Source organism: Jaculus jaculus, chromosome 6, assembly GCF_020740685.1.
Source record: "Jaculus jaculus isolate mJacJac1 chromosome 6, mJacJac1.mat.Y.cur, whole genome shotgun sequence".
Taxonomy (NCBI): domain Eukaryota; kingdom Metazoa; phylum Chordata; class Mammalia; order Rodentia; family Dipodidae; genus Jaculus; species Jaculus jaculus.
The window spans coordinates 160,291,271-160,344,624 of NC_059107.1; the positions used below are offsets into that span (position 1 = coordinate 160,291,271).

Genomic DNA, 53,354 nt, shown 5'->3' on the forward strand with positions numbered 1-53,354 from the left:
ACTATATAATGAACTCCAGGTCAGCGTGGGCCAGAGTGAGGCCTTACCTTGAAAAAACAAAAAAGAAAAAACATAAAAAGAAAACAAAAAGAAAGAAAAAAATATTTCATGGGCTGGGTGTGGTGGCACACACCTTTAATCTCAGGATTTAGGAGGCCAAGGCAGGAGGATCACCATGAGTTCCAGGCCACCCTGAGACTACAGAGTAAATTCCAGGTCAGCTTGGGCTATAGTGAGACCCTACCTCGAATAATCCCCCCAAATTTATTTATTTGTTTGTTTCAGACAGAAAAATGAGTCTCTCTCTCTCTCTCTCTCTCTCTCTCTCTCACACACACACACACACACACACAGGGGTTGGGAGGGGGAGAATGGCAAGCCAGACCACCTGGCACTGTAAATGAACTTCTCATGCATGGCCCACTTTGTGCCTCTCTCCAGCCCCAGGAGTCTAAAATTGTCCTCCCTCCCCTCCTCCACTTGGTGGCCCTGGAGCTGCCCCCATCAAGGGAGAGGAGAGGGAAGGCGAAGGTGGAGCGAAGCGCTGGGGTTTTTGACACCCTTTAGTTAGGTTTAAGAACACCCAACTCACCCGTGTGCCAGCCTCAAGAGCGTGAGGATTCAGACGCTGAGCTCGCTACTCAGCAAGCTGTTGGCGGTTTCTGAGCCTCAGTTTCCAGGTGGGTAGTTGGGGATGAAAAAGCTCGGAGTCCTCAGGGGTACAGTGAGGGCGACAGTCCTTGCCAGCGCCTCGGATCATACTCAACGTTAGGCAGTGGCCCCATCTACAAAGTGCCCTCGCTGCCCGCCCCGAGGCCGGCTCTCCGGGCACAGGGCGATGAGACTGGCAGGTACCGGGCACGTAAACAAGGTAAGGGCACGCTTGGGGCGGTTCGGAGCCGGGGACCCCGAGCTGCGCTGGGAGGGGAGGCTCCGGGGCGGGACGGGGCGCGGCCGCCTATCAGGACCCGCGCCAAAGACAACGCCACGCCTCCCGGCCGGCGCCACCGCCAGGGCCACCCGCCGTCCCCGCTGCCGTGTGCTGAGTCCGGCCGCTGCCCACCGCCCCGCCGCTGCCCACCGCCCGCCGCTGCCCACCGTCCCGCCAGCCGAGCCACCAGGTAAGCGCGCAGGCAGCTGAGCTGTTCGGGCCGAGCGGCTGGAGGGCGGGGAACCCGTACCCAAGTCCCTCCCTGGCACCGGCACTTGCAAGGAGGAGACTCGGGCTTCGAAATGTCCCCTCCCGGGGCTGCCAGCTGCTGACGGTGCCCGCCGCGGCCCGCGCGCCTCGCTCTCCGCATCCGTGCAATGGGGTGGCTCCTGCGTCCCGCGCCAGCGGCCTGTGTCCCTCGCTGTCGCGGCCTCGCGTGACCCGGCAGGGTGCAGCGGCGGAGGGGGCGGGGGACAGGGCGGCGACGGCGCTGCCCGGGCGTCCACCGAGGCGGAAGATGGCGCCGGGCACCTGTCCCCGCCGGGATCCCGGGCCGCGCACCTGCGGAGGGGCGCGCCGAGTCGGTGCCACCTGCTCGCAGAGCTGGGCGCTGGTGCCCCGCGCGCGGGCAGCCGTGCGCGATCCCGGGACTCCTGGCATCCAGACACGGCCGGACCGCGGTGACCCGGGCATATCTGCCCTGGGGACTCGGGTTTTGTGTCTGTCACTTTCTCCGTCCGCTCTGGCCTCCCAGATGCGGATCGCTTTGTGTAAACCGTTAACAGCTACTCTCACGCGTTCATGAGCCACCCCCGTTCCCCCCGCGGAGGGGACGGTGTTGTGGCGGCTCTTGTAACATTGTTCCTTCTGGGGCCAGAGGCTGCGACTCCCTGGAAGGCATGGTTGTCCCCCTGTTCTTGCCTGCATTGGGAAAGGGGCCCAAGATCCCACGCTGTGATGGGGGATGCCTAACTCCTACGGAGCAGGCGGCCTCGGTTCAGATAGAGAAACTGAGGCTTAGATGCCCAAGGTGGCACATGCATCTGGAGTTCGTTTGCAGTGGCTGGAGGCCCTGGAGCGCTCGTTCTGTCATTCTCCTCCCTCCCCCATTAAATAAATACAAACAAAATGTTTTTTAAAAAGAAACTGAGACTTAAGGCCCTAGAGGCACATTGATATTTGAGCTGGCTTAGGATAAAAGCCCAGAGCTGGGCTGGAGAGATGACTCAGCGGTTAAGGCGCTTTTCTGCAAAGCCAAAGGACCTAAGTTCAACTCCCCAGGACCCAGGTAAGCCAGATGCACAAGGTGGCACATGCATCTGGAGTTCATTTGCAGTGGCTGGGCGCCCTGGTGTGCCCATGCTCTCTCTATCTCTACCTGCCTGTTTCTGTATCTCTGTCTCTCAAATAAATAAAAATTAAAAATATATTTTTTTAGAAAAATCCAGAGCTGTTTGTTAGAGGCCACACCAAACCTCTTGTGCCCCCACTTCCGAGGTGTGGTCCTGGACAGGTTAACCACCACTCTGAGTCTGGGTCTGTTGGTTCTGTAAAAGGGGCCCCTGGGGTGCAGCTTGATGGGGGGAAGCCTCGCTCAAGTGGCTGTGGAGAGCTTCTGTGGTAATGTTGTTTATCTCATTTCTACTTAATTTGGAAGAGTAGGACCCCAAGATTGGCATGTTCCTGGTGTTGATTGGAGTGCTAGGATTAAAGGCGTGTGCCACCATGCCTGCCTTAAAACTTTTTAAAATATTCATTTATTTGTTTGTAAGCAAAGAGAGAGAGAGAGAACAGAGACAGAGAGAATGGGTGCCTCAGGGCCTCTAGCCACTGCAAGTACATGCACCACTTTGTGCATCTGGTTTTATACATGGGTACTGGGGAATTGAACTCTGGTTGTTTGGCTCTGCAGGCAAACTGTTGAGCCATCTCTCCAGCCCTATTGGTACTGTTTTGTAAACATCTCCTAAAGGGTCACCTGGGGCAGTTGACTGGGCCTGAATCCAGTGTCCAGCATCAGGACAGGTGCATACTCCTGGCCTTCTCCTCCTCCACAGATCACTTCTTCTCCCTCCGTTCTCCAGGATTTGGGGCTTTATTTTGTTGAAGACAGGGTGTCATATAGCCCTTGTCCTCAAGCTTGATATGTAGCTGGGGATGACCTTGACCTTCTCACCCTCCTGCCTCCATGGTGCTGGGGCGGGAACCTGGGGCTTCGTGCGCGCTGAGCCAGCCCCTGAGCTGCGTCTCCAGATTTGGGACTTTCTGTCTTAGTTTGCTTCCTTCCTGCCTGCCTCCCTCTCCTTTCCTCCCTTCCTCCCTCCTTCCCTCCCTCCCTTTTTCTTTCTTCCTGTCTTCCTTCTTCCCATTCTTTCCATTTCTTTTCTTCTCTTTCTTTCTTCCTTCCCTGCCCCCTTCTCTCTTTCTCTTCCTTCCTTTCTTGATGTAGGGTCCCTGTATGTAGCCCAGGCTGGCCTTTAATTCTCAATCCTCCTGCCTCAGCTTCCTGAGTCTTATTTTGGCCTATAATTCTGAAGGTACAAGGCCAAGGGACTATCTTGAATGACAGCCCTCTTGCTGGCAGAAGGCACAGGGCTGTATATGGCAAGAAACATGGGAGTGTGTGTGTGTGTGTGTGTGTGTGTGTGTGTGTGTGAGAGAGAGAGAGAGAGAGAGAGAGAGAGCCTGCCCATCTCTCCCCGTAGAGGCACCTGTGGTCACTGGTGGGGCTCTGCCCTGCCGACCTAGTCTCTTTTAGTCATCTCCCAAAGGCCCCACCTCCAAACACCATAGCGAGATTAAGTTTCCACCCTCTTAATAGCTCACAGTAGGGCTAAATTTCAACACTGCAAGCCTTGGGGACACTCAAAGCGTACCCACTGCGAGCACCTTCACCTTCTGAAACTCATAGTCACAGCTGCTACCCCTCCATAGTTTGTCAGGGTCTCACTGTGTAGCCCAGGCTGCCCAGCTGTGTGTGTGTTTCTTGACTTAAAGTGTCTACCTTAAAGCCAGGCGTGGTGGCACACGCCTTAATCCCATCACCGGGGATGCAGAAGCAGGAGGATCGCGTGAGTTCGAGGCCACCCTGGGACTACAGAGTGAATTCCAGGTCAGCCTGGGCTAGAGCGAGGCCTTGTCTTGAAAAAAAATAGTCTACCTTGCCAGGAGACTGGTTCCAGGATGTGGGCTCTTAGCCCAAGCCTAGAAATGCAGATTGTCATTTTTCCTTGATGACAAATTCATCGAACTAACTTCTAAGACAGTCTTCAGGAAATAATGGATGGCAGAGGTGATTTTTTTTCCAGTGCTGTGGATGGGCCTCGGGTTTGCGCCTGTGAAGCAGCCCTGCCACTGAGCTACATCTCAGCCACAGCTGGTCTTTTTCTGGAATGGACAGTCTTAGCAGGGACATTTCTGCAAGTGCCAGGGAGGCTGGTAGGTTTAAAGCAGCTCATTGGAGTGACATAGTCCAGTTCCCGTGTGTCTGGCCAGCTTATCACCATTTGCTGTCTTAGCTCACTTGTCACCTTCTCTGAGATGTCCTTCCTGATTAACCCAACACAAGGTGCCACCCTTTCTCACCAGTGGCTCTGTCCTAAGCCCTTGCTTTACCGGGGCACTAAGACTGTCTGAAACGATGTCACACATTTGTTTCTTTGTTGTTATTATTTCTCGGCTTATAGTAGCTTTCCAGCCCCGCAAGAAAAGGAGCCTCAAATAGCACGTCCCCGGTGTCTGTCACATCCTGGAGACTTGGAATACGTCTCTAGTCAGATGGAGGGGCTGCCTGCATGTTGGGTCCTGCACGTCAGCTTAGCTGGTTGACAGGCATAATGGTAAAATCACCTCTGGACTCACAACTAACTGTCTGCACTTTGCATCACCTGTCCCCAGTTGATGGCTGCTGGTGGTTGGAAGGAAGGGCCCGTTGGCTGGCCAGACTTTACGCTGACCCCGCCGCGGGCAGTCCTTTCCCTTCTCCCTGGAAAGCATCCTGTCTCGGTGAACATGTCACATCTCTGGACAATAGATGGCTTCTTGCTTCCCGTGTGGTCGACAGAGTGGATCCCACGAGTCCCTCTGTTTTTCTCTCGGCCCAGAACAATTCCGAGCAGTTTCGAGGAAGCGCCAGCGGCGCTGTTTTGTTGTCGTCGGCTGCCAGGAAGCCAGCAGTGAGTCTGGACTGGACGCGTGTGGCCACCTCCTGGCCTCCCCTTTGTCCTGCCCCTGGGTGGAAGCGCAGGACGCCAGAAAATCCATCCCGGGCCCAAGTCCCTCACTGGCCCTGAGGCAGGCAGGAGAGGGGCGGACAAGGTGGCCAGGGTGTGGGGCGGGCACTGAGAGGGCAGCTGATTTGCTTAGTGTCAATATTAGAATGTGACAATACAAAACACCCTCCGGGCACTGCTGAGCAAACCTGTTTTTCTGGAGATGGGAGAAAACTTGGCGCCCAGCGACTCAGCTTGAGAAAAGGCGCACCATGCCAGGAGGGGCGGTGGGGGAGAAGCCACCTGACCCTTCGGGGAAGGGCTGTGCGGAGGGAATGTTTAAGGGTAGGGTTCAGTACAGACTTTGTTTGCCCACACAAGAGGTAGCATTCACCGCGAGGGGCTAACCTGGAGCAGAGGCTCCGTAGAGGTTGTTCTGTGCGCAGACAGCGGCGCAGTCAGTGTGTGGTGAAGGCACACCCGCATGATGCAAGGTGAACCATGTGCGCACAGTGTCCTCTGCAAACAGAGCCATTAGTGAGTGCCTACTGCATACTGTGTATGCAGCAGCTCGACTCCTCAGGGCTGTGCCTCCCCTGGGCTTCTCTTCCTGCCCTGACAGGAGACCTGAGGCTCAGCAAGGGGTGTGTCCAGCCCACGACGCTCCCCCCAGGCGGATTTACTCACCCATGTGAGCCCCTCAGTCCTATAATTTTGATGCCCCCTGCCCATCACCTGTTCCCCCTGGGCCCTTGTTTCGAAGGGCCATGCAGGCTCCTGGTGGCTGAGCAGACAGACAGGTAAACATTTACTGAGGTCATAGGAGGCCAAGTGCCCATTCCAGGTCAGCTGACCCAAGGTACCGGGGACAGCCGGGGTCAGGAGCACTTGGTAACTCAGCCCTGGGAAGAGCAGGGAGGAAGTGACTTCTGGCCGGACTGAAGAAACAAGCTGGTCCCCCAGGCCTTCTTGAGGGTGTTAGGGGCTAAGGGTCATATAAAAGGGTCAGTGTGAGATCACAGTACTAGGGAGGAAGGAGGAGGCCTGGGTATGGCCTCCAGGATGGAGTCCACAAGGGCCCAGTACTTATTCCTCAGGTCTGAAATTCCTGAACTTACCTAAATACCTGCTTAAAAAAATTTATTTGAGAGAGGCAGGTAGAGAGATATAGAGAGAATGGGTGCACCAGAGCCTCCCGCTGCTGTAAACAAACTCCAGACACATGCCTCACTTTGTGTATCTGGCTTATGTGAGTCCTGGGGAATCGAACCTGGGTCCTTTGGCTTTGAAGGCAAGTGCCTTAACTGCTAAGCCATTTATCTCTCCAGCCCAATGCCTGCTTTTGAAACTCAGAAACGGAGCTAGATGGTGGCTTGCCACTCTGCCCTTTTCTAACAGAGACAGAAAAGCACAGAGCTCCCCCACTTTCTTTTGGTGGTCATTTGAAAGTCAGGCAAGAAAATTACTAAATTAAGTTACTAGATGTAATTACTAAGTTATTAGACTCCTACCAATTGGAGTAATTTTTTTTTAGAACTTTTATTTTTGCTATGCTGGGATGGAACCCAGGGCTTTCTGCGTGCTGGGCAGACACTCCACCACTAAGCTACAATCCAGCCCATTATGGAGTGTTTTGTAGAGAAAATTTTGTAGAAGAAAGAGCAGGAAAGGAGGACCAAAAATGCCTCTTCTGGACTGGAGAAATGGCTTAGCGATTCAAGTGCTTGTTTGCAAAGCCAAAGGACCCAGGTTTGATTCTCCAGGATCCATGTAGCCAGATGCACAAGATGAACAATGGAGTTCATTTGTAGTGGCTGGAAGCCCTAGCGCATCAGTCTCTCTCTCTCTGCCTCTCTCAAATAAATTAATAAAAATAAAGTATTTTAAAAACACCTCTTCTATCCAGACATGGTGGCACATGCCTTTAATCCCAACACTCTGATGGCAGAGGTACGAGGATCAGTGAATGAGGCCAGCCAAGGACTACAGAATGAGTTCCAGATCAGCCTGGGCTAAAGTGAGTCCCTACCTCAAAAACAAACAAACAAACAAACAAAACAAACAAACAAAAAAAACCAGAGCCAGTTGTGATGGTGCAGGCCTTTAATCCCAGCACTCAGGAGGGAGAAGTAGGAGGATGGCTGTGAGTTCAAGACCACCCTGGGACTACATAAATTCCAGGTCAGCCTGGGCTAGAGTGAGACCCTACCTTGAAAAAAACAATACAAAACAAAACAAAACAACAACAACAACAGCAACAGCAACAAAATGTCTCTTGTTTTCCCAATAAACAATTAGTGGTTCAGAAGGCCTTGGCAGGAACGTTTCTTTGCTAAGAGAAACAGATATTTTTGTTTGTTTGTTTGCTTGTTTGTTTGGGGTAGGTTTCACTCTAGCCCAGGCTGGTGTTGAATTTACAGCAATCCTCCTACCTCTGCCTCTCAAATGCTGGGACTTAAAGGCGTGCGCTACCAGGCCCTGCTAGAAACAGGTATTAAACCAAACACTTGGACGTTCCTCTGTTGTGTACCTGGAAAAAGGAGAATGAATCCTCGCTCATGGCCTCGGCGGTGTCCCCTAGCCCCAGTCCCTGGATCCCTTTGTCGTTGGCACATTCTTTTCAGGTCCTTCCATGGGGGAGGCAAGTCAGAACTCTGAGAGTGGCTGTTTCTCCCTCTAGCCTCTGCAGCATGTGGGGAACCCGAAGGGATGGGGGGCGAGGGGGCTGTTACTACTTAGTGTGCGCGGGTGGAGTGTGGGTCATTGCTAATTCTATGAGCAAGGGAGGGCATGGGCAGACCAGAGAGGGAAAGCGAGCCAGGGTTGCCCAGCACAAGACTCAGTAAGTCGCCGTCAGATGAGTGGATTTCTGGGTGCTGGGGTAATGGGTGATAATGAAATATTCTTACTCAAACATTCAAAATAATCTGTGAGGGCTGGAGAGATGGCTCAGCAGTTAAGGCACATGCCTGTGAAGCTTAAGGACCCCAGTTTGATTCTCCAGGTCCCACGTAAAAGCCAGATGCACATGGAGGCGCATGCGTCTGGAGTTTGTTTGCAGTTGCTGGAGGCCCTGGCGTGCCATTCTCACTCTCTCTTTGTCTCAAATAAATAAGTAAAAATAAAATCTTTTAACAAAAATTAAAAAAAATCTATCGAATGTAAATATTGTTGTCCTGGCCTTTTCCAGTTACCTCCATAAATTCCAGTGTCCTCATCTAAGGTTTCCTTCCAGATCTTTCCTCTGTGAGTTCTCATTTACATATAATGTACTCTCCCATAACCATGAAATAGGAATATTTGCATCCATGGCATCGCCATAGAATAGAAGTACCTCTCTCTTATCACTCAGCAGCCCACTTCCTCCCTTTCTTGTCCTTGGACTCCTCTGTACCCCTTCTTCCCAGCCCCCCCCCGCCACCTGTTTCCCTGTGGACCACATCTAGGTCATTTCAGATCTTTCTCTATTGAAGAGAATTATGCCCAGCCCGGCGAGGTGGCGCACGCCTTTAATCCCAGCACTCGGGAGCCAGAGGTAGGAGGATTGCCTTGAGTTCGAGGTCACCCTGAGACTGCATCGTGAATTCCAGGTCAGCCTGGACTAGAGTGAGACTCTACTTTGAAAAAAAAAAAAAAAAAAAGACTCGTACCCAGTATTTCTTGAGTCTTCACCTAGCCAGAGTATCCATCGTCATTCTTATATTCTCGATTTCACAAGGGAGGAGGCCAGACTCCTCGATCAGGTGACTTTCCCAAAGGCAGCTTGGCCGGCTCCAGAGCCCGACTGCGGAGGCTGCTGTGTGGACCCCGCGCTGCCTTCCCCCTGCCTCGAACTCTTAGTGTATCATGTACCGTCTGGTTAGCGTTCCCGCCGGCCTCCCCACCAAGCTTTGGGAGGGCAGGTGGCCCAGGGTCGAAATTGAAGCCCACCTCCTGTGGCATGGCCTGGCCTCCTGTGCTGTGCCCACGGCTGAGTTCTGCGCATACTGTTTTGCATTCCAGGGCTGGGAAGGAGCCTCCACGCCGTTCCTGTTTCTCTTTTCCTGACAGAATTGAGCCATGTTACTTACTGGTCACAGTGTTTTGGAGGCTGGAGGTGAGGTCCCTCCCTGTCAAATGTTCTCTTGGGGAAGGGTTGACTTGGTAGATGCAGATAAAAAAGCAATGGGGCCAGGCGTGGTGGTACACACTTTTAATCCCAGCCCTCGGGAGGGAGGCAGAGGTAGGAGGATCACCGTGAGTTCCAGGCCAGCCTGAGACCACATAGTGAATTCCAGGTCAGCTTGGGCTAGAGTGAGACCCTACCTAAAAAAAAAAAAAAAAAAAAAAAAAAAAAAAAGAGAATAAGGAAAAGAAAGGCAGTGGGGTGACCAGCAGCATTGGTCAGTGTCCCAGACTTGGGCAGCCCTTGCCTGATGTCACGCATCCTGAGGTCAGCAGGGATGGGATTCCCTGTGCTGGCCCACCAGAGCCCAGCCCTCAGGTGCTCAGTCACATCTGGCGGCCGCCTGTGCTCAGGTGCAGTCAGCTCCCTCCCACAGGCACGGATGAGCCTCACCCGTGTTTTTGTTTGTTTGTTTGTTTTTTGTCTTTAATTGGCATTCCTATTTTATTTAGTTTTTAAACATTTTTGAGTTTTGGAACTTTTTTATTGATGACTTCCGTAATTATAGACAATGAACCATGATCATCCCTCCCCCCACTTTCCCCTTCACAAATCCACTTTCCATCATGTCCTCTTCCCCTCTCAATCAGTCTTTTATTTTGATGTCATCACCTTTTCCTCCTATTATGAAGACCTTGCCTAGGTAGTACCAGGTACTGTAAGGTCATGGAGATCCAGGCCATTTTGTGTCTGGAAGAGTGCATTGTAAGGAGTCCTGCCCTTCTTTTGGCTCTTACGTTCTTTCTGCCACCTCTTCTGCAATAAACCCTGAGCCTTGGAAGGTATGATAGACATTTCAGCACTGAACACTCCTCTGTCACTTCTTCTCAGCACTATGGTGCTTTTGAGTCATCCCAGAGGTCATTGCCATCTGAAAAGAGAAGCCACCTTATGTGTGTGTTTGGGGTAGGGTCTCACTCTAGCCCAGGCTGACCTTGAACTCACTCTGTAGACCCAGGCTGGCCACAAAATTATAGCAATCCTCCTATCTCTGCCTCCTGAGTGTCATGATTAAAGCGTGTGGCACCACACCCCGCTGAGTATCACCTTTTTTATGAGAGATATCTCTTCCTTTTTTCTCCTCCTGTTACTTCTTCCTTCCTTTTCCCATTGTTTCTCTGTGTTGATGGGAAGTGAGTCCTGCCCACCTGCCCTCCCAAACAAGCTGTTTTGTACATCTGCAGATCCTTGATGTGAGGTCTGGAGTCAAAACCTTTAAGCCATTAACAAGCAATTTTTCTGGTTTAGAATTGGTGTTCCCAGCCACATGAGGGTAAGACTGTAGGATGACAGAAGCATAGATGGTGAAAATGTCACACCCCCTCCTACATCACGCCTGTAGCCACCTTGCCCCTTCTCGTCCTAATCTCCTTCTCCCTTTGAAAGATGTTCTGCACTTACAGATGGGCCCTGTGTGTCCTGTGTTTTGGCCCAGGTAGAAATGTGGTAGTTCTTAAAATGCTTCCCTGATAAGGGCTGAAGAGACGGCTTAGCGGTTAAGGCAAAAGCCAAAGGACCCGGGTTTGATTCCCTAGAACCCAATTCTTTGCAGTGGCTATAGGCCATGGAGGGCCCATTCTATCTGCTTCTCTCTCTCTTCCTCTTTCACCGTCAAATGAAAAAATAAAATATAGCCGGGCATGGTGGCGCACACCTTTAATCCCAGCACTACGGAGGCAGAGGTAGGAGGATTGCCATGAGTTTGAGGCCAGCCTGAGACTAGATAGTGAATTCCAGGTCAGCCTGGGTTAGAGTGAGACTCAACCTTGAAAAACCAAAAATAAAAATAATAAACAAAATATAAAAATCTTAAAAATGTTCTCTGATGACCCTCGGAGTGACCCGCCTGTTTCCATTGCATGCGTATGTGACTTTGGTAGCCATCCACTTCCCAAGATGCGTATTGACAGTCAAGTGTGGGGAGCCCCAGCCACTCAGCATGAAGGCAGAAAGTGGACAATCGTGGGTCTTTATAATCCTCTTGGCAGTCTTGGGGGTGGTGCAGTTCCCTGTGCAGGAGACTGCCTGGCACCAGCAGGGCTCGCAGACGTTAAGTGACTGGTCTTGTGGGCACACGGAACAGACAGAGTTTATATGTCTATAAGTCTTGGGCTTTTCTTGAATTGAACGGCAATGTTGTGTCATCTCAGTTCAGGGTCCAGAGCCAGGCTGGTGGCTAGGAGGGGCAGGGTGGTGAGCTTTGATGGAGAGGAAGAGCTGGGTCCACTTGGCTGACCCTGTGTGGTCCCAGGATGGTCTTATATCTGTGAGTGAGGTGGGTCCCACCTGCTTGGTGTCAAGGACACCAGGTAAAACGCAGAACGAGGGTCAGGAGCTCCCAGCACCCGCTGGGGCTGCTCTGGTCAGATCTGTCCCCACTCTTGGAGTGTGCCCCACTTTCCAGGGGAACCTGTGTGTGGTCACATGGCTGAGGACAGAGCAGCTCAGCAGATGCAGGCTGACTTGTGGGAGCTTATCTCCCCAAGCCTCAGGCCCTTGTCCAGGCCGAGGGTGTGGTGGCTCACCTGGATTTGCATTCTGACCTCTCTGGGTAAAATAAGAGTCCTGTTGGGTTTTCCGCCCACGAGTGTGTGGGAGGGGTCTGTGTGGGCCAAAGCCTGGGTGGGGACCTGGGCTTGTGTGTCTTCCTTTCACCAAAGAAGGACTCAAGTACTCATTTGCAAATTTGCTGGGGAAAAACATGCTAAAAACGAATCCCGTTTCCTGGGTCTGCAGATGCAGCACCCCCACACTGGGCGTTCGGGGTACTTGGCCTTCCTGTGTTCTGTCAGCCAGTACGGACCTGCCCCACGCAGCGCCCACCCATCCTGGCAGCTAACATCTGTCCTCTTTCTTTTTGGTTTCATTTTTTAAAAATTTTTATTCATTTTTTATTTATATGAGAGCAACAGACACAGAGAGAAAGTCAGAGGGAGAGAGAGAGAGAATGGGCGCGCCAGGGCTTCCAGCCTCTGCAAACGAACTCCAGACGCGTGCGCCCTCTTGTGCATCTGGCTAACATGGGTCCTGAGGAATCGAGCCTTGAACCAGGATCCTTGGGGTTTCACTTCAGCCCAGACTGACCTGGAAAGTATGTTGTCTCAGGTTGGCCTCGAACTCAGGCAATCCTCCTGCTGCTGCCTCCTAAACACTGGGATTAAAGGCTCATTTCTTTTTCTTTTTTTAAATTTTATTTATTTATTTGCAAGCAGAGAGGGTGTGCCAGGGCCTCTAGCTACTGCAAACGAATTCCAGATGCATGTGTCCCTGTGCATCTGTTTTACATAGGTCCTGGGGAATCGAACCTGGGTCCTTTGGATTTACGGGCAAATGCCTTAAAATCTAAGCCATTTCTCCAGCCCTCTTTTTTTTTTTTTAATATTTTGCTTATTTGCGGGGGGGCAGACAGAGAGATAAAGAAAGAATGGGCATACCAAGGCTTCTGGTTGAGGCAAACAAACTCCAGACACATGTACTACCTTGTGTATCTGGCTTATGTGGGTACTGGGGGATTGAACTTGGGGCCTTAGGCTTCGCAGGCAAATGCTTTAACCACTAAGCCATCTCTCCAGCTCCCCCTCTTTTTTGGTGTTTTGAGGTAAGGTCTCACTCTAGCCCATGCTGACCTGTCTCAGGGTGGCCTTGAACTCGTGGTGATCCTATCTCTGACTCTTGAGTACTGGGACTAAAGACATGTGCCACCATGCCCAGCGAGTGTCTCATTCATATATATGTATGTATGTATGTATGTATGTATGTATGTATGTATGTATGTTTGCAAGCAGAGAGAGATAAAATACAGAGAGAATGTGTACTGCAAACAGATGCCAGATGCATGTGCCACTTCGTGTATCTGACTTTACGTGGGTACTGGGGAATCGAACTCAGGTTGCTAGGCTCTGAAGGCAAGAGCCTTAACTGCTGAGCCATCTGTCCAGTCCCCAGTATCTCATTCTCGAAGTGAGGAGATGTAAGGCACGGAGGAGAGGTTTTCTGACCCGCACAAGGACACCAAGCAGCTTGCTTCTAGGGGCCATGCGCTAAACCCCCAGAGCTGAAACATGGTTGGGTGGAGGCAAAGGGTGGGAGAGACTTCCAGCCAGACTCGGAGAGTCTGGGAATGTTACACGGGGCTGAGCTCTTTAGGCATGGTAGGAAGGACCAGTCTGCTAAGGGTACTCGGGAATGGGCTCTGTGTGTACAAAGGCTCAGAGGTGTGGCACGTCCCGGCACACAGTTCCTGGATGTGGTCACCGAAGGGACCAAGGTTAGGCGGCTGGCCAGGAAAGCCTTCTAAGCGGCCTTCTCACATGACCCTCAGCATCGGGGCAGTACATAGCAGCGACAAACGATGGGAGAGGCCAGACCGGGGAGAGCCCGGCTGCAGCAGAGCTCCAGGCCTCCACTGGGCTGGCACGTTGTTCAGGAGAAGGCATTGGTGCAGGATCCTCCTGGTAAGGCTCCACCCCAGTCCTGGCCCGCATGTGTTTGCCTCTGTGGAACCTGAACCCCAAGGCCAACCCTGCCTGATAGGTAGGTGATGGAGACCTCTCCACTCCAGTCCTTGACCTTAGGTAGGCATAGTGGCTTATGGGAAAGGCCAAGATGAGCTGATTTCTGGTGATGGAAGAAGGGTCATGCTGGACACTGCATGCACAAATCTACACACTGGGCTTGATGCTGCTCACACTCCAGCTGGATTCTAACAGGCTCTTGGCACTGCTCTTGCCTGGAAAAGGAGCCCAGCAGTTTGAAAACATATCCATTCAACAGCAGATAGGGAAACGGAGGCCCAAGGCAGGAAGATTGGGTGCTTGGGTCAGGATATTAAGCCAAGATGAGATGGCATCAGTCCTAGACCCACTGTGATGGGAAGGCAGTGGGGGCTGAGAGGGTTTTGAAAAGAGGCACAATGGGGTGCCTGATCTTCCCACAGAACCCTCACTCTCTTAGGCTCCCGACTGCAGCTAGCCCTGGAGCCTGGATGGCTTCATCTGGTGCGGACATGCTGGAAATGAACAGTCTGTGGGGGAGGGATAAGGTAGCTTAAAACAGTGGTCAAAGCTGGGCATGGTGGCACATGCCTTTAATCCCAGCGCTCGGGAGGCAGCGATAGGAGGATCACCGCGAGTTTGAGGCCACCCTGAGACTACACAGTGAATTCCTGGTCAGCCTGGGCTAGAGCGAGGCCCTACCTTGAAAAACAAAACACAAACAAACAAAAAAACCAGTGGTTAACACAATTCCACTGTGGCTCTTGTCTGGGAGATGGGCTGGGAACAGGGGTCTCCCCTGGGGTGAGAACAGTCCCATGTGTGCATGGATACAGAGGTTGCAGCCAAGGTTTCCGGGAGTGGGGAAGGTGACAGATGCAAATGTGGCTGGCCTGCTCCCCAGGGGTTGGGGGACCTGAGGGCAGTGAGATTCGGGTACAATTCCTCCAGGGCCACTTAGTACACGCGTGCACACACACACACACACTCTCTCTACTTCTAGTCTATACAACACCAAAACACCGCAGCCATGAAAATGTCTCTTCATTTCTATGCATCCTTTTTAAATTTTTTATTATTTATTTATTTATTTGAGAGCAACAGACAGAGAAAGAGGGAGATAGAGAGAGAGAATGGGTGTGCCAGGGCTTCCAGCCACTGCAAATGAACTCCAGACGCATGCGCCCCCTTGTGCATCTGGCTAACGTAGGTCCTGGGGAATCGAGCCTTGAACCGGGGTCCTTAGGCTTCACAGGCAAGCGCTTAACCGCTAAGCCATCTCTCCGGCCCTATGCATCTTTTCTTAATTTTAATTTTTTGGTTTTTTGAGATAGGGTCTCGCTCTAGCCTAGGCTAGCCTCCAACTCACTATGTATGTAGTCTTGAACTCAAGGTGATCCTCCTACCTCTGCCTCAGAGTGCTGGGATTAAAAGTGTGCTCCACCGTGCCTGGCTGTGTTTTGGAATTATTTTCTGCATGAAAACACATACGCACCCACACTCTTGGTGAATGTGTATATGTGTGAATATAGGAAAGTCAGAGGAGAACACTGGGTGACCTCTATTGCTCTTCCATGTTGTTTCCTTGAAATGGAATCTCTCACTGATTTTAGGGTTGCCAGTTTTGGTCAGACTGGTGGAATAGTGAGCCCCAGTGATTCTCTAGTCCAGCCTGCTACAAGAATTGGGTTTTAGGAATACATGGTCACCTCCTTTTCTTTCTGTTTTTTTTTTTTTTTTTTTTTTTTTTTAAGGTAGGATCTCGCTGTAGCCCAGGCTGGCCTGGAATCTATATAGTCTCAGGGTGGTGTCAAACTCACAGTGATTCTCCTACCTCTGCCTTCTGAGTGCTGGGATTAAAGGCATGTGCCACCACAGCCGGTGGCACATTCAGTTTTTTTTTTTATTTGTATTTATTTATTTGAGAGAATGAGAAAGAGGCAGAGAGAGAATGGGTGTGCCAGGGCCTCCAGCCACTGCAAACTCCAAATGCATGTGCAACCTTGTGTATCTGGCTTATGCGGGTCCTGAGGAATTGAACAGAGGTCCTTTGGCTTTGCAGGAAAACACCTTAACACCTTAACCTCTAAGCCATCTGTTCAGCCCAAACACCCTGTTTTTTTTTTTTTTTGAAGTGGAGTCTCACTCTAGCCCAGGCTGACCTGGAATTCACTATGTAGTCTCAGGGTGGCCTCGAACTCATGGTGATCCTCCTACCTCTGCCTCCCAAGTGCTGGGATTAAAGGCGTGTGCCACCACGCCTGGCCAAACACCCTGTTTTTTTATGTGGCCCTCACACTTTCACCATAAGGGTCTTACTGAACCATCTCCCTAGCAGCTGAAGGTTCCTTTCTGTTCAAAGAGGGAATTAGGGCTCGGAGAAGTTCATGATTGAGTCAAGAAGGGAGAGAGGCCCAAGTCTCCCCGCCCGCTATTGCTGGAGTAGACCAGCTGCATCCCAAGTGACCCTACCACAGACACACACAGGACTGCCCTCCTGGGGACATCTGAAGCTAAATGCCAGTGTGTCCTCCCTGCTCACTCCCTACATTAAAAGAATGGATGGCTGGAAGTGCAAAGATCTAAGAGTTAGGCACTCAAGGGAACAGGGACATTAGCTAGGACCCTCGTGGGCCTTTGAGAGGGCTTTGTTAGGCAGTGAGGGTGACTGTGCCCTGAGAGTTAAGAGGCAGGAATGTCTTTGGGCCTCTCCTGCAGTCTCCACTTTGCTGGAGACCACAGTGTGATCTGACTGCTTATCCTTCCCCTAGATCTGTTTTTCCATAAACAACCTGGGGCCCTCCTGGGAGGAAGGTCTCTCCCAGGATTTAAATCTAGCCCTAACACTGTGGTTGGTCAAGTTTAGCCCCCAGGTCTTGGCATCTTGGCTAGCCTCTTCCTGAGACAGTCTCTACCCAAACCAATCGCTGTCTGTCTGGTTCACCTGATTCCAGAAGGTGACACCCCCACCATAAGGTTATACATACATTTTACCAGGTGAGGGCAATCTCTCTCTCTCTCTTTCTGTGGGCTGTGTGACCACTGGGGAACCTCCAGCTTCTGGTGAGTTTCTCTTGGCCTCGGCCCCACAGAGAGCCCCCGAGCCCCTACATTCCACACGGGCTCTTTACCCCTCCTGCCCTCCATGTGGCAGCAGCTCTCTGGACTCTCTTTTCTGTCCCCTCCATGGTTTCTCCAGGCCAAGCATGTGGGCTCTAAGGCCACGTGGGTGTATTCATTTTCCTTCCCTTGGTTCTGTCCTTCCTTAAATATAATAATAAAATATAATAATTTAATAGTTATCCTTCTCAGTCTTATTCAGTTCTTTGGTTAAAATTAGACACGAGGACTGGAGAGATGGCTTAGCGGTTAAGCGCTTGCCTGTTAAGCCTAAGGACCCCGGTTCGAGGCTCGATTGCCCAGGACCCACGTTAGCCAGATGCACAAGGGGGCGCACGCGTCTGGAGTTCGTTTGCAGTGGTTGGAAGCCCTGGCGCGCCCATTCTCTCTCTCTCTGTCGCTCTCAAATAAATAAATAAAAATAAACAAAAAAATTAAAAATTAGACACGAACCTAGGGTTTGGAGTTCAAGGACTTTCCTGAACCTTGTTTTACCTCAGGGCTGACTCAAGGCGGGTAACTGTGGCAGAAAGAAGGTAAGAGCGAGAGGAAGGGTACCACTCCTTATGGACAATTGTCTGGACAGAAATTGGCCTCGATACCCATGACCTCACAGTGCCTAGCAGTACCTACATAAGACCCTCATATTAGGAGAAAAAGATGATGACATCAAATTGAAAGACTAATGGAGAGAGAGACGGAGAGCAGAGTTATAAAGGGGAAAGCGGGGGAGGGGGAGGGGAGGGAAATAGCATGGTTTGTTGTAAGTATAGAAGTTGTCATATATATATATATATATATATATATATATATATATATATACACATACACACACATTATATATATATATATATATGTATATATATAATGTGTGTGTGTATATATATATACACATACATACATACATGTAACGGTGAACAGCACAACCCCAGCACATGCAGTCAAGGAGCCCAATGCACACACAATGACATGGGCCATAACAGCGGTGAGGAGGTGGCACCTGACAGGCTTTGAGAAACCATGTAAGGACAGCACTGTCTCTCCTTCTAGAACTGGAGAGAAAGAATACAGGCGGAGAGTTTCTGTCCCCACAAAGAGGAGGCTGCTTAACCTTCCTAGGAGGAAGCAGTTGACATTGACTCCTGCTCTGGTGTAGGAAAACTCAAGTCTCACTGGAGCGGGGCTTGAAGGTGTAAACACAGCCTGAGCGCAGCCACACCTGCCAGGCCGCACCTTCGCCCGCAGGCAGAAGCTCTGTGGGCCCCGTGAGGGGAGGGGGCCACCTCCTGAGCGCACCTGCACGCAGCGCTGGGAAGGCTGCAGGGTGGGAGTGGGTCCCCAAACACCATCAGGCCAGGGACCAGTTAAGTCCTGGTGGCACCTGGTGCCACTCTAGGTACAAAAACTCTTGACACAGTTGTCCCAAGGAGTTAACAGCAGTTAACAAACAAACAAACAAAAACCAATGAGACTCTGGAGGCAGAGATGGGAGGGTTGCCAAGGGTGAGAGTTCCAGGCCAGCCTGGGACTACAGAGTGAGTGCCAGGTCACCCTGGACTAGAATGAGACCCTTCCTGGTAGACAATGAGGTAAGGGACAGCATGGTGGTGCACACCTTTAATCCCAGCACTTGGGAGTCAGAGGTAGGAGGATCTTTTTTATGGGGCAAGGGATCATCTTGAGACCACCCTGACATACAGAGTGAATTCCAGGTCAGCGTGGGCTGTAGCTAGACTCTACCTTGAAAAACAAAAACAAAAGCCGGGCGTGGTGGCGCACGCCTTTAATCCCAGCACTTGGGAGGCAGAGGTAGGAGGATTGCCATGAGTTCAAGGCCACCCTGAGATGACAGAGTGAATTCCAGGTCAGCCTGGACCAGAGTGAGACCCTACCTCGAAAAACCAAAAAAAAAAAAAAAAAAAAACCAAAGAAATAAATAAAAAGAAATGAAATGAAAAAAAAATAAGGAGGAAATTTGAGAAGGATCTGCATTGCAAAGGTGACAGCTGTGAGGAGGGGTGTGGTGACACACACCTTTAATCCCAGCACTCGAGAGGCTGAGGTGGAAGACCACATGATTTTGAAGCCAGCCTGAGCTGCAGGGTGAGTTCCAGGTCAGCCTAGGTTAGAGTGAGACCCTACCTTGAAAAACCAGCCAGACATGGTGGTGCACGTCTTTAATCCCAGCATTTGGGAGGCAGAGGTAAGAGGATCACTGTGAGTTCAAGGCCACCCTGAGACTACATAGTGAGTTCCAGTGACCTGAGCGAGAGTGAGACCCTACCTAGAAAAAAAAAAAAAAAAGGCAAAGATGCCAAGTAGAAGTAGTGACTATGAGCCTTTTTCATCCTTGTGGGCTGTGTGGACATTGATGGTGCAAACCCCTTTTCCCAGACTGAACTTGCCTTTTTAAAACTTTTTATTTTTTCTTTATTTTTATTTATTTGAGAGAGAAAGAGGCAGGTAGAGAGAGAGAGAGAAAATGGGCACACCAGAGCCTGCAGCCACTGCAAGCGAACTCCAAATGCACGCGTCCCCTTGTGTATCTAGTTACGTGGGTCCTGGGGAATTGAGCCTCAAACCAGGGTCCTTAGGCGTTTACCCGCTAAGCTATCTCTCCAGCCCTTTTTTTTTTTTTTTTTTTTGGTTTTTTGAGGTAGGGTCTCACTCTAGCCCAGGCTGACCTGGAATTCACTATGTAGTCTTAGGGTGGCCTTGAACTCACTCTGATCCTCCTACATCTGCCTCCCGAGTGCTGGGATTAAAGGCATGCGCCACCACACCCGGCTTGAATTTGCCTTTCATGGTACCTCAGCACTGGCTGGTGGCCAGTGATGGCAGCATCTTTGTCCAGATGTGACCTTTTTGTACGGTGTTGTCCGCTTGCTCTAGAGGCAGGAAGAGAGTGGGGCACACACAGAAGGCAGGGGCGGGTCCACAGATGCCGCCCACCAGGGGCTCCAGTGCAGTATTCAGCTTGAGGGGGACGCTAGGAAGTGAAGGGAAGAAGAGACACAGGCAGGGGGCGTTTCTTCACGAAGGTCCCCTCCCCAGGTCTCCTTGAATAGATTAGAAGGTATGAGCATCTGTGTAGAGTCACAGCCTCTGTGGTGGTTTGATTCAGGTGTCCCCCCTAAACTCAGGTGTTCTGAATGCTAGGTCCCCAACTGATGGAGATTTGGGAATTAGCGCCTCCTGGAGGTGGTGTATTGTTAGGGGTGGGCTTATGGGTGTTATAGCCATTTTCCCCTTGCTAGTGTTTGGCACACTCTCTTGTCGCTATTGTCCACCTGATGTTGGCCAGGGCATGATGTGCACCCTTTGCTCATGCCATGGTTTTCCCTGCCATCGTGGAGCTTCCCCCTCGAGCCTGTAAGCCAAAATAAACCTCTTTTTCCCACAAGCTGCTCTTGGTTGAGTGGTTTCTGCCAGCAATGCGAATCTGACTGCAACAGTAAAGTGGTACCGAGGAGTGAGATTGCTGCTAGATACCTGTGTGGCATTGGCCATTTGGAGCGCTGATTTTCAAGAGGAATGTGGAAGGATTTGAAACCTTGGCCTAAGAGACGCCTTGCAGTGCCGTAAGTACAGCTTGATGGACTATTCTGGTCAGAGTTGAAAGACCTGAATGCAGTAAGAACTATGGACTGTGAGGTTTGGCTTGTGAAGGTGAAAAAGAGCTTTGCCTGGACTGGGCTGGCAGTTTGTGCAAGCCTTCCCTCCCCCACCCCATCCTGAGAAGTTGTGCAGGGTTGCTTTGCATAGAAATGAACTGGGGTGAGCAGAAGGATATGGCACAGAAAAAAAAAAAAAAAAAAAAAAAAAACAACTCTCTGGGTGAACTGCTCCCCATTCAGCTGCAATTGAGAGATTACAACCTTTGAGATTGGGCCAGCTGACCTGCACTGGGGCAACAGGAAGAATGTAGACTCTTGAAGGGGCCTGAGTGCTCAAGGAGTGTCCTATTCTTCAAAATCTGCTTTACTCCCCCCTGGATTAACAAATTGGCACCCTACCTAATATTGTGAAATGTAAGAAATGCAGGAAAGAGAGGGTCGTTGAGTTTGCACATGGTCTTGTGTTTTGGAAATGGCCATGGGCAGTGAGAAGCAGGAGTTTTGGAGACCCCATGGGGCCATGAGCATGAACCATGGATTGCAGCGGAAACCCAGTGGAGATGCCGGGACCACAAGATGGCTGCTAAGGAAAGCTGCGGGCACAAGGGGTGCGTGAGTCTGGAGTTCATTTGCAGTGGCTGGAGGCCCTGGTGTGCCTGTGCCCATTCTCTCTCTCAAAATAAATAAAATAAAAATATGAGATACCAAGGCTGCTACTACACATGCAGAAGAAAGCAGTGACAAAGGAGGACAGCATTACAATAATGGCAAAAAAAGAAGGCTTTTGGGGGCAGGTGTTTTTGAGGTAGGGTCTCGCTCTAGCCCAGGCTGACCTGGAATTCACTATGTCATCTCAGCGTGGCCCTGAACTCCTGGTGATCTTCCTACCTCTGGCTCCCAAGTGCTGGGATTAAAGGCATGCGCCATCATGCCCATCAAGAGAAGGCTTTTGATCGGGTAACCCTTATAAAAGATGTGCGCATGCGCTGCTGGGCATGGAACCCAGGGTTTTGTGCATGCCAAGCAAGTGCACTGCCCCACACTGAGCTGCAGGGAATTCAGGAATTGCCCTTAAGCATTCAGGGCCCAGGGTGGCCCAGGGTAAGGGAGCAGAGAGGAGCCTATATCACACAGCCTCGGTATTGGGCATCAGGTGTTTGGATTTGGGACATTTTCATATGTTGCAATATTTGCATATACATAGTGAGATATCAGGGGATGATCTAATTGTGAGATTCATGTATGCTTCTTGTGTACCTTACACATAGGCCAAAGGTAATTTATACAATTTTTTTGTTGATTTTGTTGTTAGGAAGGGTCTCACTCTAACCCAGTCTGGCCTCAAATTTATGGTGATCCTCCTACCTCTGCCTCCCAAGTGCTGGGGATCAAAGGTGTGTACCACCATGCCTGGCTATACAAAATTTTTTATTTTATTTTATTTTTATTTTTATTAACATTTTCCATGATTATAAAATATATCCCATGGTAATTCCCTCCCTCCCTACCCCCACACTTTCCCATTTGAAATTCCATTCTCCAACATATCAAAATTTTTAATAATTATTTTTATTTTTATTTTTCATTTTTGTTAAATCATTTATTTATTTATTTATGAGAAAGACAAAGAGAGTGTGGGTGTGCCAGGGTCTCTTGACACTGAAAACAAACTCCAGATGCATGTGCCACTTTGTGCATCTGGCTTTACATGGGTACCAAGGAATTGAACCAGGGTTGTCAGGCTTTGCAAGCAAGTGCCTTTAACCACTGGGCCATCTCTCCAGCCCTATTTTTTTTTTTTTTGGTCTTTTGTGGTAGGGTTTCACTCTAGCCCAGGCTGACCTGGAACTCACTGTGTAGTCTCAGGATGACCTTGAACTCATGGTGACCATCCTACCTGTCTCCCAAGTGCTGGGATTAAAGGCATGTGCCACCACACCCAGCTGAATTTTTTTTTCAGGGTGTGGTGGCACATTTTTTTCTTTTTTCTTTTTTTTGAGGTAGGGTCTCACTCTAGCTCAGGCTGACCTGGAATTCACTATGTAGTCTCAGGGTGGCCTCGAACTCATGGTGATCCTCCTACCTCTTGCTCCTAAATGCTGGGATTAAAAGTGTGTGCCACTATGCCTGGGCCAGCTAAAACTTTTAACAATTTTGTATATGTGTTAAAGTTCATATTTACAATTCCGTTGGTTTAACTGGTGTTCATTAATATTGAGACTTTGCTAGGAAAAAGAAATGAAAGATAATGAAAATGTTTGCTATAAAAAGTGTGTTGATTTTTTAAAAATTTACATGTAGTTGTAGTATAGTTGTTTTTAAACATTACATTTACGTTTTCTTGACTAGATTGCCTAGAGTCCAGCACTACCTTTTTGCTTGACATCATTGTTCCCTTTGTCATAATTGAGTGATAACTTTTAAAAGCTTGCTTTTAAGAAAGTTGGGCTGGAGAGATGGCGTAGCGGTTAAGCGCTTGCCTGTGAAGTCTATGGACCCCAGTTCGAGGCTCGGTTCCCCAGGTCCCACGTTAGCCAGATGCACAAGGGGGCACACGCGTCTGGACTTCGTTTGCAGAGGCTGGAAGCCCTGGCGCGCCCATTCTCTCTCTCTCCCTCTACCTGTCTTCCTCTCTGTGTCTGTCGCTCTCAAATAAATAAATAAAATAAAATAAAATAAAATAAAATAAAATAAAATAAAAGTGTGTCATGGGCTACAGGCATGGCTTAACGATTAAGGTGCTTGCCTGCAAAGCCAAAGGACTCAGGTTTGATTCCCCAGGACCCTCACAAGCCAGATGCACAAGGTGGCACATTGCATCTGGAGTTTGTTTGCAGTGGCTGGAGGCCCTAGCATGCCTATTCTCTCTCTCGCTCTCAAATAAATCAATAAAAAGAAAAAAAAGAAAGTGTGTCATAACTGATCAGCCCTATATGAAATATAAGTAGTTTTAACCTGCTTGTTAAAAGGGAGAAGCTTGGGCTGGAGAGATGGCTTAGCAGTTAAGCGTTTGCCTGTGAAGCCTAAGGACCCTGGTTCGAGGCTCGGTTCCCCAGGTCCCACGTTAGCCAGATGCACAAGGGGGTGCACGCGTCTGGACTTCGTTTGCAGAGGCTGGAAGCCCTGGCGCGCCCATTCTCTCTCTCCCTCTATCTGTCTTTCTCTCTGTGTCTGTCACTCTCAAATAAATAAATAAATAAATAAAAGGGAGAAGCTTGAATTTGGTTTCAGTAGATAACATATTTTAGTGATTGTTACTGGGAATCCTGTGTATTTGGTAAGATATAGAATATCGCTTGTATTATGGAAGCAGAAAGGAAAAGCCACCTAAGATAGTATGAAGAAATGAAGTATGTCAGTTGCCAAATTATTTAATTTTTTTTTCAAGGTAGGGTCTCACTCTAGCTGAGGCTGACCTGGAATTCACTCTGTAGTCTCAGGGTGGCCTTGAACTCACGGTGATCCTCCTACCTCTCCTAAATGCTGAGATTAAAGGGGTGCACCACCATGCCCAGTTAAATTATTTAAATTTTGATATTTACCAAACCCACAAATAGATTCTACCTGCCAGTATTCTAATTTTATTTCATTTTATTTATTTATTTGATAAAGAAAGAGGGAAGGACCGAGAGAGAGAGGGAGGGAGAGAATGGGCATGCCAGGGCCTTCAGCCACTGCAAATGAACTCTAGACGTGTGCACCGCCTTGTGTGTCTGGCTAATCTGGGGCCTGGGTCCTTTGGCTTTGTAGGAAAATGCCTTAACTGCTAAGCCATCCCTCCATCCCCAGGATTCCAATTTTAACTGGACAGCTAACTAAGGAAAGAAAGTTTATAAGTATTAGATTTGTTAATGATCATATTTTGCAGTTTTTTTTAAAAAAGGTGAAATGTTATACATTTATTAAAAAATATTTCCCCTACATAATGAAAAGGTTGGTAAATTTTGCTGAATTTTTTTTTTTTTCCTGAGGTAGGGTCTCACTCTAGCCCATGCTGACCTGGAATTCACTGTGGAGTCTCAGGGTGGTCTCCAACTCACTGCAATCCTACCTCTGCCTCCCAAGTGCGCCACCACGTCCGGCTTGCTGAATGTTTTAAGTTGCAAATTATTTCATGGGTGTCATATCCATGAAGTGTTTGGACAAGGCAGCTTTTTTTTTTTTTTTTTTTTAAGTTAAGTACCGTTGGGTGTGGTGGCGCGTGCCTTTAATCCCAGTATGGGAGGCAGAGGTAGGAGGATCACTATGAGTACGAGGCCACCCCTGAGACTACAGAGTGAATTTCAATTCAGCCTGTAGTAGAGTGAGACCCTACCTCGAAAAACAAAAGTACCAAAAGTGGTCTAATTTAGAAAATAATAACTGTTAGCTTTTCTAATTTGTACTGTAACATCCTTATACTTTAAGTATACCTTTTTCTCAAACAACTTAGATATTTTTCCATACCATTTTTTTCTGATGCACGGTTCAGATTAATTAATATTTTGCTGCATCTAATAATGTTATTATATGTTTAAAGCCTAGTGCCTTCATTTTGACATTCTTGTGATTTAATATGCTGTATTCTTCAAGCAATAAAATTCTAATGTGTTTTATAAAAAAAGTTTTGTTTTTTTTTTTGTTTTTTTCAAGGTAGGGTCTCACTCTAGCCTAGACTATGGAGTCTCAGGGTGGCCTCGAACTCATGGCAATCCTCCTACCTCTGCCTCCTGAGTGCTGGGATTAAAGGTATGCGTCAGCACGCCCAGCTAAAAAAGTTCTTATTTATAGAGCCATCAGACATGTAGTGTCATGTTGGTGCTGAAAGTGTTGAATTTTGGAGCATTTAGGATTTTCAGATTATGGATGCTCAGCCTATACTTGAACATTTTTATTTATTTTGAGGTAGGGTCTCACTCTAGTCCAGGCTGACCTAGAATTCAGTCGGTGGTCTCAGAGTGACTTTGAACTCACAGCAGTCTCCCTACCTCTACCTCCCAAGTATTAGGATTAAAGGCGTGGTGTTACGCCTGGCCTATTTATTTATTTATTGGGAGGGGCGGAGAAACTCAAGATGGACCCAGTGGGAGGAGCGCAATAGATGGAGGGGGAAGGCTATGTGCAGTGTTACTGAACTTCAAAATGCACGTATAGGGCTTGGCACAGTACAGTGCTTGCCTCATATGCGTTAAGACCCGAGTTTGATCTCTCCGGTACCCATATAAGAAGGCCGGGGGTGGGAATTGCATATGACTGTTATCCCAGCACTGGGAGGGTGGAGAGAAAAAGTATCTCTGAGACTCATTGACCAGCCAGTCTTGCCTGATTGGTGAGATCAAAGGCCATGAGAGAATCTGTCTCAGGAAAATGCGGTAGAGTCCCAGAGGATGACACCTGTCTGTCTACATGAGCCCAGATTTCCTGGTCTGTCATTCAGAGCCCTCACGACTTCCTGAGTGCCTTTACTCCCAGAGAGAATTTATCACATATCTCGGCTCCCCAGCATTATTGATCTGTCCAGTGTCCCTTAGCCACTAGATCGTGGCCCATCTACACATTGACTTACTCACTTGCTTGCACTTATCTCTGCTTTACAATATTTGACAGTTACAATAGCCCTGGCTGGTCTGGAACTCACTGTGTAAGCAGGATGGCCTTAAACTCGCAGAAATTCTGCTGCTCCCAGGCTCCTGAGCATTGGGATTAGAAATACATACTCTCTTTGCATCCTCAGTGGGGAGGGACTGCGGGATGGGCAGGACACTCTTCTCACTTGCCTGTGCCACCCCAGAGAATCAGCACACAGACATCAGAACGTGGGGGTCGGCCTAAGAACTGCAGCTGACCTGCATGAGGCCCTGGGTTCTGTCCTTTAACACTTACCTTCTCGTTACTGGGACAAGACACCATACCAGAAGCAGCTCATGGGAAGGAAGGGTTATTTCCAGTTCACAGGTTTTTTGTTTTGGTTTGAGGTAGGCTCTAGCCCGGGTTGACCTGAAACTCACTGTGTAGTTGCAGGCTAGCCTTGAACTCACAGTGATCCTCCTGAATGCTGGGAATTAAAGGCGTGCACCACACCTGGCTTTTTCTTTTTTGGAACTGGGCCATTTGAAGGCCAGATTTGGAGCCCTTCTTATATACTCTGTTTTTTTTCTACAAATGGGGAAACAGTCAGTCCCCTGGGTGTCTGTACTTAAGAGACAGAGGAAGGGAAAGAAGGGTTAGATGACCCGCCCGGGGCACACAACCTGTGTGGAGCAGGACTACTATGCCCCACGCTAGGACTACCACAGCCTAGTTACATCTTCTTAAAAATATATTTTAGCCGGAGCCGGGCGTAGAGGCTGTGCCTTTAATCCCAGAACTCCCAGAAGATAAAGGTAGGAGGACTACAGTGAGTTCAAAGCCACCCTGTGGCTGCATAGTGAATTCCTGGTCAAGACCCTACCTTGAAAAATTAAAAAAAAAAAAAAAAAGAGAGAGAGAGAGACTGGAGAGATGGCTTAGTGGTTAAGGCATTTGCCTGCAAAGCCAAAGGACCTCAGTTCAATTCCCCAGAACCCACATAAGCCAGATGCACAAGGGGGCACATGCGTCTGGAGTTTGTTTGCAGTGGCTGGAGGCCCTGGCGCATCCATTCTCTTTCCCTCTCTCTCTCAAATAAATAAATAAAGATTAAAAAAAAAAATAGCTGTGCATGGTGGCACACAACTTTAATCCCAGTACTTGGAGGCAGAGGTAGGAGGATCACAATGAGTTTGCAGTCACCCTGAGACTACATAGTTCCAGGTCAGCCTGAGCTAGTGTGAGACCCTACCTCGAAAAGCAAAACAAAAAAAAATTATATATATATAGTTTTTTTTGAGAGAGAGAGGGAGAAAGAGGGGGGTAGAGAGAACTGGTCACCAGGGCCTCTAGCCACTGCAAACGGACTCCAGCTGCATGCGTCACCTTGTGCGTCTGGCTTTACATGGGTACTGGGGAATCAAACCTGGGTCCTTTGCCTTTGCCTGCAGCACCTTAACCGCTAAGCCATCTCTCCAGCCCTTTAGTTACACCCTGGTGGGAGCCTTCAGCCATGAACACGTGAAGATGCAGGGAAACTTGTATTTGACTGGGCAGCGTGGAGACCCGTGGTTGGACAAAGGATGACCATGTGCTTGTGACAGGGACAGTGGGGAGTCCGCTCAAATTCTTCTGGAGCTGGGCACTCAAAGGATAGGGACAGAGACTTGGACTTGTACATGGGGAGGGGTGTGTGAGCAACCATGACAGGGAGAGGGTCTAGGTTCTGAGGCTCGCTCTTGGGGAGGAAAGATGCAGGAGATGGGAAAGCTAAGGAGGGGCAGGGACACAGCTTCCCAGGCCTCAGAGCCTCCACTCTGCATACCAGTGTGCCAACGTGCCTGCTTTGCAGCATGCCCGTAGCCCCTGCTGTGCATTCTGGGTATCCAGTCACACTTGGCCTTTTTTTTCTCCCACAGAAGACATGTCAGAGGCAAGACCCATTTCTGGGGACGTTTTCACTGAGACCTTCCTGCACCAGCAGGCCCTGGGAGCTCCCGTCATTACTGAGCCCGTGGGGGAAGAGGACCTCCCTCCCGTGGGTGACTTGGATCTCATGGAATGCCTCGAGGGCAGGTAGGACCTGCTGACCAGTGCAATCCCTGCATGGGTTAAAAGAGCACCTTGCACGTGGCGCAGGAAACCTGCAGGCAGCGTCCCTGGTTCCAGAGAGGATGTTCCCTGGGTGGGTGGCTTCACTTTGCACCCCGTTCAGCTCTGGGGACCCCCCCTCCGTGCTCAGATACCCGTTCACAGAGGACCTCCCTTTAGTAAGATGCCCAATCCCAGGAAAGACTGGGCCCTGGCACTGACCACAGTTGCTTCAGCATTTGGCTTTAGGTGGGGGCTGGGCGGGACCCCATCCCTCAGCTCTGGGCCTCCCCAGGAAGATGCGTTCACCTTTGGATTAGAAGACGCTCACTGGGACATGTATGGCTCCTGGCCCTGGCTGTTAGGTCGAGGAGCTATGAAGGAATCTCTGAGGCAGGCAGGAGGCAGGGGTGCCCCCAGGATGGGCAGGGCACATGGAAGTGGTGAGTCATGCCTGGGTGTCAAGGGTCTCAGGGCCAGGATGCAGTAAGTAGTCTGAGGCTCTCTGGCTTCACCAGTGTGGGTGGGGTGTATGCACTGCTGCCTCCCTGTACATATGGGGGGGACGGAGGTGCAGCACTCCAGCCCTCAGCAGGAAAAATCAGTCAGGTCCTGCCAATCCAGTCTCTCCAGGCGGGTCAGCCTGGGCTCTGATGAGTCTCTGCTGCTTTGGGATTCGCACTCATCCAGGGCCTGGGCTGTTTGGGGATCTACCTCCTTAAGCGCTGTGTGTTCCTGGGTAAGGGGAGGAGAGAAGAGACTTTGGGCCTTGGGCAACAATTTCCAGTGCTCCCTGAGGGTATAGGTGGGACCATGACCCCCCAACCTGGTTGTCCTCTCAATCCTCTCTCATCCCCACTGCCCCTGAGAGTCCGTCTCCTGGGACTTCCCTGTGAGCTGCTGAGTCAGTGGGATGGAATGTGTGAGCAATTCCCTGAGAGATGGCTGAACTGGAGGGAGACTAGGTTTCAGAGACAGATAAAGTGTGTGTGTACACATGCATGCATTGCATGGCAAGCTGGGGCCAGGCAAGGGCCTGTTATTAGCGCCTCTGCATTCTCAGAGGGGGGCTTCTAGACACAGAAACACTGGGGTGTTTCAGGACTGGAGACAAGATACAGGCCTCAAAACAGGAGGGAAAGCACTGGAGTGATGGCTTAGTGGTTAAGGCACTTGCCTGCAAAGCCAAAAAGTCCCAGGTTCAATTCCCTAGGACCCACATAAACCAGAGGCACAAGGTGGCACATGCATCTGGAGTTCATTTGCAGTGGCTGGAGGCCCTGTCTCTCTCCCTCTTTCCCCTGTGGGAAGACAACTTGCACAATTGAGGGGGACTCAGAGCACCCCTTGTACTTACCCTAACCTTCTGTCCACCTATGCCACCAAAGCTCACCAGCTGGGCCCCTCTCAGGATTCGGGTGTGCAGTCATGTGTGGGTGGGACAGCCCCCTCTGCCCCCATCCAGGAGCCTCTCTGCCTGATATCTTAGCCCATGGCCCACACCACTGGGGAATGTTGGGATGGCTTTCACTACAGAGTCCACCTGTGGCCACAGGGGGCACAGGCTGGCTTTGCTGCTGGACCCACTGTCCCTCACCTTGCTCTGGGCTGCCCTGCGGGAACTCAGGCTGGGCAGGTAGTGTGGCCTCTTCAGCACCACCACACCCACTTCCCTGCGCCCTCCCACAGTAACCAGGTGGCCCTGCGGTTGGCCTGCATTGGAGATGAGATGGACCTCCGTCTCCGGAGCCCCCGTTTGGTCCAGTTGCCTGGGATGGCCATGCACAGGTGAGCAGCTGGCGCTCTCCCAAGGTGGGCAGGTGGAGGCTGGAACACGGGACGGGGGCTGAGCCCCAAGGCAGTGAGTCTGTAAGCTCTGGAATGGTGCCGGCACTCCAGACCAGCTTCAAACCTCCTGCTTACCAGCCCCCTCCTAGGAGCCCAACCCCTGGGTCTAGACTTCCCACCCCATGCCTCCCCCAGCCTTGACAGAAGACCAAGAGGAACCGCAGGACCTTCGTGTGGCCCTTCCTCAAGCCCTCACAGGGCAGTGTGGGCCAGTGAGGGTGGGCCTAGGCCTGGAGGCAGTCCCTGCCAGTCTCCCTCGGGAGGATCGTGCAGTGACTTGCTCAAGGGTCCAGCAGCATGGGGGCAGTCCATGATGTCAGCTTGGAGCATGGGCCCAGACCGACTCAGGCCAGCAGGCAGGTGGGGAGAAAACAGGAAATTGGAATGTATCGATGACTCAGGCAACCTATGGAGATCCACTCCTGAGTGGTGGTGCCTAGGGGAGAGAACAAGACCTCTGCTCCCTCTGGCCGCCTGTCCCTGCTGCTATAGTAACGGTCTGGCTTCTCCCGTGTCTTACAGCCTGGCTGTCACCTACGGCCAGACAGGTGTCAGTGGTGTTCTTAGAAGCTTGGTCCATGGCCTCATTGACCTCAGCAAGAACCTAAGGTGCTGGAGTCTCCCCACCCCTAGCGCTTGGGTAAGAACCTGAGCTTCCAGTGACCCTGCTGTCCTGCTGTGGGGCGGCCTGCCCCTCCTTAGGAGCGCTGCCGGCCTTGCCTCCGTCCCCACGGCTCTGCTATCCCCTGCTTTACCTATTCCCATGCCTGTCCTGGCCCAGCAGCTTTTGAGTATGCAACTCTTTAAAAATATTTCAGGCTGGGGATGGTGGCACACGCTTTTAATCTCTGCACAGAAGGCAGAGGTAGGAAGATCACCATGAGTTCGAGACTGCATAGTGAATTCCAGGCCAGCCTGAGCTAGAGTGAGACACTACCTTGAAAAAAAAAAAGTTATTTAGGGCATCAGAGATGGCTTACCAGTTAAGGCGATTGTCTGTGAAGCCTAAGGACCCAGGTTTGATTCTCCAGATCCCACATAAGCCAGATGCACATGGTGGTGCATGTGTCTGGAGTTGATTTGCAGTGGCTGGAGGCCCTGGTGTGCCCATTCTCTCTAATAAACAAACATTTAAAAAGAATTTTGACACAGAGAGAGAAAGGCCCATTAGGGCCTCTACCACTGCAAATCAACTCCAGAGGCATGTGCCACTTGCCCTGGTCATTAGGTGCTGAAGGCAAGCACCTTAACCACTGAGCCATCTCCCCAGGCCCTGGACATGCAACGCTTGCTAGATTGGCCAGTGTACTCAGGAAGTACTAATGCACAAGTTAACAGAACAGTGTGTCTTCCTACCGCCCCTGCCAAGTAGATAGAACGCCCTCTGGGTCCTGACTCCTGCTCTCTTGCTTCTGGAATGTCCTTGTTCTCTTGTTCCAGACCTCCAGTTCTGCGTGACATGCTGACTCTGTGTCTCCTAGCAGCTCTTTGTGGCCACCTCCTGGCTGGCTGTGACCTCATTTTTCTCTTGGCCCCACAGGTGCACCGTGGCCAGGTCTGCAGGCAGCTGCCGCCCCTGCTGCTGGCCCTCCTGCTGCTGGGTGGAGCCCTGCACCTGCTGCTTCAGTGAAGCCCACTGGGGGCAGGGCTGGTTCCTGCCCCTCGACCACCACCCTGGAGGTGCCGGTGCCCTGTTGGCTTTGTTCTTAACTGGTGTTTTCTGACAGCTTTTTTATATTTAAACTCAAGATAGTGCTGGGACACTGCTGAGGTTTCATACAGTTTTCTATTTTTTTTTTGTAAGACAATGAATTCACTGTACCTCTGGGGTGTTACAGGCTGAATGCTCTGTGAGGCCTGGCTGGGCTGCCCTCCTGACCCCCTGCCTTCCTCTCTGTGGGCTGGTCCTGTGGCCACCAGCGGGGGGAGTGCTGGTCACATCCCCGTTTGTGATGCCCCAGGCAATGAATCTACTGGACTAGATTCTGCAGGGTGGCACTAAGTTCAATAAAATGTTGGTTTCCAGCCGCCCCAGGGTCCTCTGGAGTTCTGTGTGGAAGTCTCTGTATCTCGTCCTGTGCCACGGTCTTCCCTGTGCCTGATGCCCATTCCCCCACAGGTGCACTTCCTGCTGGAGGGGTAGAGCTGCCACTGCTCACATGGAGGGTCTGGTGTTGAGTGGTACAGGGCAAGGGTGACCATGGAAGGAGGGCTGGACATCCCACCATAGGGCTCAGCACCTGTCCCAGCCCAGTCTCTTTTCAGGTCACGGCAGGCCCCTCTGGAACAAAGACTCTGGTATATGCATGCCATCACAAACTCCAGAAGTAAATAGTGCCTCATCACAGCTAAGCGGCTATGCCAGGGCCACTTTTCCCTGATCTCCTTCACGCCCAGCACTATGAATGTCCTCCCCTGGTTCCATTCCCTCCACCCCCAACATTCTGAGCTCTTGGCTTTCCTTTGCCACCCCAGCTCCGTGGGGTGGTGGGCAGATCTTGAAGGGAAGGAGTCCCCTTCCAGAGGAGCCAGCTCTGGATTGGGCACTGGGAGGCAAGCTGGTAGAAGCCTGTGGCCAGGGGTGGCTACTATGACCAGCAGCGGGTTCTGGCCTTCTCTGGACTGCACAAACTCTACTGTGGAAGCTAACTTCCCCAGGAGCGTGAAGAGATAGTGCTGGCAGCATGGGCACCACCGTGAAGGGGAGACAGAGTGGGTCTTGGGCCTTTCTGGCCTTGGCAGAAGCAGATGCCACTTTGGGCAAACACCCATACATTGCCCACAGACCACTCTTAGTCCTGTAGGCCTTGGTAGATCTCAAGCTCATGTGGCCACAGCCCCTTGTTCCTCTCCTCAGCCATGCAGCTATGACCCTCAAGTTGGCACCTTTCTGCTCAGCTCTGGGCAGTGGGAAGCGGACCATACCTGTAAGGATGGACTCTCAACAGGGTGCAGCTGAGGGCCAGCTGAACTAGACATGTCTTTAGCTCCTGAGCCTCAGGACCAGCCCAGCAGCCCCACCTCCCGTCCCCCTCACAACTGCCCTGTGCCTCACAGACCCTCCCTTGCAGGGAGGAGGGCCTCTGTGATGTTGCTCAGAAAAACAAAGGACACCATTTTGGGAGCTACTGTCTCACACATGAAACTAAACACAAGTCCAGGAAACGGGAAGGACGCATCTTGTCATTCAACAGCCTCACAATTCTTAAAGAATCTCCAAAGCTGGGCTGGTCACCTTGTGCCATCCAGGGCTGCAGAAGACTGTCTTTAAAAAAAGCCCAGTATGGTGGCTTATACTGATAATCCCAGCACTGGGGAAGCTGAGGTTGGCTTGCTGTGAGATCCTGCCTCTCAAAAAAAAAAAAAAAAAAAAAAAAAAAAAAAAAAAAAGCTGGAAGATGGCTTAGCAGTTAACCTGCTTGTGCCTGCAAAGCCAAAGGACCCAGGTTCAGTTCCTCAGGACCCAAGTAAGCCAGATGCACAAGGTAGCAAGGTGGTGCATGTGTCTGGAGTTCAATTGCAGTGGCTAGAGGTCCTGGTGTGCGCCCATTCTCTACCTGCCTCTCTCTCTCAAATAAATAAAAGTTTAAAAATATATTTTAAAAACAAGGCCAAGTATAGTGGCCCATGCCTTTAATACCTGCACTTGGGAGGCAGAGGTAGGAGGATCACAGTAAGTTCAAGTCCACCCTGAGACTACAGAGTGAATTCCAGGTCCCCCTGGGCTAGAGCGCGACCCTACCCCGAAAAACCCAAACAGAACAAAAGTCTCTACACAAGCACCCCTGCAGCAGGTCCAGGGGCCCCCATGCAAGTCGGGTGGCACAGGCGGCCCCAGGGTCTGCTGGGGTGTGGAAGGTTCAGGGGCAGTGGAGCAGCACAGGTATGGAGACTGTGGGAGCATCTGGGGCTCACCTCGTGACTGCCCTGGGTGGGGCTGACCCCACACTTCCTGTGTACCTGAGACAGCTCTTCCTCTGTCCCAACAGTCCTCTGAGGCTTAGGGTTTCTGAATATGAGGCAGGGCAGCTTTTCAGGTATGCAGGAGTTCCGACCCCAGGCAGAGATGCTCTAGACACAAGGCACAAAGGGCCAGCGGCAGGAGTTACACCTACCATGGGCAGAAGTGCTGGCAGATTCCCAGATTCTTTTTGGGAGACAGAGTCCACATTGCCCAGGTTGGACTCAAACTAGTGATCTCACAATCCTCCCAGCAGCAAGCACTACTGGCGCTGCTTTCAAAGAACTACTGGGCTCCAGAGTAGTCACAAGCCAGTGAGAAGAGCATTCATGGTGAGATCTACCGGTTCTCAGCCAGGGCTGTGTGGAAACATGTGGGGCATCTGGGGTGACAGGGTATGGAAGTACCAGTGCCATCTAGTGGCCAGCATCCAGGACAGTTGCTACAAGAATAGGGCAGTCCCACACGAGGAGGATTGGTCTGCTCAAAGGCTGTTATTTGAAAGGACTTGCTGTGGGACTACCTAGCATTGTGATATTATAAGACAGACTCAAGAGGTTTCACTCCAAAGGTAGCTGAGAAAGGAGCAAACCAAGCACATACTCAGAATGGCTCACAGGGAATACTGGTACAAGGATCAGCGTCCTTCTGGGAGCCCTGACCACTCCAGCTATGAGCAGAGGAGGTGCGTTCTGAGGGAGACCAAGGCTGCCCCCGGCTGTACGCAGACCACCATCCCATGGATGACTTGGGCGTCTCTCTCCATGGGAGCTGGGCCCCACCATCCTTCATGCCCAGACATACTCACACTCACACCATGCTCCAGGACCACTTTCTACCCATGCAGAGAGAGACCACCTGCTCTACTTCTTGGGTACACATGGAATACAGAACTCAATCTCCCAGCCATCAAGTAAAGAGGATAGAGTGGCTGCCAAGGCCCACTGGGCCCACATTTGGGGACAAAGGCACTGAGACCGTCCCAGGGTGGCCAAAAGGCAGTGGAGGAGCCACTCTGGCACAGTCTCAGCTTGAGGCCAAGCAATGTGTGCACATCCCCCACATGCCAGGCACAAGGCTACCCCAGGCTAGCCCTTCCCGGGCTCACTGAGGGTCTGGACTGGCTGGAGCCAGAATGCCATGCAGGCTTGTCACCTAACCCACACGGGAGCTGTTTTTCCTCCAAACATTTTGCCAAAGGGGAGAAGTAGGCGGGGTCACAGACTGTGGCACTGACAGCATTTCACCAATACCCCAGAGGCTCCACAGGCTGGGGCCACGCCTTGTGCCCCTCAGTGGTCACCGCAGAGACTCTGTGGGGTCCAGGTCTGGGTGGTCACTGGCTTGCATCACGTCCACGTGGCTGTAGGACTTCCAAGCCTGCAGGTTACAGCTCCTCAAGATGCTTCCCAGCTGCTTCCCGGGGCCCACTTCAAACGTCCGGGGGAAGTCGGTGCCCTTCTTCCTCTCATAGATGGCATGCATTGTCTGCTCCCACTTCACTGGCGAGACCACCTGCTTCTCCAGCAGTTGCCGGATGTTCTGGGGATGCACGTACCTGTTCCCATTGATGTTAGAGTGGACAGCAACCAGAGGCTTCTTGATGTCAATCTCGCTTAGAACTTGTGCCAGGGGCCCCACGGCCGGCTCCATGAGGCGGGTATGGAAGGCCCCACTCACCGGCAGCATTTTGGTGCGTCTGAAGTGATACTTAGCAGAATTCTTTCGGAGAAACTGCAGAGCCTGAAGGGAAAGACAGGAGGCTGAAGCCAGGCGCATCCTGGGGAAATTGCAGAGACAAATGCTACTGCTGCGATGTCACCCTCATGCTGTGCATGGCATGTGGTGTGCATATCTCCACACGCACTTGTGTGGTGTGGGATGGGAACTAGGGGTTCGTGCACGCTAGGCTGGAGCTCTACTACTGAGCCACATTCTTAGACCTCGAATTGTTGAGACAAGGTCCTGGTATGTAGTCCAGACTAGCTTTCAACTCAAGACCCTCCTGTCTCAGCATCTTAATGCTGGGATTACAGATGTGCAGATGTGTGTAAACCATTGAATTATGAACTTTTTTGAGAGTCTCGCTCTAGCTCAGGATGACTTGAAATTCACTCTGTAGTCTCAGGGTGGCCTCGAATTCATGGTAATCCTCCTACCTTGGCCTTCCAAGTGTTGGGATTAAAGGCGTGTGCCACCACTCCTGGCCCTATTTCCCTCCTTAGTTCCAGTTCCACTTGGTAGTAAAGTCAGTACCCCAGTGGTCCTTTTCTGCAGCAGACATTCACCCATCCCAACTGGGAAAGAGAGCACAGCACCCTATGAAAGCTGGCGAGCGGAAGCATGAGTTTGTCTTCTTCACACCCTGACTCTTATCTTCCTTCCTTCTTCCCTCCCTCTCTTCCTGCCCTCTTTCCTTCCTTCCTTCCTTTCTTAAAGAAAGAGGCAGACAGAGAATGGGTGCACAACTTTAATCTCAGCACTCAGGAGGCAAGAGGTAGGAGGATCACTGTGAATTTCAGGCCCTGAGACTCCATAGTGAATTTCAGGTCAGTCTGGACTAGAGTGAGACCCTACCTCAGGGGGGGGAAAAAAACCACAAAAACCCCACAATATAAAAATTAAAAAAAATAAAAATAAGGCCAGGCAACAACAGAAGCAGCTCTGTCCTCAAAGGAAGCAACAGGCTAGAGGCTTGTGAGGAGTCAGAATGGCTCAGGGAAGGCGCCAGATGACTTGGTCTAGTTGATGTCCTGACATGGGCTGGCAACTGTTCCAGAAACCTCCACCTGCAGTGGAGTGGGCAGCAGCCTGACAAACTTCCCCCTTCTTCAGAACACACTCCCCTGGCCCTCAAACACTTCCTCCAGACCACACTCTGGGGCCACACGGCTGTGAAGTGATTCCCCTCAGGGCCTGCGACGGTAGTTCCCATTAGCACCAACCTCGAGGTGTCCTGCGATCACCCTGCAATCAGGAGAGAGGTAGCTGGACACCACGCACACGGGGTTCTCAATGCCCAAAGACTGGCAGTGTTCTCGAGCTTCCAGACAGGCAAAGGAGAACTTGGACTGACTCTGGCCGAGGACAGACAGCATCCCACTGGGGACAGCTTCGGAAGCTTCCTGCATGGCTTCAGCTCGGACCTTCACTGCATACAGACCTAGCAGAGAAAAACGTGCCCCTAGAAAGGTCAGAACACACAGAGCAGGGGAGATGGCTCAGTTGTTAGAGCACCTGCTGTGCACGGGGACCTGACTTTGGACGCCCTGCATCAGTGTAAATGCTGGGCACAGTAGTATGTCTCAATCAAGGAGCTAACCCCTGAAAGCCATGCTAGGTCAGTGCTTCTCGCCTGGGGTCACTTCTGCCCTTGAGGCAGGATCTGGAAATACTTTGCAGTTGTCATAACTTGGAGAAGGGCCTACTGACTGGTGCAGGGTAGAGAGCAGAGAGGCTGCAGCAGGGAACACCCTGCAATGCACAGGAAAGGCCAAAGCCCCACCAGTGCTGCTGCTGAGAAGCCCGGAAGGATAGGAAGAAGCAGGCTGGGAGCTTCACTGCCTCAAGCAAGCCCCAACCTTGCCCCAGAGCAGCTGTGGCCCATACAGTGCTCAGCCTATGGTAGGAAAGCAGGAGGAAACACTGGACGGTGGAGGGAATGAGTAGATATCCTCCCATGTGGGTGTCAAACCAGTGACTGTAACAAATGCCCCATGAAGAAACTCAACACAACACTGTAAGCATCCAGTGATGCAATAAACTGGGTCCACACAACACTTTTCAGGAAAGTTTCATTAGGATATAGAGATATGAAAGTTTCCCCTTTTGCTGGGCATGGTGGTGCACACCTTTAATCCCAGCACTGGGGAGGCAGATGTAGGAGGATAGCCATGAGTTCGAGGCCACCCTGAGACTACATAGTGAATTCCTGGTCAGCCTTGGCTAGAAGTAGACCCTACCTCAAAAAACAAAACAAATAAAATAATAAATAAATAAGACAGAAAGAAATAGCTATTGATTCCTTTAGGTGTCAAAGGGATCAGTGAACTCTGGTCATTGAACTCCAGTGCCAAACCTTCTGCTCCCTTCTCTACAACTCTTAAGACAGTCTAGTATCATTGTTGGCAACGTCCTTGTCCCCAGCAGGCCACACCCTGCACAAAACCAGGCCCCTTCTCTTGGCATGGTGGCACATGCCTTTAATCCCAGCACTTGGAAGGCAGAGGTAGGAGGATCACCATGAGTTCGAAGCCAGCCTGAGAATACATAATGAATTGCAGGTCAGCCTGGGCTACAGTGAAACCCTACATCAAAAAACAAACAACAACAAAAACAGGCTCCTTCTAGCGTACCTTCAGAAAATTCCATGGCTCCAGCAAATACTAGGGCTGCAAATTCTCCCACACTGAATCCAGCCGCAGCAACACAGTTCTCAATGACCTGTGGTGACAGATGCAGAACGTGAGGACAGATAATCTGGAGGTGCTCAATCCCAGGGCTCTGCATGGACAACTGGCAGGGTGGTCACATGTCCTTGTATGCCCAGTCCAACTGGCCTGGCACTCTAAACTAAAAGACATACAAAGACAGCCTTCGGATGAGGCAGGCTGAAGTCCAGTAAACTCTGGTCACAGTGACTCCAACCCACAGCTCTGGATTCTCTTGCCTCCACCTGGAACAGCTGCGGCTTCTTTTTTCAAGGTAGGGTCTCACTCTAGCCCAGGCTGACCTGGAATTCACTGTGTAGTCTCAGGGCAGCCTTAAATGGTGATCCTCCTACCTCTGCCTCCTGAGTACCGGGATTAAAGACAAGAGCCACCATGCCTGGCTTGGGGCAGCTTCTTAAGACATGGGTACAGGAGCCAGGCATAGTGGCGCATGCCTTTAGTCCCAGCACTTGGGAGGCAGAGATAGGAGGATCACTGTGAGTTCGAGGCCACCCTGAGACTCCTAGTGAATTCCAGGTGAGCCTGGGCTAGAGTGAGACCCTAGCTCGAACCCCCCCCCCCAAAAAAAAGACATGGGCACAGGAACTAAGTTCACAATGTTGAGCATGGTGGCACATGGGTGCCTTCCAAGCACTCAGGCTGGATTATAAATTTAGGGATAACCTGGGCCGCACAGAGATCTCAATCCCCTCCCTACAAAAAAGAAACGTGCGGGCTGGAGAGATGGCTTAGTGGTTAAGCGCTTGCCTGTGAAGCCTAAGGACCCCGGTTCGAGGCTCGGTTCCCCAGGTCCCACGTTAGCCAGATGCACAAGGGGGCGCACGCGTCTGGAGTTCGTTTGCAGTGGCTGGTAGCCCTGGCGCGCCCATTCTCTCCCTCCCCCTCTCTCTCTCTCTCTCTCTCTCTGCCTCGTTCTCTGTCTGTTGCTCTCAAATAAATAAATAAAAATAAACCAAAAAAATTTAAAAAAAATAAAATAAAATAAAAATAAAAAATAAGAAAAAAAAAACAAAAAAGAAACGTGCATAACTTGTAAGTATGGCTTTTGAGGTCAGAGAGACTGGATTTTGCTTCCCTCTTCTATGAAACGAGGGGACAGCAGGACACACTGCTGCTGAGATAATTATGTGACAACATATCTGTGTCAGCACAAGCCTAGCCCAGAGTAAGCACTGAAATGGTCTCGCATGTCAATTCCAGCAACAACCCTAAGCCTGCTTTCCTCCTCGACCACAGTACTTATCTCACTGGGTGGCTGGGAAGGTCAAATGAAAGAAAAGGTCGCAGCACTGGCCTGACCTTTATCGTCCTGACATTACTCAATATGAGCAGCAACTGATTCACCACTTCTAGGTGAAGAAGTCACAGACTCCAATGCCATTTTTTTTTCAGTGATATTTCATTTGAGGATGGGACTTAAGTGTCTTCGAATAATTTAATAACTCAGCAATTCCGCAGCATTTAAGGGCTGAGGAAATTGATGAGTGAGTGGGTAACAGTGCTTGGGGACCCAGCCTAGGGACCTGAGACCTCTTGGGATTGATTCCCTGGTATCCAACTAAATAGCTGGGCGTGGTCACATACGTCTGTAATCTGTCTCGTGGGGTGGTGGGGAGCAGAGACCGGGAGAATGGCTGGGGCTCAGGAAAACTGCAACTCCAGGTTCAGAGAGAAACTTGTCTCAAGGGGCGGATCAGTGACAAAGGAAGGACTCCCTGACGTTTTCCTGTGGCCTCCGTGGGCTTGCGGGCGCGTCTGCATATACACCCTACACTCGCCGTGCAGAGGAGGACCATTTACAACCACGGCCCCCTGACCTGCTCTGTCTTTCTATGACATTGGTCTTTCATATACTGTGTAACTTTACACGAGACGCTTAGGCCATTCTCTTCCTACCTCAAGATGCAAGCACCCCACCCCCCACGGCAGAGATCTTGTTTTGTCCTCAGCACCGACAGCACTAAGAACCCTCGGGGCTGGCAGGAGGGAGTCCCGGCGACAGGCCAGCTCCCCCGGCTCACCGCGGGTTGCAGGTGATGCAGTTTCTCCACGGCGGCCAGCGAAGCCACGAAGACGGCGGGCTGGCAGTGCACCGTGCGGTCCAGGTCCTCCTGCGGCCCGTTCAGGCTCAGCTCCAGCAGGTCGTAGCCGAGCACTCGGCGGGCGGCCTCGTAGAGCTCGCGGACGCGCGGGTAACCGAGCAGGCCGCGGCCCATGCCCACCACCTGGCTGCCCTGGCCGGGGAAGAGCAGCACCGAGCACTGGCTTGGCTCGCGCCGCGCCGCGCACGGCTCTTCTCCCGCGGATGTCGCGTCTCGCAGCAGCTCCGCCACGTCCACGACGCCCGGCGGCCGAGGCACGCGGAAGCCTGAGGCGCTCCGGAGACACCTGACGCCCCAGGCGCCAGCGGCCCGGGAGAGCCGGCTGCTCATCCTGAGCGGCGTTCCCGGGCGACCAAGGTTCCACTGCGGCTGCGCGGCGCGGCGCGGTCCTGCGCATATCTATCACCGGGTCAGAGCACAACGAGCCAGACCAGAGGTTCCGCGGTTTCTGGTTCCGCCCCCTACTCGGAAACCGTTTGCAGTTGCGTGTTGAGTGGACTGTGGGCTTTCTGGAACAGAAAATGGACAGCGCTCCACAGTGAGCCCTCATCAGACACTTAGGACGGCTAAAGAGATGACTTAGCAGTTAAAGGCAGTTGCTTGCGAAGCCTGACGGCCTCGGTAGGAATTCCCAGTACCCAGTAAAGTCAGATGCATAGAGTGACACGTGGGTTTGGAGTTCATTAGAAGTGGCATTAGGCAGGCCCTGGCGCGCCCATTCTCATTCTCTCTTTTTTCTCTCTGCTTGCAAATAAATAAAAAATAAGTAATGGTACTTATGGACTGAATTATGCAGCGTGATCCAATATTTACTTTCTTCTTTATTAATAATTTATTTATTTGAGAGGAAAGAAAGAGATTGAGGCAGAGAGAATGGACACGCCAGGGCCTCCACACGTATGTGCTACCTTGTGCGTCTGGCTTACATGAGTACTGGGGAATTGAACCTGCATCATTAGGCTTCACAGGTGTGGTAGTTTGAATAAATGGCCTCCAATACATTCCGTGTTTTATTAGTTTGTAGCTTGCATCTGTAGCCAAATGGCTGGAGGTGATGTCACTGGGCAGATCTTAAGGTGTGGTGGTGGGTTTGAGATTTCAACCTAAAGATATGTAAAGTGTGCCTAGCTGGAGTTCCTGAAGTGTGCTGTGCTGTGTGGCTTTTGGCTTTTTCTCTTTGCCTGGTCCTTTAAGAGGGAGCCAATTTCTGTCATAATGGAATTTCCCTTGCATCTGTAAGCTTCAATAAATCCCTTTCTCAGCCAGGCGTTGTGGCGCATGCCTTTAATCCCAGCACTTGGGAGGCAGAGGTAGGAGGATTGCCATGAATTCGAGGACACCCTGAGACTTCATAGTGAATTCCAGGTCAGCCTGGGCTAGAGTGAGACCCTACCTCAAAAAACTTAAAAAAATAAAATCCCTTTCCCCATAACTGTACCCGGTCTGGAAGCTCATCTCAGCGAACCTGAAGCTGTCTGCTACAACAGGCAAGCACCTTAGCCACTAAGCCATCTCTCCAACCCCTAATATTTACTCTTTCTTTCTTTCTTTCTTTCTTTCTTTCTTTCTTTCTTTCTTTCTTTCCTTCCTTCCTTCCTTCCTTCCTTCCTTCCTTCCTTCCTTCCTTCCTTCTCTCTCTCTCTCTCTCTCTCTCTCTCTCTCTCTCTCTCTCTCTCTCTTGTTTTATTTTTAGAGAGAGCGAGTGAGACAGGGAGAGAGACCTTAACCCCTGCAAACTCCAGATACTTACACCAACTAGTGGGCATGTGCGACTTGCGCTTGTCTTCATGTTTCTGGTTTAAGTGGAATCTGGAGAGTTAAACATGGGTCCTTAGGCTTCACAGGCAAGCACCTTAACTGCTAAGCCATCTCTCCAGCCCTCTTTTTTATTTTTTTCTCTCCCTGCCTCTTAGAAAAAGAGAGGACTGGAGGGATAGCTTAGCAGTTAGGGCGTATGCCTACAAGCCAAAGGACCCACAAGGGGTCACATGAATCTGAGGCTCATTTGCAGTGACTGGAGGGCCTGGCACACCCATTCTCTCTCTCTCTTCCTCTTTCCCTCTGCCAAATAAATAAATAAAATAAAAGAGATAGATTAAGAAAGGGAGTTGGGCATGGTGATGCACACCTTTGATCCCAGCACTCAGGAGGCAGAGATAGGAGGACCGCCATGAGTTTAAGGCCACCCTGAGACTGCATAGTGAATTCCAGGTCAGCCTGAGCTACAGTGAAATCCTACCTTGGGGAAAAAAGAAAAAGAGAAAAAAAAAAAAAAAGGAGGGAAGGAAGGGAAGAGAAAGAAAGAATAATTAAGGGGGGGGTTGCTCCATGGTTAAAGGCACTTGCTTGGCAAAGTGTGTTGACTTGGGTTCAATTCCCCAGCACCCGTGTAAAGCTGGATGCAAAGTGAGTGACTCATGCATCTGTGATCCCAGCATTTGCAGGAAGAGATGCCGTCCCAAAGAAAGTGGAGCACAAACACCTCGGCATTGTCCTCCGCATGTGCGCCACGGTACACGGGCTCATACACGTGCACACGCAATAAAATAATTCAAACAGAGGCTGGAGAGATGGCTTAGTGGTTAACCCCGGTTCTAGGCTCGGTTCCCCAGGTCCCACGTTAGCCAGATGCACAAGGGGGCGCACGCGTCTGGAGTTTGTTTGCAGAGGCTGGAAGCCCTGGCGCGCCCATTCTCTCCCTCTCCCTCTATCTGTCTTTCTCTCTGTGTCTGTCTCTCTCAAATAAATAAATAAATAAAAATATTTTTAAAAAATTCAAACAAAAGCTGGGCGTGGCGGTGCACGCCTTTAATCCCAGCATTCGGGAGGCAGAGCTAGGAGGATCACTAAGAGTTCAAGGCCACGCTGAGACTACATAGTGAATTCCAGGTCAGCCTGAGCTAAAGTGAGACGCTACCTCTAAAAAAAAAAAAATTAAAACAGAATCAACTCAATATGTATTATATCTAGTCTTTTTTTCTTTTACTATATTGGCATAAAGACATGTGTAGCCCTGGCTAGATTCTAAGCTTCATCTTTGTTGCAGTCAGATTCATGTTGCTGGCAGAAAACACCTGACCAAGAGCAACTTGTAGGAGGAAAGGGGTTATTTTGTTTTACAGAATGAGGGGAAGCTCCATGATAGCAGGGGGAAATGATGGCACGAGCAGAGGGTGGACATCACCTCCTGGCCAATATCAGGTGGCCAAAGGCAGCAGAAGAGTGTGCCAAACACTGGCAAGGGGAAGCTGGCTTTAACACCCATAAGCCCGTCCCCAAAAATACGCTGACTCCAGGAGGACCCACCTGCCTGGGGGACCTAGAGCTCAGAACACATAAATTTATGGGGGACACCTGAATCAAGCCACCATAATCTTTTTGTTAAAAGAAGTTAAAACATTTTCCTACCCCATAGTAGTATTGTAGTCCCAGGCACTAACTGGCCATGCTGATACTCATTGCCAGATCCCAACTGCTTCCTGAGAGCAGTTGCCAAGGTCTGGAAAAATGGCAATCTGGGCCTCCTCCAGAAGACTCAGGGCAGGAGGTAGTGTGTGGCATTCCACCAGCCTCCATCCTGTTGTGCCAGGGCTCAGGGCCCACAGGACATCCTGAGAACCACCTTCAATCCCAGCACTCAGCAGGACAAGGAAGGAGGATCACAGTGAGCTCGAGGCCGCCTAAGACTACATAGTGAATTCCAGGTCAGCCTGGGCTACAGTGAGACCCTACCTCGAAAAACAAAACCAAACAACAACAAAAAAAGCCAGGCATGGTGGCGTATACCCTTAATCCCAGCACTCGGGAGGCAGAGGTAGGAGGATCTCCGAGAGTTCGAGGCCACCCTGAGACTACATAGTGAATTCCAGGTCAGCCTGAGCTAGCGTGAGACCCTACCTCGGAAAACAAATAAACCAACCAACCAAAGGATTCATGTCCAAGAAGTCCAACCCTCTCGTTCCCACCTTGCACTTTGCAGTTCCGAGCGCGAATCAAGTAGGTTATTTCCCCAGCCTTGCTTTACATCCCATTGGGTCACCCATGTTTATCGTCAAAGAACTGAAAGATACAGACAAGAAAGAAAAGATTTGCAACTCCTGCCGCCCTCGCCAGGGAAAGAGGCGGCACCAACACCTCTGGGTCTTCCTGAGCATGCCTGTAGGTTCTGGAGTCTTGTCACAAGCCCCAGTGACGTCATGACTTTTGCATTCTGCCTGCCTGCAAAAGCAGCGCTACATAGAGGAAGCCTTCTGCTACGAGCCTGAGATTTGAGACCGCACTTGCAGCAGCTCCCTGGGGCCTCCGAACCTGGGAAACACGTCCCTAGGCAGCTTGTTTGGACCAGGGCTCTTCTCAGGTACTCTCTTTGTACATGGGAAAACAATGATCAAATACGTTTGTATTTTTACATCCAGTGAGTGGAGTCTTGCTCTTAAGAGATCTTTCTCATTGTCCTAGGGTGTCTCTTTAGTGGTGTCAATTTCAGTCAATTTCGCTGTGGAAAGGCCTAGTCATTTTCAGAACTGGCTCCCTTCTTTGATGATTTCCTTCCCTCTATTTTCTCACTTCTCTTTCTGGAACTCCTGTTACTCAAAGTCCTAGACTTCCTGGCTCCGCCTTCTGATGTCCCATTCTTGCTTACATTTACAGATTTTACTGTTTGATTTTTTTTTTTTTTTTCTCAACTGTCTCTTCTAGACTTCTATTGAGGTTTTTAAATCCTGGCGGCGGGGCTAGAGAGATAGCTCCGTGGATAAAATGCTCATTGATCAAACTAGGGTGCCTGAGGTCAATCACCAGACCCTACATGAAAAGCCAGAAGCTGTGCAGCACTTTGGGGATGAGAGAAGTTTCCAGAAGCTCAAAACAAGCCCAGCAAAAAAACAAAAACAAAAACAGCAGAACGAGGATCTAAAGCAAGAAAACTGGCTTCAAATGCTGTGGACAGGCAAAGGCTGGAACATTGTCCTCTGACCTCCATACACATGCTGTGAAATGAGTGTGCCCACACACAAATAAATAAAATTCTGGTCTGCTATTTTAATTTTTTTTGATATTTATGTGAAAGAAAGATAAAGGGAGGAAGACAGAGATGGACAGACAGATAGGCAGACAGAATGGGTGTGCCAGGACCTTTAGCCACTGCAAAGAAACTACAGATGCATGCACCACTTTGTGCCTCTGGCTTTATGTGGGTACTGGGGAATTGAACCCAGGCCATCAGGCTTTCAAGCAAGTGTCTTCGCCCCCCCCCCCCCCAGATAGGGTTTCACTCTAGCTCAGGCTGACCTAGAATTCACTCTGTACTCTCCGGCTGCCCTTGAACTCACAGCAACCCTCCTACCTCTGTCTCCCAAGAGCTGGGATTAAGGGCCTGCACCACCACGCACAGCTTCAAGCTAGTATCTTTAGCTGCTGAACCATCACTCCAGCTCCATTCTGCTGTTTTTAATATCCAAAATCATATGTGTTGTTTTCTGATTATTATTGTTGTTGTTGTTGTTATTTTGGTTTTTTTATGGTAGGGTCTCGCTCTAGCCCAGGCTGACCTGGAATTCACTATGTAGTCTCAGGGTGGCCTTGAACTCATGGTGATCCTCCTACCTCTGCCTCCTGAGTGCTGGGATTAAAGGTGTGTGCCACCTGAATATTTTTTTTTTAATGTGTTATTTATTTGAGAGTGAGAGAGAGGCAGACAGACAGAAAGAGAGAGAGAGAATAGGCGTGCCAGGGCCCCCAGCCACTGCAAAGGAACTCCAGATGCATGCACCACCTTGTGCATCTGGCCTACATGGGTCCTGGGGAATTTTACTAAGGTCCTTTAGCTTTGCAGGCAAACACCTTAACCACTAAGCCATCTCTCCAGCCTCTGAATATTATTTTTTAATTAATTAATTCATTTGAGAAAGACTTAAAGAGAGAAAGAGAAGGAGAGAGAGAGAGAATTGGTTCACCAGGGCCTCCAGCTACTGCAAATAAACTCCAGATACATATACCACATTGTGCCTCTGGCTTACATGGCTCCTGGGGAATCAAACCTGGGTCCTTTATCTTTGCAGGCAAGTGCCTTAACCACTAAGCCATCTCCCTAACCCTAAATATTATTATTTTGTTTTTCAAGGTAGGGTCTCACTCTAGACCAGGCTGACTGGAATTCACTACGTAGTCTCAGGGTGACCTCAAACTCACAGCGATCCTCCTACCTCTGCCTCTCCAGTGCTAGGATTAAAGGCCTGTGCCCACACCCAGCTTTCTGAATATTATTATTATTATTTTAATTTTTTTTTCCTGAGATAGGGTCACACTCTAGCCCAGGCTGACCTGGAGGAATTCACTATGTAGACTCAGGGTGGCTTTGAACTCACAGTGATTCTCCTACCTCAGCCTCCCAAGTGCTGGGATTAAAGGCCTGCGCCACCACACCCTCCAGAATATTATTATTAATATAACTTGTTGTTCCTATATCTTTTTTTTTTAATTTTTTTTTGGTTTATTCTTTATTTATTTATTTGAGAGCAACAGACAGAGAAGGAGACAGAGAGAGAGAGAGAGAGAGAGAGAGAGAGAGAGAGAGAGAGACACAGACAGACAATGGGCACGCCAGGGCTACCAGCCACTGCAAACGAACTCCAGACGCGTGCGCCCCCTTGTGCATCTGGCTAACATGGGACCTGGGGAACCGAGCCTCGAACCGGGGTCCTTAGGCTTCACAGGCAAGCGCTTAACCGCTAAGCCATCTCTCCAGCCCATGTTGTTCCTATATCTTGAGTGCACTGTCTTACCTTTTGACCTCTTATCTCTTTTTTGTTTGTTTGTTTGTTTTTCGAGGTAGGGTCTTACTCTAGCTCAGGCTGACCTGGAATTCACCATGCCCAGCAACTTCTTATCTTTAAAAAATATTTATTTATTTATTTGACACAAAGAAAGAGGCAGATAGAGAGGGAAAAGGTGTACCTATTCTCACTGCCTCTCTTCTATCTCTCTGTACTTGCAAATAAATATTTTTCTTAAAAAAAATCCCTTTGAGCCATTCTGTAAGCAGTTCAATGGGAGAAAGAGAAATCACAAGTGAAGATACTCGACAGTGGACACTGCAAGCCTTATATTTGGCCACACAGGCCAAATGAGCCAACAGATGCAATAGTGGCACATCTGTCATGGTGGAAACCAACTGCCCTCTAATTTGACTGGAGACCCGCTCCATGGGAGGGAATACATCCCTGATACTGAAAACTTAAAACGGGTAGTCATGAGCCCTAAGGGTGTAACGTCTGCTGCTATCTGGCTAAATGTATATACTATGCTTATCAAACTGCCCAGTAAGCAGTTCTTTTAATGTTCATACCCATATATTAATGCTACTCTCCCTTTTGGTAGAGAATCTTATCTTTTCAGATGGCAGTGACCTTGGGACAACTCAGAAGGTATCATGGTGCTGGAAAGAAGTGACCGGTGTGCTCAGTACTGCAATATCTCTATCACACCTTCCAAGGCTCAGGGTCTAATGAGGAAGAGGTGGCAGAAAGAATGTAAGTGCTAAAGGAGTGTAGGACTCCTTACAACGAGCTCCCCCCAGACACAAAATGGCCTGGATATCCATGACCTCACAGTGCCTGACACTACCTACACAAGACCATCATAAGAGGAGGAAAAGATCATGGCATCATCAAACTAAAAGAGAGACTGATTGAGATGGGGAGGGGATATGATGGAGAATGGAGTTTCAAAGGGGAAAGTGGGGGGAGGGAGGGTATTACCACGGGATTTTTTTTTGTTTTTATTTTTATTTAATTGAAAGTGACAGACAGAGAAAGAGGTAGATAGGTAGAGAGAGAGAATGGGCGCGCCAGGGCCTCCAGCCTCTGCAAACGAACTCCAGACGCGTGCGCCCCCTTGTGCATCTGGCTAACATGGGACCTGGGGAACCGAGCCTTGAACCGGGGTCCTTAGGCTTCACAGGTGAGTGCTTAACCACTAAGCCATCTCTCCAGCCCTTTTTCAAATTTTTAGTAACAACTTCCATAATTATAAAAAATATCCTGGACTGGAGAGATGGTTTAGGCTTCACAGGCGAGTGCTTAACCACTAAGCCATCTCTCCAGCCCTTTTTCAAATTTTTATTAACAACTTCCATAATTATAAAAAATATCCTGGACTGGAGAGATGGTTTAGTGGTTTAGTGGTTAAGCACTCGCCTGTGAAGCCTAAGGACCCCGGTTCAAGGCTCGGTTCCCCAGGTCCCACGTTAGCCAGATGCACAAGGGGGCGCACGCGTCTGGAGTTCGTTTGCAGAGGCTGGAGGCCCTGGCGCGCCCATTCTCTCTCTCTCTCCCTCTATCTTTCTTTCTCTCTGTGTCTGTCGCTCTCAAATAAATAAAAAAATTAAAAAAAAATTTGAAAAAAATCCCTTTGTTATGGATTTTAGGGTTCCCAGAGGCATGGTGTGCCCTATGCATGTCTTTGCCTGAAAATCTCTGTATCTTTCACAAATATAGCATTGAATGCATTTGCCATATTTCCTGTAACTAATCCATACTTTAGTTATAATTTTTCCTTGTCAAAAATAAGATTCGCCGGGTGTAGTGGTGCACACCTTTAATCCCAGCACTCGTGTGGCAGAGGTAGGAGGATTGCCATGAGTTCAAGACCACCCTGAGACTCTACATAGTTAATTCCAGGTCAGCCTGGGTCAGAGTGAGACCCTACCTCGAAAAACCAAAATAATAATAATAATAATAATAATAATAATAATATTCAACAAACACCCTTGAAATGCTGATTTAATTCTATTCTTCAAACTGCATGAAATAGATTTGCTGACGTGGTTTACCATATTCTGAATGCTATGACTCCTCAAAATTCGTGTTAGCTGGGTGTGGTGGTTCAACCAGGCGTGATGGTGCACACCTTTAATCCCAGCACTCAGGAGGCAGAGGTAGGAGGATCACAGTGAATTCGAGGCCACCCTGAGACTACATGGTGAATTCAAGGTTAGTCTGGCCTGAGTGAAACCCTACCTCAAAAAAAAAAAAAAAACAAAATTCACCAATATGGTCCAGCCATTGTGGAAATCAGTGTGGAGTTTCCTAAAACAGCTAAAAATAGATCTACCATATGACCCACCTATAGCACTCGTAGGCATGTATCCTAAGGACTCACCTCATTACCTTAGAGATACTTGCTCAACCATGTTTATTGCTGCTCAATTCACAATAGCTAGAAAACGGAATCAGCTGTGGTGGTTTGATTCAGATGTCCCCCATAAACTTAGGTGTTATGAATGCTAGCTCCCCAGCTGATGGATATTTGGGAATTAACGCCTCCTGGAGGGAGTGTATTGTTGGGGGCGGGCTTATGGGCTTTATAGCCAGTTTCCCCATGCCAGTGTCTGGCACACCCTCCTGTTGCTGTGGTCCACCTTATGTTGGCCAGGGGGTGATGTCCACCCTCTGCTCATGCCATCGTTTTCCCTGCCATCATGGAGCTTCCCCTCGAGCCTGTAAGCCAAAATAAACCTCTTTTTTTCCCAGAAGCTGCTCTTGATTGGGTGATTTCTTTTTCTTTTTTTTTAATTTTTGTTCATTTTTATTTATTTATTTGAGAGTGACAGAGACAGAAAGAGGCAGATAGAGAGAGAGAGAGAGAATGGGCGCGTCAGGGCTTCCAGCCACTGCAAATGAACTCCAGACACGTGCGCCCCCTTGTGCATCTGGCTAACGTGAGTCCTGGGGAATCGAGCCTCGAACCGGGGCCCTTAGGCTTCACAGGCAAACGCTTAACCGCTAAGCCATCTCTCCAGCCCTTGATTGGGTGATTTCTACCAGCAATGCGAACCGGACTGCAACACCAGCCTAGATGTCCCTCAACTGATGAGTGGATAATGAGGATATGGCACATTTATACAATGGAGTTCTACTCAGCAGTAAAGAAAAATGAAGTTATGAAATTTGCAGAAAAATAGATGGACCTGGAAAGGATTATACTAAGTGAGGTAACCCAGGCCCAGAAAGCCAAACGTCACATGTTCTCTCTCACATGTGGATCCTAGCTACAAATAACTGGACTTCTGTGTGAGTAGGAAGAAAACTCAGTAGCAACAGCCAGTAAGCTAGAAAGGAGATATAAAGGGGATAGAAAGGGAGGGGGTCACTTAATAGGATGGTATTGTATATATGTAAGTAGAAGAATAGATTAATGGGGGTGAAAAGGCCCAAGTGAGGTCAGGGGTAGAGATTGAGTAAAGGAAAGGTGGAGGGAGGGCTAATCAAAATCTAAGAGGATGCAAATAAATCATATGGAGTCCTCTGGTTTTGGACAATGGAACACCCAGGAGCCATAGATCATTGTTAGAAAATTTTCAGTGCCAGGGATGGGGTACCTCCAGTGAGTTGTTGGCCAGGGAGGTCCCTGGTGCCCCCAAAACATTACAGTCCATTGCTGAGGCCCTTGGTTTCCCACCAGGAATAGATGGTAAGACCCTATTGCTGAAGACTTCACATACTTGGGCTGCAGAGCCACTGAGAAATCCTGCTGGAACTGAGCTGATAACCTCCTCCATGTAGACCAGCTGACAGAAAGCTGGAAGAAGCCATTCTGCATGCAGTTCAATGGGAGAGAGAGAAATCACCAGTGAAGATACTCAACAGCGGACACTGCAAGCCTTATATTTTGCAAGCCAGGCCAAATGAGCCAACAGGTGCAATAGTGGCACATCTGTCATGGTGGAAACCACTGCCCTCTAATTGGACTGGAGGCCTGCTCCATGGTGGGGAATACATCCTAATGCGGAAGAGGTGGCAGAAAGAATGTAAGAGCCAAAGGAAGGGTAGGACTCCTTACAACGTGCTCCCCCCAGATACAAAATGGCCTGGATATCCATGACCTCACAGTGCCTGACACTACCTACACAAGACCATCATAATAGGAGGAAAAGATGATGACATCAATCTAAAAGAGAGTCTGATTGAGAGGGGGAGGGGATATGATGGAGAGTGGAGTTTCAAAGGGGAAAGTGGGGGGAGGGAGGGAATCACCATGGGATATTGTTTTACAATTATGGAAGTCGTTAATAAAAAAAATGTTTAAATCCTGTTTCAACACAAAAAAGAAATAAATCAAAGGAAAGAATGTGAACGAGTACTTGGAACACTTCCACATTCATTCTCGCCGTGAGCGTGCCGACAGTAGTAGGAGAGCAAGCCGCTCTCTCGTCTCCTGCAAATCAGGTTCCGTGAACAGGTGATGATACGCGGCTACTATGTCTTCAGGCTGTTGTACAAGGTCCCGGACTTTTCTCAGTTCAGCTTTCTAAATTTCAACCCGCTGTGGCGAACAGGTTGCAACTGTTATCCTTGACTTACAAATGAGAAGATAAAAATGTTAAAGACTAAGGGCCACATGGTTGGTGAGAGGGCAGGAATCAGAAGCTTGGGTTTTCCAGCTTCTGAGAGCTGTTGTGCGCCTGCATCCGGCGGTCTGACTTTGATCTCACCCAACACGTCCTTCCCCTCCACTCTACTCTCATTCCCTGGAGCCTCTATTAATCTGCACACACCCACCCACGCACACACACCGTTTCGTGAGACCTACGGAATGTGCACTGGCTGGTGTGACACACTGTTGTAAACCAGGGGGCCTGACCGAAAAGTCCAAGGTCAGAATAGTTACAAATCCAGTGTGCGCGGGGAGAACCTGCTTCCTGTTTTGCAGTTAGCTGGACTTTCATATCTTCACGTGGTGGATAGGAGAGAGGTGGGGACCCATGTCTCCTCTCACTATAATGATATTAATCCCATTCATGAAGGCTTCATACTTATGTCCTAATTATCTCCAAGAGCCTCACCTACGAATGCTGTCACAGTGAGGATTAGGGTTCAACATGTGAATTTCTCTTGTTTTCGAGGTAGGGTCTCATTCTAACCCAGACTGACCTGAAATTCACCATGTAGTTTCAGGCTGGCCTCAAACTCATGAGCGATCCTCCTACCTCTGCCACCATGCTCAGCCAACATAAAAAAATTTTTTATAAAATATTTGTATTAGGCCCGGCGTGGTGCCTTATGTCTTTTACCCCAGCACTTGAGAGGCAGAGATAGGAGGATCACCATGAGTTCGAGGCCACCCTGAGACTACATAGTGAATTCCAGGTCAGCTTGAGCTCGAGTGAGACCCTACCTCGAAAAAAAAATGATAAATTAATTTAAAAATAAAAATAAAATATTTTTATTTATTTCTTTGCAAGCAGAGAGAGAGGGAGAGAAGAAAGACAGAGAATGGGTGCAACAGAGCCTCCAGCTGCCACAAATGAACTACAGATGCATGTGCCACTTTGTGCATTTGACTTTATGTGGGAACTGGTCATTAGGCTTTGTGGGCAAGTAAGTGCCTTTACCACTGAGCTATCTCTCCAGCCCTCAATATATGAACCTCTTTCTTTTCTCCCTTTCTTTCTTTCTTTCTTTCTTTCTTTCTTTCTTTCTTTCTTTCTTTCTTTTTTTTTTTTTCGAGGTAGGGTCTCACTCTAGCCCAGGTTGACCTGGAATTCACTATGGAGTCTCAGGGTGGCCTCGAACTCAGGGCAATCCTCCTACCTCTGCCTCCCGAGTGCTGGGATTAAAGGCATGCAAGTAAGTGCCTTTACCACTGAGCCATCTCTCCAGCCCTCAATATATGAACATCTTTCTTTCTTTCTTCCTTCCTTTCTTTCTTTCTTTCTTTCTTTCTTTCTTTCTTTCTTTCTTTCTTTCTTTCTTTCTTTCTTTCTTTCTTTCTCTCTCTCTCTCTCTCTCTCTCTCTCTCTCTCTCTCTCTCTCTCTGT

At 49.8% G+C, this 53,354-nt stretch overlaps 2 protein-coding genes across 5 annotated transcripts; one reads left to right on the forward strand and one right to left on the reverse strand.

The window, feature by feature from the left end:
* Positions 1–583: 583 nt before the first annotated feature.
* Bik (BCL2 interacting killer) lies at positions 584–31,818 on the forward strand. Of its 4 annotated transcripts, none has more exons than XM_045151493.1 (5): positions 584–680; positions 28,004–28,160; positions 29,865–29,963; positions 30,546–30,663; positions 31,564–31,773. In XM_045151493.1, exons 2-5 carry the CDS (start codon positions 28,009–28,011, stop codon positions 31,651–31,653), a joined length of 459 nt encoding a protein of 152 aa, XP_045007428.1. In that variant the 5' UTR covers positions 584–680; positions 28,004–28,008; the 3' UTR covers positions 31,654–31,773. The 4 variants fall into 4 exon arrangements, with proteins under 4 accessions (XP_045007428.1, XP_045007426.1, XP_045007429.1 ...); XM_045151491.1 differs by lacking the exon at positions 584–680 and adding an exon at positions 754–871; XM_045151492.1 differs by lacking the exon at positions 584–680 and adding an exon at positions 1,073–1,121.
* Positions 31,819–34,461: 2,643 nt separating this feature from the next.
* On the reverse strand, positions 34,462–40,867 carry Mcat (malonyl-CoA-acyl carrier protein transacylase). The gene is made up of 4 exons (XM_004650627.2): positions 40,457–40,867; positions 38,340–38,427; positions 36,930–37,147; positions 34,462–35,727 (listed from the first exon to the last, which is right to left on the reverse strand). Exons 1-4 carry the CDS (start codon positions 40,865–40,867, stop codon positions 35,284–35,286), a joined length of 1,161 nt encoding a protein of 386 aa, XP_004650684.2. The 3' UTR covers positions 34,462–35,283.
* Between the last annotated feature and the right edge of the window lie 12,487 nt (positions 40,868–53,354).

What these genes read in the sequence shown, in the direction of transcription:
- Bik (XM_045151493.1), top strand. Translation starts at nt 28,009, where the DNA reads ATGTCAGAGGCAAGACCCATTTCTGGGGACGTTTTCACTGAGACCTTC. An exon ending in ATGGAATGCCTCGAGGGCAG is followed by an intron (nt 28,161 to 29,864) that starts GTAGGACCTGCT and finishes GCCCTCCCACAG; the next exon opens with TAACCAGGTGGCCCTGCGGT. An exon ending in CCTGGGATGGCCATGCACAG is followed by an intron (nt 29,964 to 30,545) that starts GTGAGCAGCTGG and finishes CGTGTCTTACAG; the next exon opens with CCTGGCTGTCACCTACGGCC.
- Mcat (XM_004650627.2), bottom strand. Translation starts at nt 40,867, where the DNA reads ATGAGCAGCCGGCTCTCCCGGGCCGCTGGCGCCTGGGGCGTCAGGTGT. An exon ending in TGCATCACCTGCAACCCGCG is followed by an intron (nt 38,428 to 40,456) that starts GTGAGCCGGGGG and finishes CTGTCACCACAG; the next exon opens with GTCATTGAGAACTGTGTTGC. An exon ending in TGATCGCAGGACACCTCGAG is followed by an intron (nt 35,728 to 36,929) that starts GTTGGTGCTAAT and finishes CTTTCCCTTCAG; the next exon opens with GCTCTGCAGTTTCTCCGAAA.